Source organism: Medicago sativa, chromosome 7, assembly GCF_051527215.1.
Source record: "Medicago sativa cultivar Bolivia chromosome 7, Bolivia_mono, whole genome shotgun sequence".
Taxonomy (NCBI): domain Eukaryota; kingdom Viridiplantae; phylum Streptophyta; class Magnoliopsida; order Fabales; family Fabaceae; genus Medicago; species Medicago sativa.
Genome location: NC_140755.1, coordinates 63,871,726 through 63,922,372, shown reverse-complemented (window position 1 = coordinate 63,922,372; position 50,647 = coordinate 63,871,726). Strand labels below are relative to the sequence as shown.

Below are 50,647 nucleotides of genomic sequence, written 5' to 3'. Positions count from 1 at the left end.
TTGAAGCAGGATCCGCTGAAGGGACATCATTTCAAGGTTTGACTGTTGAAGGAGCAGAACCCCGAAGGGCTGGTACTGCTATGGCTTCACTAAAAGATGCCCAGAAGGCTGTTCAAGCAGGGCAAGCTGCTGGCTGGGGCAAGGTAATTCAGATCTTGGAAAACAAGCGTAAAGAGGGCCTTGGATTCTCCCCAACCTCGGGTGTTTCAACAGGAACTTTCTACAGTGCTGGGTTCATCAATGCTATTACTGAAGATGCTGCTGAAAGAAGCTATGTGCCTACATTTGTTATACCAGGAGGCACCGTGAGAAATTGGGAAGCCATTGATGTTCCTTTAGTCATGCATGCTTCCATGTAATGTGTCTTGTTGCTCATGTTTTTCTTTGTTTTCAAAATAACAATCCTTTCGCTCTGCCCAAGGCGAAAGTGATATCATTGTAAGGGCATGTTTATTTCGGCATTGCCGTTATCAATAAAAGTTGTCGTCTTTCCCACGGCTCTTTGTTTTTACTTTTTAGTGCCTTTTTCTTGGAAATAATGGTAATGCCAGAAAAAACCAAAACATCTGTATTTTCTTATTAATTTCAAAAATCTGCATGAAAAACTTTTTTCTAAAAAATCATCCCAATCATATTATGCAGATTGAACCATAATAAACCCGTTGAACACAGTGACCCTATGGTTCCTCCAAATTTTGAATTCCCTGTATATGAAGCTGAAGATGAGGGAGATGATGAAGAGATACCGTATGAGATCACTCGACTGCTTGAGCAAGAAAGAAGAGCCATTCAGCCTCACCAGGAAGAGATCGAGCTCATCAACCTGGGTACTGAAGAGAACAAGCGAGAGATCAAGATCGGTGCTGCACTTGAGCCAGAGGTGAAAAAGAAGATTACTCAGCTTCTCCATGATTATCCAGATGTCTTTGCATGGTCCTATGAAGATATGCCGGGTCTAGATCCCAAGATTGTGGAACATCGGATACCGACGAGACCTGAATGTCCTCCTGTCAAGCAGAAATTGAGAAGATCTCGTCCAGATATGGCTCTTAAGATCAAGGCTGAGGTACAGAAGCAAATTGATGCGGGTTTCCTCATGACGGCTGAATACCCTGAGTGGATTGCCAACATCGTACCAGTACCAAAGAAAGATGGGAAAGTTCGAATGTGTGTTGATTACAGAGATTTGAACAAAGTCAGTCCAAAAGATAACTTCCCATTACCTCATATTGATGTGCTTATTGACAGTACTGCTCAATCCAAAGTGTTCTCTTTCATGGATGGTTTCTCGGGTTATAATCAGATACGAATGTCTCTTGAAGATAGAGAAAAGACGTCCTTCATTACTCCATGGGGAACGTTCTGTTACAAAGTGATGCCGTTTGGCTTGATAAATGCTGGTGCTACCTATCAAAGGGGTATGACCACTCTGTTTCATGATATGATTCACAAAGAGATTGAAGTATATGTCGATGATATGATTGTGAAGTCAAGTGATGAGGAGCAGCATGTTGTGTATTTGAAGAAGATGTTTGAAAGATTAAGAAAGTACAAGCTGCGGTTGAATCCTAACAAGTGCACATTCGGTGTAAGATCTGGAAAGTTACTAGGCTTCATTGTCAGCCAGAGAGGCATTGAAGTTGACCCTGACAAAGTCCGAGCCATCAGAGAGATGCCGGCCCCTCAAACTGAGAAGCAAGTCAGAGGTTTCCTCGGACGTCTGAATTATATTTCAAGGTTCATATCTCATATGACTACTACTTGTGGTCCAATTTTCAAATTGCTCAGAAAGAATCAGCCCGTTGTATGGAATGATGAATGTCAGGAAGCTTTTGATAGCATTAAAGAATACCTGTTGGAGTCACCTATCCTTGTCCCGCCAGTGGAAGGAAGGTCTTTGATTATGTATCTGTCAGTGTTAGATGATTCAGTGGGTTGTGTTCTCGGTCAACAAGACGAAACTGGTAAGAAAGAACATGCTATCTACTATCTGAGCAAGAAGTTCACCGACTGTGAGACTCGGTACACAATGCTTGAAAAGACTTGTTGTGCTTTAGCTTGGGCTGCCAAACGCCTGCGTCATTATATGGTGAATCATACAACTTGGTTGATCTCCCGAATGGATCCAATCAAGTACATCTTTGAGAAGCCTGCTGTTACTGGAAAGATTGCACGTTGGCAAATGTTGTTGTCTGAATATGATATTGTGTACAAAGCTTAGAACGCAATCAAAGGAAGTGTCCTTGCTGAGCATCTTGCTTGTCAACCTCTTGATGATTACCAGCCGATTAAGTTTGATTTCCCTGATGAAGAGATCATGTATTTGAAAGCAAAAGACTGTGAAGAGCCACTGATCAATGAAGGGCCGGACCCCAATAGCAAGTGGGGATTGGTGTTTGATGGTGCTGTTAATGCTTATGGTAAAGGAATTGGAGCCATCATTGTAACTCCGCAAGGGCACCACATTCCTTTCACCGCTCGAATAACTTTTGAATGCACAAACAACATAGCTGAATATGAAGCATGCATCTTGGGCATTGAAGAAACCCTTGATCTGAGAATTAAGCACCTTGACATCTATGGAGATTCTGCACTTGTTATTAATCAGATAAAAGGTGAATGGGAGACTCATCATGAGAAGCTGATTCCTTACCGTGACTATGCAAGACGTCTGTTGACATACTTTACAAAGGTTGAGCTGCACCATATCCCTCGGGATGAAAATCAAATGGCTGACGCTCTTGCTACCTTATCCTCCATGTTTCGTGTGAACCATTGGAATGATGTGCCCGTGATCAAAGTACACCGTCTTGATAGACCTGCTCATGTGTTTACTATTGAAAATACACCAGATCAAATTGATAAAGATGTGAATAATAAAAAGCCTTTGTATTACAACATCAAACAGTTTCTGCAGAATCGTGAATATCCAACTGGTGCTTCCAACAGAGATAAAAAGACATTGAGACGATGGGCTAGTAAATTCCTTCTGGACGGAGAAATCTTATACAAGAGGAACTATGACATGGTCTTGTTGAGATGTGTTGATAAACAAGAAGCTGAGAAATTGATGCATGATGTACATGATGGTACTTTTGGGACCCATGCTTCGGGCCACACCATGTCAAGAAAGCTGTTAAGAGCCGGTTATTACTGGATAACTATGGAGCGTGACTGTCACAAACATGCTAAAAGATGCCACAAGTGTCAAATTTATGCTGACAAGATTCATGTGCCGCCACACGCTCTCAATGTTGTATCTTCCCCATGACCTTTCTCTATGTGGGGCATTGACATGATCGGAAGAATCGAACCAAAAGCTTCCAATGGACATCGTTTCATTCTAGTGGCAATTGACTATTTCACCAAGTGGGTTGAAGCTGCTTCCTATGCAAATGTGACCAAGCAAGTGGTTGTCAAGTTTATCAAGAATAACATCATCTGTCGATATGGTGTTCCCAACAAGATCATCACTGACAATGGTTCCAATCTGAACAATAGCATGATGCAAGCTTTATGTGAAGAGTTCAAAATTGAACATCACAACTCTTCTCCTTATAGACCTCAAATGAATGGTGCAGTCGAGGCCGCTAACAAGAACATCAAGAAGATTGTTCAGAAGATGGTCACTACTTACAAAGACTGGCATGAAATGTTACCTTTTGCCTTGCATGGTTACCGTACTACAGTGCGCAGTTCAACCGGGGCAACTCCTTTCTCTTTGGTATATGGTATGGAAGCAGTTCTCCCTCTGGAAGTGGAGATTCCATCTCTTCGAGTAATCATGGAAGCAAAGTTAACTGAGGCTGAATGGTGTCAAAGTCGGTATGATCAACTGAATCTGATTGAAGAGAAACGTATGGATACTATGACTCATGGACAGTTGTATCAAGTGCGAATGAAGAATGCTTTTGACAAGAAAGTCCGACCTCGAGAATTCAAGAAAGGCGAACTTGTATTGAAAAGAAGGATAAGCCAGCAACCTGACCCAAGGGGAAAGTGGACACCTAACTACGAAGGTCCTTATGTTGTCAAGAAGGCCTTCTCTGGTGGTGCTTTGATTCTTACACACATGGATGGTGTTGAACTCCCAAATCCTGTTAATGCCGATATAGTCAAGAAATACTTTGTCTAAAAAGAAAAGAACAGCGTGGTAGGTCGAAAACCCGAAAGGGCGGCCTAGGCAAAAATGCGCTTCCCGGTGGATCGAAAACCCGAAAGGGCGATCCAGGCAAAAGTTAGGGACAAAAAAAATGAATATGAAAGAGCTCGCTGAGATTGTACGCAACTCAGGCAAGAATGAGCGCCTCGATGAGCCGAAAACCCGAAAGGGCGGTTCATGCAAAAATGAGGTTAACAATAAAAGACAAGTAACTATATCTGGCAAATCACCATCACCCCTTGGGGCATCCGCAACTGTCAATGATCGTCTTCATCGGAAGCTTCTGTACTTGTGAATTCAAAATTTCTATGAAATGTAGCGGTCATCGTGTTCAATGTATCACCAACCAATAAAATTACCATTTTCCAAGCTTTGTAAATCCGTGAAGTCATGCTTTTGGCTGATTCTCACTCTTCTACATCAATTTGAGCCTTTCTATTGTTTGAAATTCTATTTTTCTACTTTCAATGCTTTATACAGAATATTTTCTTTTTATTTGATAATGTCAATGTCTGAAATGAACATCTTTGAAAATTGAAAAACCTTTTCCTGTCTATTTTTGAAAGCAAACCTGAGCAACAGGGTACATTTCAATGAAACATGCATGAATGAATGAATGCCAATGTCTATTTCAATACATGTTACAAGCAGGTTACTCCCCAGGATGATCTGTGGTCAATGGCAAGAATGAAAAAACAGAATGAAAATGAAAAATATAAAAAAATGCAAATGAAAAGCTCGCTAAGTTGAAAACCCGAAAGGGCGGCTTAGGCAAAAATGAGCACCCCGCTGATTGACAACCTATGAAGGCAATTCAGGCAAAAATGGGGCAATGAAAAGAATCTTATTCCCCGGTGAATCGAAAACCCGAAGGGGCGGTTCAGGCAAAAATGGGGTTGAAAACGAAAGAATGAAAGAATATAAAAGCATTGACCACAGATGTGAACATCCAATGATTACCCAGCACTGACACGCCTAGCAACGGCGACCTGTATCCAAGAACCTTCCAAGGGTCCTCCTTTACAAGTTTTATTGCCCTCAGCCATGGTTTTGATACGTCTCCCAAACGACGGTCTCTCCAAAGAGGTTTTCCCCCTATGAATATGTTTCAGCACGAGCCACTACGTGCCCAATCTTCCAATGTTTTGTCTATCTCTGTGAAACTTCCTTGTCAAACTGCCAATCAATCATGCATTTCAAGCATTCATACATGCATAATCATGCATTTTATGTGCTCATACATCCAATAATCTTACTATACCATACATACATGTTGCATATCCAACTGTCAACTGTCAAATTCAATTTCAATCACAATTCCAATTCCAAACTGTCAAATTCAATTCAATTTCAACTGTCAAATTCGAAGCAATCTCGATTTCAAATTCAATTCAATGTCAAATTCGAAGCAATGTCAATATCCAATTTCAATATTCAATGTCAATATCCAATGTCAATATCCAATTTCAATATTCAATGTCAATATCCAATGTCAATGTCAATGTCAATTTTCAATTTAATGCCAATCCAATCTCAAAGTCAATTGCAACTCTCCAATCCAATTCAATGTCTATGTCTCAATCCAATTTCAATTTCCAATGTCTCTTTCAATTTCAACTCTCAATCCAATGTCAATGTCTATGTCTCTGCTCAATCTCAATTTTCAAATCTCTCTTTCAATGTCAACTTTCAATCCAAATCAATGTCAATTTACTCTCAATTTGCTCTTGGGCCAACAAAAATGGTCATGTCTACCCTCAAATCAAGTCAATAACAATTTACCCTCCATTGGTATCTTGTTAAACCAGACTTTCAATTTGTATCTTGTTATTGGTCAAGCGCCAGGTTCGATCCAAAAAAGAACCACTTGTACCTGCCTATATGCCTATGCTTTCGGTCAAACCGCAAGTTCGATCTGGAGAACAGTTTGTACCCGGCTTATGCTTTGTTATCGGTCAAACAGCAAGTTCGATTTGGAGAACAGTTTGTACCCAGCTTATGCTTTGTTATCAGTCAAACGGCAAGTTCGATTTAAAAGAACAGTTTGCACCCTCCCACATGATGTGGTGACAATCCAACAAGCAAGTTCGATCCAAAGAACAGCTTGTATCAACCCTTTTGTCTATGTCTCCAGCCAAACGGCCAGTTCGATCCAAAAGAACAGTTTGTGTCTGCCTATCCGTTTATATCTTCAGCCAAGTGTCAAGTCCGATCCAAAGAACCGCTTGTATCTGCCTACATGTCTATGTTTCCGGTCAAGTGCCAAGTTCAATCCCAAGAACAACTTGCACCTATCTCTTGTTTTGTATTCCTCGGTCAAGTGGCTAGTTCGACCCAAAGAACAACTTGTACCCTTTTTCTATCCCCTGGTTTGTCTACCCTGTTAGTGTCTATCTGAATCCCCAGTGACATGAAAGGTTCCATAGACTCCAGTTGTTTGTCTTGCATTCATAATCAAAGTATTGCATAACATTCATGTCTTTGAAAATTTGAAAACGTATTTTTATGTCCAAAAGCAGTGCAAATGTTAATATTTAAGTATCTTCGTCCCGTCAACTCTAAGACTTCGTCTCTTGACTCTCCGGACAAAGAAACTTAAATAGGGGCAGCTGTTATACCCTAATTTTGGACCTAAAAATACTTGATCAATTCTTCTTTTCTTGCATTACCAGCCATTTGAACTGGCTCTGATCAATTACATCTCTCTCTGCATTTTATTTCAATGTTATTTGCAAAATTTACCTGCAAGGGTATTTTAGTCATTTCCCATGTCAAAATTTCTTCCAGTCTTTTAAAGTGTTGTTTGAGTCCTGTCAAGTAGTTTGAATAAGTCTTCATTTCATTCTATGTCAAAACCCATTTTAAAGATTGCATTTGAAGTCATTTTGAGTCAGTTTTGCCCCTAGGGGCATTTTAGTCTTTTCATGTGTTAAAGCTCTGTTTAAATCCTAAAAATTGTCTCTGAGTCTTTTAATTTTGCTTGTATGAGTCTTTGATTCAATTTCTGTTAAAAATCCATTTTTAAATTGCATCTGAGTCATTTTTAGTCGTTTTTAGCCCCAGGGGCATTTTGGTCATTTCACACGAAATTTCGGCAGAGAGAGGTTACTTTAAAGTACCTCATTTAAGCCATTGGTTCGTTTTAGTCCGTTTTGTCAATTTTATTCGTTTCACTTTACGTTATTTTCCAATTACCAATTTTAATTCATTTTATTTTTTATTTTTGTCCTAAATTCCTAAAATTGCATTTTAGTCCCTTGAGTCACTTTATTTTCTTTTAAGTCCTTTTTTGATTCGAATTTTTTTAGGTCAAACTTCTTAATTCTTTTGGTCAATTGCAACTAAGTCCTTTTTGCAGTCCAGTCCTTTTTTTTCAAATTACAAGATTAGTCCTCCAACTTTCAAAATTTGCAGGAAGGTCCCCAGGTCCAAAATAAGCCAAGGCCGAGTCATTTCAGGTCCAAATCCAGGTGTCCTATTCCTATTGGTCCAATCATTACACTTGGCACCTATAAATAAGGGCCAACTCATCATTGCACAGCAGAATCACCATTCATCAGATTACACATCATCAACAACGTAATCACCTTTCTCTCTCTCTCTTTTCCAACTCTCTCCGCCGTAACAAACTATTACGGCCACCTCAGTCACCACCGTAACTGAATTGAACCACCGTAACAAACACCAAATCACAACAATTTTTCACAAAGTTCGAACCAATTCATCACAAATTCATAGAGCTTCATCATAGAAAACCAAAATCCAGGGTTTGACAGCAAAAACAATTGGAATTGAAGTGTTTGTTTCGAAGAGTTCTCAGTGATTCTTACGGGAATCATCATCATTGAACTTCAAATCTCTGCAATTCAAGCATGAATCCGCCACCGAAGTGACGAACCACGCGATCACAGAGAGATTGGGAAGAGAAGAAGAAGGATCAAAGGGAATCTGAACCAGCGAAGAGGAAGAAGAGGAAGAACTGATTTATTTTCAGTTTCGGAGTAAAACTTACCACAGAACATCAAAAGAAGATTCAGAGTCCAAGTTTCTCCGAAGAATCCAGTTCAAATCTCCAATCAAGCTCAAGTAAGTCCATAAAACCTCCTCGTTTCTTCATATAATCATCATCGAAGGTTTAATTGCGAAAGTAAACGGTGAATCAAAGAGGATTTCGAAAAGATTCCAAAAAATTTTGAAACGAAACCCTAGGGCACAAAATCTCAGGGATTCACCGTTTGTTTCACGAAACAAAGTTCAGATTCGTAATCAGCGAAGGAAACGAGTTAGATCAGGGTTTAATTCCAAGAATTTTGAGAAAAAAGTTCGAAACCCTAAAAACGAAGGATAAAAGTCCGATCTACTTCGTTTTCTCCATGTTTTCACAAAAATAACCTTGGATTCGTAAAGAGGGAAGGAAGACGGACGTTTTCATGTAAAATTTTCTTTCAGATCGTCGGAGAAGATGAATGTTCATCTTCCTCCGTCGTTCCTCCGCCGTCCTTCCCAGTTTCCGGCCAGGGTTAGGTTGTAGAGGTTTTAGAGAGAGAGAAGAGAGCGTTTAAGTTAGAGAGAGAGTGAAAGGGAAGGAATGAGGTGAACCGGCCTCAATCTCCCTTTATAAACATGTTTGAACCGGCCGGTTCACCCAAACCTTGCTGGTTCACTTGGTTCAGTCTTTTCCTTTCAATCTGGACCACTCGTTTTTGGATTGATGATGACGTGTACGGCTAGGATGTCTTGTTTCTGTGTGTCTACGTGTTCTTACGGTGTGCTGCGTGTTTACGAGCGTTGGATCTAGGGTTTGTGAATCCTGGATCAATCCAACGCCCCTGGCACGTTTGGATAGTCCAGGATCCATGATCCCTTGGGCCTGGGCTTGTTTTCTGCGCAGAGTGTCCCCTAGTTCATTTTTTTTTTTTTTTGCTATTTCATGCGTGGTTCTTGCTTCTTGCGCCTCTTTCAACTCAATTTCTTTTATAAAAACATCTAAAAATTTCTTGAGTGCTTTAATGTGTTTCTTGATACTTTTAGGAGTGTTTTACATGTTAAAATTGGTGAAAATTTATATGTGATGTGTCTTGTAGATAGTTTGTCCTCTTATTCAATTCTTGCAAGTTTTTACCATGTTTTGGTGTGATTTCTTTGTCCAATTGATGCATATGGTTATTGTGTGATATTGTGATGTGTCGGTAACCAATTTACATCTTCACATTTACTGTTTGTGAGTAGAATTTGTCAATTTCTTGTCTTGAAAGTAATGGGGAGTTTTTCTTGTGGAAATAAAGTATAAAATGTGTTTAAAGTGCGCTATGAGGCTTGGCATGGCATTGTTTCATAATTCTTGTGTTAGGACTGAATTGAAATACTTTGTGGAGTGTCAAAATGGGAGGGTTATAGGTCATGTATTTGCCTAGTTATTGTGATGGACTCTTAGGTATATTTAGATGCTTGTTTTGTCAAGTTTTTTTTGTCATTTTGTTAAGTGCTATCTTGCTTGCTTATGGTTACTATCCTATTATGCCTCATCTTCACTAACACTTTCATTTCATGTTTCATTCATCCATAAGCATTCCCATTTCATTCCACATCCCATCTCTTTCTTCACTTTAATTTCTTGCACTTTAAGTTTCAATTTCATGCAAAAATTAGAATGTAAACACTTAGGAGTTTTGTAATATTTTCCTTTATGCACTTTTAATTTCTTGGAAAAGAGGCCATAGAATGTATCTAGGGTATGATGTAAAGGACAATGGACTCTAATGATGTACACCGACACAAGCACCGACACATGCACACACATCACTATATAACTAGAATATACATGTTTAGATGTATGTTTAGGATTGTATGTTTAGATGTATGTTTAGGCCTTATACTTAGAAAAATCATTTTCCCAAAAAAACTTGAACAAACTTCACTCAAACGTTTTTTCATAATAAACCTTGGGATCAAAATCCCATTGTAATTTTCCCTTTATTTTTCTTAATCAAATTTCAATGAAAATAATCAAACTTAGACCACATTTTGCAAATGACTAATTCAACCTCACAATTTCTCAATCTCATGCCCTTGAGGCCTCTTTCTATTCTTCAAATTTCCCATTTTCAAACTTAAAATCAACCAACAAAAACAAAAACATTTTTGGAAGAGAACTACGGTGGATTTGATCCCTTAAACGGGTACGTAGGCAAGGAACAAAATTCCTTCAATTCAACTAAAATAAAAATTCAAAAACATTCTCCTCCCTCCAATTCTTCACTTAGAAACTTTAGGTTTAATAAACACTTTCAAATAGCATTTAAAAATAGAGCGCGCGCGTAGAAATTAAAGACGGTTCCTATAGGATACTATAGTCGTTATGGGTGCCTAACACCTTCCCGTAGCGAAAATAACTCCCGGACCTCGATTCTCAAGGGTTTTGCTTACTTTTTCCCTTCCCAAGAAAAAATAAGATATCACCGGTTTAAAAGGTTCAAACGTAATCAATGTTTGACACCCGAAAACCAAGATAAAACAATTGTCCGTAGATGAAGCTAACTGGGGACCAAGACCAAATCGCATGTTGAAATGTTGGCCTGAGTTACCTGGTTATAAGGATTTTGTTACGGAGCAATGGCAATCTTTCCAAGTCACTGGGTTGGGCGGCTATGTTCTCAAGGAAAAATTAAAATTAATTAAAGGAAGCTTGAAACTATGGCACCAGACTCATACTCAGAATCTTCAATCAAAAATTCTTTATGTAAAAGAGTGCCTATCTGTTTTGGACGTCAAAGCGGAGGAGCAAGATTTAGCAGATGATGAATTGGAGGAGGTTCATTTTTTGTCGTCTGATGTTCTTTCTTTATCGAAATTTCATGCAAGCATTCAATGGCAGAAATCAAGGCTTAACTGGCTCCGAGAAGGTGATGCAAACTCTAAATTCTTTCATGGTATTATGACTGCAAGGCGGAGGGCGAATGCTCTTTTATTTATAGATGTCGACGGTGCTCGAGTTTAAGGGGTTGCAAATGTCCACAGTGCTGTTTTTAATCATTTTCGACATCATTATAAGTCGATTAACGATACGCGTCCAAGTGTGGAGGATATGGTATTTAAGACCTTGTCTGTCGAGGATGGTGGGTCTTTGACGGGGTTATTTTCAGAAGACGAGATCAAGCACGCAGTTTGGAGTTGTGATAGCTATAAAAGCCCGGGCCCTGATGGCATTTCTCTTGGCTTTATTAAGGATTTTTGGGGGCTGCTCAAGGGTGATTTGATCCGTTTCTTTAATGATTTTCACAAGCATGGTAAACTGTCGAAAGGTATTAATAGTACTTTCATATCCTTGATTCCGAAGGTGGAGAGTCCTCAATGTCTGTCGGATATTCGACCCATTTCTTTGGTGAATTGTTTATACAAGATTTTGTCAAAGGTTCTTGCTAACAGGCTTCGAAATGTTATTGGTAGCGTTAGCTCCCCATCGCAGACAGCTTTTGTGCCCGGCCGCCAAATTCTTGATGGCCTTTTGATAGCTAATGAGTTGGTGGATGATGTCCGCAAACGTAAGAAGGAACTTTTATTATTTAAGGTGGACTTTGAAAAAGCTTTCGACTCAGTGGATTGGACTTATTTACATACCGTGTTGCGAAGAATGAATTTCCCTAGATTGTGGTGCAAGTGGATGTGGGAATGTATATCGACACCTTCTGTTTCTGTTTTGGTGAACGGTAGTCCTATCGAGGAGTTCAATTTAGAAAGGGGTCTTCGCCAGGGTGACCCATTGTCTCCGTTCCTCTTTCTTATTGCCGCCGAAGGGTTACATGTGATGATGAATTCAGTTGTGGAGCAGGGTTTGTTCACTCCTTTCATGGTAGGGGCGCATGGTGCTATGTGCATCTCTCATTTACAATTTGCGGATAACACCCTTTTGGTGTGTGATAAGAGTTGGGGCAATATTCGCATTTTAAAATCAGTTTTGATGTTGTTTGAATTAGTTTTGTTTTATCTTGGTTTTCGGGTGTCAAACATTGATTACGTTTGAACCTTTCTAACCGGTGATATCTTATTTTTTTCTTGGGAAGGGAAAAAGTAAGCAAAACCCTTGAGAATCGAGGTCCGGGAGTTGTTTTCGCTACGGGAAGGTGTTAGGCACCCATAACGACTATAGTAACCTATAGGAACCGTCTTTAATTTCTACGCGCGCGCTTTATTTTTAAATGCTATTTGAAAAGATGTTATTAAACCTAAGAGTATTCTAAGTGAAGAATTGGAGGGAGAAGAATGTTTTTGGATTTTTATTTTAGTTGAATTGAAGGAATTTTGATTCCTTGCCTACGTACCCGTTTAAGGGATCAAATCCACCGTAGTTCTCTTTCAAAAAATGTTTTTGTTTTTGTTGGTTGATTTTAAGTTTGAAAATGGAATTTGAAGAATAGAAAGGGGCCTCAAGGGCATGAGATTATGAAATCGTGAGGTGGAATTAGTCATTTGCAAAATATGGTCTAAGTATGATTATTTTCATTGGATTTTTGATTAAGAAAATAAAAGGCAAATTCAATGGGGTTTTGGACCCCAAGGTTTATTAAGAAAATGATTTTGAGTGATGTTGTTCACGTTTGATTGGAAAATTGATTTTTTCTAACTATAAATCCTAGGCATTCATCTAAACATACAATCCTAAACATACATCTAAACATGCATATTCTAGCTATTTATCTAAAGTGGAGTGTGTGCATGTGTCGGTGCTTGTGTCGGTGTACATCATTAGAGTCCATTGTCCTTTACATCATTGGCCTAGATACATTCTATGGCCTCTTTGCCAAGAAATTAAAATTGCATAAGAAAAAATATTACAAAATTTCCTAAGTTTTACATTCTAAATCTTTGTACAAATTAAATTGCAAGAAAGTAAGGACTAAGAATATAAGAGGGAGATGAAATGCTCATGGATGAATGAAACATGAAATGAAAGAGTTAATAGCACAAATGATATAGAAACTAGTATTGAAAAGCATAGTAAAGCTATTTGTAATTTGCAAGAAAAGTAAACTAGCAATCTTAGCAAAAAAAGTGATAAAAGGACTTGAAATTCAATATAATCCTAAAGCAAACTCAAGCCCTAGATTCTCACAATATTAAGACATTTCAAGTGATTCATTCCAAGAGAACAAATATGAGAACCAAGGGAAATTATCATGCCAAAAATTATAAGACTTTCAAGCTCTTTATGCACTTTTATTTCACAAAAGAGTTTCACATTATTTACCAAACACAAGGTCCTCAAGAACTAAACCAAAACAGCAAGCAAACACCACATTAAGAGGCAAATTCACCCCCTAGAAATCACATGTTCAAAGCCACAATTATGTAACAAAATTTCAAGTTTAAAACCACATCGAAACTTCACAAAAATGTTAATAAAAGTGAGCAAAAACAAGAATATATCCTACATGTTCTTTGAAATGAATTTTCTACATGCAATTGCCTTCCAAAAGATAATCTTCAAACACCAAAATTATTTACGAGAAGAATCCACAAAATCTTCAAAGATTTTTACAAGTTTTTTAGCAACATTTTAACAAAAAAAAGGAATTAACAAAATATATTTTCCCACACATTTTTAACCAAAGATTTAACGCGCAAGAAACATCAAGAAATATCAAAAAGCAACAGAAACCAATAGCAATTTTCTTGAAATTTTATCACAAAAAGAAAACATGCGGGGGGTGTAAACAGCAAGAAATAACAAGAGTACGCTGGAAAGGGGGTGTGCATATAGCAGAACTGTAATGGTTTTTTAAACACAAGAAAAAATAGATGGGCCTGGGTATGGAGTGGTTCGGGTAGACCCATGGATTAAACCCATGGGTTATTGGGTATGGTATGCTGTACAAAACCAAATCACCAGGAGAAGCAAAACGCAACTTCTCCTTCTTCCCATCGATTTTCTTTCTTTTCTAACAGCAAGGTGCGCTGTTCCTCTTCTTTGTTCTAAAGAATCCACTACCAATTAACAGAAAACAGTCCTAATCTTCATCTATTTGCGCAAAACCATACGAACAAAGACTCCGATTCATCTTCTTCGCAAAGGAAAAGAAACAGAATCCGGCGAAGCTTCGTAACTCCGGCACGGTGATGGCCGCAGGCACCGCCGCGACGGAGCTTTCGAAAACTCCCTCCGAACCTGAATCCTCCTTCATTTTTCACGAATTGTTCACGCCAAAGATGAATCGAAGTCTTGGAATTTTCAGAACGGAATCATGAATGCGCGAATACATATATTCTGAGTCAAAATTCTAGGGAAGGAGAAGAAACGAATTACCTTCTGAAGCCTCAGATTCTTCTCTTTCGAATGTGTTCTGGTATGGCTGAAGCTTCGCACCTCTTCTCTTCTCTTGCCGTTGCTATCCCTGCTTCCTTCGCCTCTTCTTGTCCGAACCTTGAAGCTTTGGCTCTGTTGGATGCGGCGGTGAAATGATTGTCGATGATGATGATAATTCGGTTCAATTGGTGATAGTTGAATGCAGATTTTGATGTTGTTGATGCTAGATGATGAAGGTTGTTGGAGATTGTGGTGGTTTTGGTGGTGGAAGATGGAGGTTTTGGTAGATGATGGAGGTTTAAGTTGGTTAGGAGAGGTGGTTAGGGTGGTGGAAGAGTTAGTTAGGGAGGAGGAGTGGTGGAAGAAGGTTGTTGTGGTGGTGGTGCTAAATTTGTTACGGCTGAGCAAAGAAAAGAGGGAAAAAAAATTATTTTGTGATTTTTTATGAATTTTGTGGAAAAAATGATTGGTGAATGAATGAATTGACCCTTTGACCAATTTATAGGCTAAGTCATAGACCTTGGACCAATAGGATAGAGACATGTGGCACTAGACTTGTAACAAACTCTTAAGAACCAATAACATTTGGACACATGGCACTTGGACTCTAACGAACTTAAAGGGATTAAAACGTAAACAACAAAAGTGCGCGGACTAAAATGAAAATTAAAACTAAAATTGAATTGAAAAAGTAAATTGAAAATTAACGTAAAGCGAGACGATTAAAAACAACAAAGCAGATTAAAACGAATCGGAAATATTATGTGAAATGACCAAAATGCCCCTGGAGGCTTAAAACGACTAAAAAAGACTCAGATGAAATTTTAAAATGGATTTTTTTACAAGAAAATGAAGCAAAGACTCATACAATCAAAATTAAGAGACTCGGAGACAATTTTTAGGATTTAAACAGGGTTTTAACATGTGAAAAGACTAAAATGCCCCTAGGGGCAAAATTGACTCGAAATGACTTTAAATGCAATTTTTGAAATGGATTCTGACATAGAATTGAAATGAAGACTTATTCACACTATTTGAAAGGACTCAAACAAATTTTTAAAAGACTGGAAGAATTTTAACATATGAAATGACTAAAATGCCCCTAGGGGCTAAAATGACTAAAAATGACTCAACCGAATATTTTCTGAAATGAATTTTGACATGAGATTGAAACAAGGACTTATACAAACCAATTTAAAAGACTCAAACAATTTTCAAGGATAAAAATGAGTTAAATGCAGGAAATGACTAAAATACCCTTTTACATGAATTTTGCAAATAATATTGAAATAAAATGCAGAGAAAGATGCAATTGATCAGAGACATATCAGATGACTTATAATGCAAGAAAAGAAGAATTGAGTTAGTATTTTTAGGTCCAAAATTAGGGTATAACAAGTTTCTGGTTTAAAAGTAAACTTCCATAAAAGTATGCTATATGGGGTTAACGTTGCTGGCTCTTGGTTGCATGAGGCGGCCTCAATGCTTCATTGTAAACATGGTAGGCTCCCTTTTCTTTATTTGGGCCTTCCTATTGGTGGCGATCCGAGAAAATTGGCTTTTTGGTACCCTCTAGTCGATCGTATTAAAAGAAGGTTGTCTGATTGGAAGAGTCGTAATCTGTCTATGGGTGGTCGGATGATATTGCTTAAGTCTGTCTTGTCCTCCATCCCGGTCTATTTTCATTCCTTCTTCAAAGCCCCCTCAGGTATAATTTCTACCTTTGAATCTTTATTTAATGCATTTTTTTGGGGGGGATGTGAGGATATTAGGAAAATTACGTGGATTAAATGGGAGACTGTTTGTTTGTGTAAGGAGGAAGGCGGATTGGAGGTAAGGAGATTGAAGGTGTTTAATTTAGCTCTTTTGGGTAAGTGGTGGTGGAGGATTTTACAGGAGCGTGGCACCCTTTGGTATCGGGTCCTTTGTGCCCGCTATGGAGAGGAGGGAGGGCGGCTTTGCTGCTCTCGTAGAGGTGGTGGATCAGTGTGGTGGCAGAATATTTTAGACGTTAGGGATGGAGTGGGTCGGATTGATTCAGGTTGGATGTTGGACAATATTACTCGTGGTGTAGGGGATGGTTTGTCCACTTTGTTTTGGGTCGACCCTTGGCTGGAGAGGAAACCGTTATGTATTACTTTTCTGCGTCTGTATGAGTTAGCGGAGAACAAATTAGACACGGTGGCTGAGTTGTTTGCGAGAGGGTGGGGGGTTAATGGGGAGGCGTGGAAGTGGCGTAGGAGACTTTTCGCATGGGTGGAGGAGTTGTTGGGGGAGTGTATTGGTCGCCTATCTAATTTTTCTTTTCAGTGTCACCGTGCAGATAGTTGGATTTGGACATTACATGATTCTAATTGCTACACTGTTAGTTCTGGTTATTATTACTTAACAGACATGGAGGTTGATGAGCATCATCAGCATAATAATAATTACAGGTTTTTATGCCTGAAAGCGGTGCCTCTTAAAGTGTTAATTTTTGCTTGGCGCCTAATCCTCAACTGGATTCCTACTAGAGACAAACTTTTTCACCGGAAGGTTTTGCTTGCATCTGAACAGGGGTGTATTGCTAATTGTGGTTTTAACGAAGACAGAGACCATTTATTTCTTACGTGCGGTTTCTTCGGCGGAGTGTGGCATATCATTGCGGCTTGTCTTGGTTACTCAACAGCTTTCCATTGTCACTTTTTTGAACATTTACATCATTTTAGTGGTATGCGGGGCTTCTCAAAGAAATCAATTGAGTCCATGCAGATTATTTGGCTGTCAGTACCTTGGACAATTTGGAAAGAACGGAATAATAGAATTTTCAAAGGAAAGGAGGATAATTTGCTAGCGCTGGGTGAAAGGGCAAAGCTTCAGTCTTTTTGGTGGTTGAAATCGAAATACACTAATTTTGATTTTGACTATCAAGAATGGCGGCGGAGTCCTCTAACTTGCTTAAACTCTATTTTCTAGCTTGTTGTTCTTTGTTTCTCTTTGTTTCTGCGCCATATTGGCTTGTACATGATTGTTTGTGTACCTTTGTGCCTAGGCGTTTTGGCACTCCTTGTGCGTTAGCGTCTAGAGTTGTTTAATATATATCCCATTTTGGCTTTTTCAAAAAAACTTTGACCATTTTTTAGGGTTTATCCATTAAGTTTTATTTTAATTAATCTATTATACTATTTTTTTGACAATGTTAGTCTATGTTTTTCTTGGATCATTGTCCTCTATTCTATATCTCTTACATAGTATATTTTATGACAATGCAAAAGAGCTGTAATATAAATGACTAATTCAAAAGGAAAAAAAAACAATTTAAATGATCGATTTTAAAGAAAATAGTCAAACTTTAATAAAGTGTGTATACGTAATTTTGTCAGTTTTTTTTGTTTTTTTTTTCTTTCTTTCTGATTGAAGAATTTGTTAGTGTAATTATTTTTCTAGAATACTTTAGTGTGAAGTCAGCAACTAGGTTTGTTCAACAAAAGAAAGAAACTCTCTAAAACGAGAGAAAGTTGACGACTTCGAGGCTTTTTCTCCTTACCAAACAGCACCTGCCCCCATCACAAGATTTTTTAAAGAGAAATGATATTCTAAGAACCATTTTATGACAACCTATGTGACAACTTTATCTCTCATACTCACATTATCTTTTTACTTTCTCTCTCTATTGCTTTGGTTTCCGTGTCACTATCTACTTTTCCTTTGAAAATTGGTGGTTGTCACAAAAGTTGTTGATTTTTGGTTGTTAGAATATCATTACTCTTTTTTAAATTAGTGTTGGCTCAAATTGTATTCTTCATTCCTTGGCAACCCCACCAATTAAAAATCAAATAAGGCTGCCATGTTTTAGTCTTAAAAATTCGTTTGGTTGAAATTAAGTCATTGGTATCCATGGGCAAATTATTTTAAAAAAAGAAAAGGACTGAAGAAATTGTATAAATATTATATAAAAATATTGTATAAATATTCTTCAATTTCTATTTGTGCAGTATATGTTGTTTTCTTGAAGAAGAGTAGTTGGAACTTTTCTTAATATTTTTTTGTCAACTGAATAAGACATCCATATAAATGTTAAATTAGCCCCCAAAAAAATGTTGGATTAGCATATAAATGTTGTAAGTTGGAACCTTTCTTTATCCATGGTCCTAGATTAGCATGACAAGAATCGTCTCGGGTATGTTTGTTTTGAAAACATCAATGAGCTATAAGAATATATTTGAGATAAAAATAGTAAGTTATGATAATTCATAAGTTTCTTCAAAAATAAAACATAAAATATTCATAAGTGTTATGAAACTCTTCAATAAGAGTCCTCGTGAGCTTAACTCAGTTGGTAGGAACAATACATAATATATACAAGGTTCGGGGTTCAAACCGCGGTCACCACAAAAAAAAATCCTCAATAAGAACACTAGAGATGAGTGAAAAAAAGAGAGAAGAGATGATTTTTTTTTTTTTGGTAATATAAAAGAGGACTTACACTTAGAAGAGATGATATTTTATTATTCTCTTGTGATAATTTTTCTATTAAAAGATTCCCTCAAAAAAAAATCTATTAAAAGATGTATCTTATTTATAGATAAATACAATGATTTAAGTCAATTACATGGGTCGGTCAAAATGTCTATACATAATCTTTTTTGAAAGAAAAAAAAATTATGTATAGACATTTTAAATATATAATCTTGATTTTTATATATTTATTTCTTTAATATTTTTGCTTATTTTTATGTAATTTTAAATATTACACAACATACACAAGATATTTTTTAATTCAACGAATAATGTAATGAAAACAATTTTTAAAGAGATTTCGAAATAAACTACAATAACTTCAAGAATTGCATTAATTTATTTTAAAAATATTTAATTTTAACATTTATTATTTTTTTCCATAAAAAAAAACATTTATTATTTTTTAATTCAATGAATATGTAATGAAAACAATTTTTAAAGAGATTTTGAAATAAACTACAATAACGTCAAGAATTGCATTAATTTATTTTAAAAATATTTAATTTTAACATTTATTTTAGATTTAGATTTGGGTTGTCAATTTCTAACGGTAAATAGGGATTACTGAGGGGTCCACCCTATTTGGGGCCATGGGTGGTGTATTTTGTCTTTCGGAATGAAGACGGGGAGAAAGTCTTCGAACAGTTTACTAAAAAACATTTTTCTTGATTCGAAAAATATTTCAACCCAACAAATACATTCGATAGATCAATCTAAAATTCGAGTATGATCCTTAAAAGAGTTTTTAGATGATAGATTTAAAATAACAAGTACAAAAAACATATGAGTTTTTGAAAACTATATAAAGGGAAAAAAGATAAAGAAAACAAAGTGTGTGAAGATTCATACATCGTTCTTTCAATGATGCTAATAAGAGTATTATCGTGTGAGAGCGGATGTGTTTCTAGTAGGTATTGTTTTGTCGAACGGAAATAAGCTCATGTACATTGAGTCTGATTTTACGATTTATAGAGAAATAGAAAACTAACTCCTAAGTTGCATGAAAGCCATGTGCTTTATAACTTTCAAGGAGCTTGCTCCGTAAGTTCTCTTTTGAGTTTGAATCTTTGGCATTGAGGACCTGGTAATGGCATGTCTTGAAAGACTTCTTAAACACTCTTTACATGACAATTTTCAAAAGTTGTATATTTTAAATCTTGCTTTGAGTAGCTCTGACAGTTGTTCTGGTCTCATGAATTAACTGATTTTCAAGCTGAGATGATTGGTTTCGAGGACATGAGTAGTATTTTTTCTTGAAATATAATTTGAATTTCGCATGTGACAAATTTATGTATATATTCAAGTATTTTATATGTAATATTTAATTGTTTTTTCCCACAATACGATATACTTTTTTTTAAGCAAAAGAACGGGTGCAGAGGGGTCTCCTACGTCAAAACCCCAATCAAATATTAAAAGAAAGAAAAACAAAGAGTGAGGGGGGACAAAACCAATACCCTCAAGAAATTCAAAGTGGATACATGGAAAGAAAAACAAAGATAAAACCCAAAAAAAAAAAAAAAAAACAAGAGAGAAGAGAACCACTAAAGGGCTAGCGAGGCGAATGGCTAGAAGCACCCACCTTGAAACCCTTGCTCGAGACCGACTGCTGCTTCTTGCTCTTCTTTTTTCTTGGGACTACCAGTTGAAATGGTTGGCCTGTGTCTCTTGTCAAATCAACAATTTCTTCTTTCTGACCCATATTAGCTCAGAAGTCACTCAAAAAATCTACAACTTGTTCGGCCACAGAAGGAACAAGTCCTAAAACTTGCATATCATGAATAATATTTGCACTAAAGTTTGACAAGTTAGAGTCTGTCACAACTACATAATTATTCGTTCCCAATTCCTGCTCAAAGTCATCGAGTGTATGATCATTACAATACAATATACTTTTTTTCCTAAACTTGCCGTCTACTTTTTTTTCTTTTGTTTTACAATTGAATTTTAAATTATTTTACATAAATTTGATTGAAAATAATAGAAATTGATAAATTTTTATATTGATCATAAATCTTGTGATGATCCGCGAAGATGAGGGCAAAACCTTTGAGACATATAGGTAATAGAGACATAAACAAATGACATTTTGGATAGTTGGCGAGAATGTTGATCCTCTCCATCTATCTATATGCTATATATAAAAGGAAATGTCCATTGAATTTACCAATTTGCCCCTAGGAAGGGCATTTTGGTAATTCAATTATTGGAGGGTGGTTTTTTTTTAGGGTTGGCCTGTGAATTTCCATTTTTGCCCCTAACCAATTTTTTTTAATTATTTTCTAATTTTTATATTTTTAATAACTTTTAATTATTTTTCAATTTTTATATTTTTAACTATTCTTCAATTTTTCCTCCAAATTCAATTGCTTCTACATTGCCGTTGTGGGAGATTAAGGTATCGTTTGACCCGACTTTTTTCAAACTTCTCAACATTTTTAAGGAGAAGTTAAGCCGAATACAATATCAATTAAGTACTTACTAAAAAAAATACTTTTTTTAACACATAGAATTGAATGGAATGAGCTTTGACCATAAGCTGTTGAATGTTACTTTAAAAAACTACTTCTCGACAATTTATTTCACAAACACCTCTTTTCAACTCACGCTGGGAACCTTTTCTTTATTTTTTAATATTATATTTCAATATGTTTTTTTCTTCCATTTAACTTTATTTTTTTTAACCGTTCCATTAATTTTTTAAGGAGATTCCATTTAGTTTTATTAACTTTTTTTTCAAAGGAATTTTATTATCTTTTTATCACTTATATATTTAATTTCAATATCGTTTAATCATCACAATCTCACAAATATTTTTATTCACGCTGTCATTTAATGATCCCAAATATTTTTACCATCTATCCTTTCAATGTAATCTTCCAGACTGAATATTACTAAGCATATGTGAAGAGACTGAATATTGCTCAGCTGATATTACTTTTTTGACGTCAAAGAGATTTTTTATTTTTTAACGGTCAAATTATTAATAACCAAGTTCCTACACAAGACGCTAAAGATTTTAATGTGTTTCTTTCGTTCATTTTGTGTCATGTAAATATTGGTGTTAATCCCTTTTTGGTAACTCTATGACAGTAGCGCTCACTTTTATAATTTTAACTAATATGTAATTTATGATGTTTTCCTGCTCTTGATAAAGCTTTCATAAATATTTATAATTTTTGTGCAATATTCATTAATTTGTTCATTTTTCCTTCGGAACAATTTTTTTACAAAATACGTTACTGAACCCCATGCCTTAGACCATGCATCACAAATATTTGGATTATGCGACCTTCATTCTCAAATTTACGAAGAATGGTAATATTTCGTAATTTGAACATCTCTCCTTTAAAACAAGTTTTTTAAAAGTGCGTATAATTCACATGAAAGGACTCGATACTAAATTGCAGTTAATATCTGCCTTTGTTGTAGATCATGTGAAATGATTTATATACGTTGAAACTGAAAGGCAAAATGATATAAATCAAGTAGAGAGGCATTCAACTATCTGTCTGATTCAGAAGTTTGTTCACCTGAAAAGACTGGATACTAAATTGCAGTTAATATCTACCTTTGTTGTAGATCATGTGAAAGGATTTATATACGTGGTACTAAATTGCAGTTAATATCTGCCTTTTCTAGGGGTGACAAAAATACACATGCTCACGGGTACCCGTGGGTAAAATCCGTCACGGGTATGGAGCGGGTAGCTAAACGGGTATCCATGGGTATAATAAACGGGTATCTGACTACCCATTATTATATGGACACAGACACGGATTGGATTGTATCCATACCCACGGGTACCCATACCCGATAATAAATTAAGTAAATTACTAATATATCTTTATATATCATATCTTATTCCTTAAAGTTTGTACCTTATTGAAGAAAATTTTACCGCCCACCTAAAAATCCTCAATAATAACCTATTTTTAATTCATCTTATTAAGTTCACCGTTTCCACTTCATTCACAACATAAAACATATAGATTATATAAGAATCATGAATTTTCTATGAATTATGTATGATTTATAAAATTTTGAGTGGATTATGTATAGATGTTTAAAAGTTGAAGTTTTTTGGGAATTAAAAAACGTTATTATTTGTACCAAAAAATAAATAAATTCAAAACTCCATGGGTACCCATGGATACCCATGGATAGCTCAATACCCACGGGTACCAGTATAGTGGGTACCCACGAGGATACGGGGCGGGCACGAGTATCATATTTATCCAATGGGGCGGGGATAGGTATCATATTATCCGTACCCATGGGTATCCATTGACATCCCTAGATTTTGCTGTAGATCATGTGAAAAGATTTATATACATTGAAGCTAAAACACAAAATGATATAAATTAGGTAGAGAGGCTTTCAGCTATCTGTCTGATGCAGAAGTTTGTTCACCTGAAAGAACTAGATACTAAATTGTAGTTAATATCTGCATTTGTTGTAGATCATGTGAAAGGATTTATATATGTTGAAGTTGAAAGTCAAAATGATATAAATCATGTAGCTTTGGTAATAGGGTTTTCATTGGTTAGGCTTTGATAAAATAGTTAAAAGTTTTTAAAAATATAAAAATTCAAAAATAGTTAAAAAAAATCGGTGAGGTAGCCCTCAACCAAGCAACACTAAAAAAATTATATGCATTCGAGTAACAAAAAAAACAGACAAACGGACATAAAATATTACTCTAAACGTTAATGTGTGTGTTTTTTGGCTGAATGAGATAGTATGAGCTAATAATCACGGTTTCTATATATTAAGTGTAGTTGTTGTCAGCCTGTCACCACTCACCGAGCATCTTTCTCGACAGTGATGTCTTAATAATTCTTAACCTTTTTTAAAATGATTTGCATATTCATTATGCATTTTGGTATACACATTGTATCAGACTTTTTCCTTTGAAAAAAAATCATATACATATATTATCACAATAGAATTTTTATACTAGCAGTATTTTTGATCTAGCAGGTACTTAATTTTGTAATTGTAACTCTTCATTCCAAGTTTAAACACCATCGTACACTTTCTTGCATATCACTTTTTGCAAGTAAACTATAGCTCAAAATTAAAGCATGTTTTGGAATGGCCAAGCTGCTAATGAAAGACATAAGTAGAACAAGCACAAATGTTAGAGGGACAATGGGATGTTTGGCACCAGAATGGCTCAAAAATGCACCTATCACTGCAAAAGTGGATATCTACAGCTTTGGTGTCATGTTGCTTGAAATCTTATTTTGTAGAAGGCACATTGAGTTGCATCAAGTTGAAGATGGAACAGAAGGTGGTGATGACATGATACTTATAGATTGGGTTCTATATTGGGCAAAAGGGGGGAAACTGAGAGACATTCTTAGCCATGATGTTGAAGTTGTTAATGATTTCATTAGGTTTGAGAGAATGACTATGGTTGGACTGTGGTGCTTGTGCTCTAATCCAATTATTAGGCCATCTATTGCAAAGGTGTTGCAGATGTCGGAAGGAGATTTTGAAGTTAGTGTTCCACCATTGTTTGATGGAAACATTTTGTAACCAATTCTTGCTCTTTATTTTGTGTTTAATACAAGACGACAATTTAATCTTATTGATATAGTTATAAGTCACCAAATATATTTTCGGGTTTTTCATGGCTAAGCCTTTTTCTCTTTCTCCTATCAGTTAATTGTAAGCTAAAACTTCTCTAATAACACAGTAAACATACTTTGTGGTCCTTAAATATGTGAGAGGTTGTCACAATAGTCTCTGATCGTATGAAAACATACATATATGCATCTTTCGTCAATCGGTTTGGTTATCAATGTATCTTTCATCGATTAATTTAATCCTTAAATTTAGCTTTCATTAGTGAAATTAATCCATAAAAGGGTTAAATATACCAACTTTTTGTTTTAGTCTCTCTAATTTTCTTCAACTTTTTGAAATTGACTGAAAAAATTGCAACTCACACCAACATGAATTCAATGAGGAACCTCTTTATCACTGGTGTTGCCCTTTTCTAAATTCTAAGATCATTTTGTTCTTTTAATTTCAAACATATTTATTATTCTTTTCATTCATTTTCAACACTTTTAAGAGCTACATGACTTGCACTTAGGGTCCTTGATCCCTTTCCTTATACCACAAAACGATTCATTGTTTTTTTTAAGAGATGATCATTGCTCTTGGATGCTTATAATGTTTGGTTGTCCATTTTCCCTTTTTCAACTCAAACTCAAGGTGGTCGATCAAGTGCAAACTTATCAAACACCATGGGTTTGTCTCAGATTAGTAAACTGTATTTTGATCAGCAGGGACATGATGTACTATGAGATTCCTAATTGGCTACTTTCTCTTCATCGAAGATTTAGAGCTCCATATGTTTGGTCCTAAATATGAAGCACTGCATTATGTAATAGGGATATGATACTTAGGTTGTCGCAATAAGTGATAGGAGTTTGGAAATTCACTTTTAAACTCAGTAATCAAGGACGGTATCCACAAAATTTCTGCAACACAATGTTGTTGTATTTTGACAATTTATTGTTTTAGTATCGACTCAGGTTCAAATACTAATAAATTTTAGCAATAAACAAATTTTGGTAAATATTTCTAATGTCTGTGGAATATTCAGTAATTTGCTCATTTTTCCTTCGTAACAAATTTTTTAAAAGATATTTAAGACTAAGCGGTACCGCTAACACAATTACAATATGTAAATTATTTTTCATAAATGACCCTGAAACAAATATTACCACATCTATAATCGAAAATGGATGGAAAAGATTTTGCTTATGTAATCGCAACACTCCTGGAACCAGATTGGAATTCAAGTGTGACTCAATCATGACAAAAAACATCATTATTATATTCAGATTAACTGGACAGCAATAAAAAAAATATTAATGACAACAAAAAAATAATAGTTAGATTAACTAAATGGTTTTCTCTAATAGATAACTATTGGCAGGGAAAATGTCGAGAAACCTTTAGATGGTGAATGTGCTTACCTTTGGGATTGAAGATGATGAGGCCGTTTTGGAAATTTAACTTTGTAATCCATTAAACACCACTACTTTAGAATCTATGTTGTATAACTTCTACTTCAGTTTCATTTATGGCAGACCTATCTATTATTTGATATGTTATGGATCATGATTTTTTATATTTATAAGCATGTAATATCTATGTTCACAATCAGTTCACTTTTAACCGTTAACAAATGTGATTGCCAACAAAATTATCCGAAAAAAAGCAATCCACCCCGTGCGAAGCACGAGTTGACAACTAGTTTTTTTAGGAAATTGAGATCTCAAGTTTATTGCATATGTGGTTGTCACGTGGTATATTAAAAAACCAATGGCTGAGATTTGCTTAAGGAAAAAAACTCGGGAATAATGAATAGAGAGAGAGAGAGAGAGAGAGAGAGAGAGAGAGAGAGAGAGAGAGAGAGAGAGCTTTTCTCCATCTCTGACAAATGTCTCTGTCCGAGTACCCTCCGTCGTGCCGCCGCTCTCAAAGTAAATCCATCCACCACCGTCGTCGCTCACCTCTCACTTACAATTCCTATTCCTTTTCTATTTAAGATTATTTCAAATTATTTCAATTTAATTGACTTCGTGTTCTAAGGGTGTCGTTTCTCACAATGTTTTAGATGTTCATTGTGCCGACCTCAAGTCAACTCACTAGAGTGTTGATACCGTTTAGCTAAAAAAAGTCTCAATAGAGTAGAAAATAACAGTACGAATTAGAGAAGGAAACATGATAAGAAGCATCCAAGTCAATAGTGGCCAATTTGCATTTATCATATTGTTCTTCCTTCTTTGATTTATTGTAAGGAAAAATACAATATTTCCATGCACCAAAACTTCACACGTGACTTGCAATTTGTGTACATTTCAACTTGGAAGGGTTGAAGAGGTAAGATACAGTGCCCTCCCTTATGCAAGGTACGCACAAATGAATAGTCATGGATGTTACAATAGCAAAATATGGTTGAAAAATGAGATCTATTCAATCAGTTTTAAGATGGAGCATCTAGATTTTGCATTGATAGAGATATTCTTGTCGAATGGGGTGATGAGTGGAAATTGGGTCCCTTACTCCCCTCTACATCTTCCTAAAGTCGGTAGGATGAAAATAGAGAAAATTCCATTAATAATAATATTATATTAGCAAAATAAACCCATTAAGGTTGATTTGGCCGTGTTGGTGTTAGTTTGGGGTCTTAGAGTATACTCCTCCTTAAAATTATAAGTTTGATTCTTTATAATGTTAATATAGACAAACTAGTTAGTTTCTTACGTTGTGGGGTGGAAAATACTTGTTAGAACTTAAGTACATGAAAATAAACAAATCAGACAGAATTAGTCAATTAAGTTTCAAGGTCCCTTGGCTTAATTACTTGATTGAACATTTTTATCTATTCAATGCAAGACTCATAATATTGCTAGGCCATTTAAGAACTAACATTCACAACAATTTTCATTCTATCAGTGCTAATTCGATGATAAATCTTTTCTTTTTGTCGACTTCGCTCACCCATCAATATTCAATAAAACACTTTAATTCAACTTATAAACAGCCCTTTTCATGACTAAACTTCCAACAAAACCATCAATTATACAACTTAAAAGATTATAGTTCATTAAATAAAAGACACTCATAACTTAATTATCACATTAAACATTTTTATCAGGATACAAGACTCCACCGGTTACGCCCCGCCCCTAACAATTTTTAGTGAACTTTTATTTTTAGCAATATTTTCCAAATTTCAGCGCGGATTGATTGCATATGATTGAGCAGGGACGAGGACCATTATATCTCACGTAATTGATTTGAGATTTCTTCACAACTTGTCCAAATATTTAATATTATTTTATTCAAAAATAAATAAATAAATAAATCAATTGAAACATATATTAATAAATAACGAACCTTTACTGTCAAAAAAATAAATAATAACGAACCTTTGATGTCATTAAAAAACTTTTTTTCTTTACCGTGTTACTTGCATGAAAGCGAACATAACACGTCAGTTTTATGCCTAACTAATGAAAACATGACACCTCATTAAAAAATTAAAAAGAAAATCATAAAAAATATGACACAACTCTTCACCGCAAAAACAGCACCACCAGAAATAGATGCAACACTGGCATCGAATTTTTAGGCCGCTCCTGAACTCCACCGTACCAAATTTTATTCTGGCAACATTGCTGATGACCCAAACCTCTTCCACCGCATTGAACCATGGCAGAGGTCTGCGAGATCAATTTTCAGCAAGAGATTGAGAAATGGAAGCGGACGGATGTTGTGTACTGCATAACGATTTCATTTTAGTATTGTTCCAAGTTTAGATATTTTAAATATTAGAGAAATTGTTTTTAACCTCTTTCATTTTCATCCAACATATCATTAACGATGAAATAAAAATCAATTGAAACTCCTTCATCGGAATCCGTGCCTCTGTTTCATATAATCTCCATTTTTATTCTTATGACTGAAACAAACATACAGGTGTTATGGTTTTAATGGAGGGGTTGTAATAATGGAGAAAAAAGAATTGAAACTGAAGAGGAAGGTGGTGATGTTGGTTGGGGACGATGAAGTTACTAAGAGGAAGAGGATTGAAACTAACCCAGTTTCTGTGTTTGTCTCTGTTTTTTTTTTTGTTTGTAAAAAACGTGTGTTGTCATTCTATCATTGGTTGCACCCAAACATGACGTGTTGTGTATGACTCCATGCAAGAATTTCTCCATTAAAAGCATTTGTTAGCCACATAATATAGGTTTTAATAGTATAAACTAAAAGTATTGGGCAAAACTATGTTAGAGATTAAAAATTAAAAGGGTTTTCATTTTTAATCCCTTTTTAAACTTCATTCAAACTTTGATCAACTAAATTTTCTATTATCGGTTTTAGTCCTTTTTTTTTTTTTATAAAAGCTCACGTCCCATGTTTCAAATGACTGTCATGGATAAAGTTTTCAACCTCCATTGTTTAAAGCAATGTCTGACTTCTAAATTACATTTGCTACACATCGATCTCTTGTGAATTCTTCAATTTATCATTCTCACCACGAAAGTTCTTTCATCCACGTACACTCACATGTTTACCGTCATTGTCACTGCTCAACAGAACCCATTACCTAAACACCTTGTTAGAAACGCCTTGTTGGATCACAACTCTGATACCATTGTCGAGGTCATGGACGAGTCTGGGGGATTGTCCATATTGAGTTGAACATCACAATTTAATCCAAAATATTAAGACATTGAATTTATAAATCATCTCACTTATAAAATGTTCAACTTGTAAATAATATTTGATTTTGAACTTATTCTTCGTACGCAATAAGTAAAACCTAACATCCAGTTTGTTTTTGTAAATAGAGGATTTAAGGAGTAATGATATTTGGACATCCATTTCATGACAACTTTAGTGACAACCTTATTTTTCTCTCTTTTTATTGATTAAAAACAATGGAGAGAGAAAAAGGAAGAGAGAGGATAAGATCAACATGTGTGTATGAGAGAGAAAATTGTATCAAAGTTGTCATAAAATGTTTGTACAAATATCATTTCTCTTAAAAAATTATGTTGTTTTTTCCTTTGTCTGGTCTTGCTGTTTCTTTTTTGTACCTTTATAAAAAGAGTAGACTAATGAAAACAACCATTTACACCCATACCCACCCCCAAAAAAGCTTTCACTTTCACTCTGTCTTCTATAACTGCTGGCCCATGTGTGTGTGTGATCAATTAATACTCATACCACCTTATGTCATTATAACCCTCCATCATTCTCTCTCAGATCTACTTCAGCAACCTTCATTAAACTCAACTCAAACACATTAACACAAACACAAACACAATAACCTAGTATTATACATACATGTTCACAAACCCATCTCTTTCTAGTATTCATCATGCCAACCCATCTTCAATTTTTGCTACCATTTTTGTTGCTGTTTCTTATACCAGTTTTGTCTCAAGTTGACCAACTACTATACACAGGTTTTAAGGATGTTGGTCCAAAAAACCTAACCTTAAATGGCATAGCAGAGATAGAAAAAAACGGTATAATAAGATTAACAAATGAAACAAGTAGATTATTGGGTCATGCTTTTTACCCTCAACCATTTCAGATAAAGAACAAAACAACTGGTAAAGTTTTCTCTTTCTCTTCATCTTTTGCTCTTGCTTGTGTACCTGAATATCCTAAACTTGGTGGCCATGGCATGGCTTTTACTATAGTACCTTCAAAAGATCTCAAAGCTTTACCTAGTCAATATCTTGGTCTTCTGAATTCAAGTGATGTTGGTAATTTCTCTAACCATCTTTTTGCTGTTGAGTTTGACACTGTTCAAGATTTTGAGTTTGGTGATATTAATGATAACCATGTTGGTATAGATATTAATAGTATGCGTTCAAATGCATCTATTACTGCTAGTTATTATAGTGATGATGATATGTTGCATAATATTAGTATTAAAGGTGGAAAACCAATTTTAGTTTGGGTTGATTATGATTCTGAATTGAATCTTATTAGTGTTACACTTTCACCAACTTCAAATAAGCCTAAAAAACCTATTTTGACTTTTCATATGGATCTATCACCTCTTTTTCTTGATACTATGTATGTTGGTTTCTCTGCTTCAACTGGTTTACTTGCTAGCTCTCATTATGTTTTGGGTTGGAGTTTCAAAATTAATGGGCCGGCGCCGTTTCTTGATTTGTCGAAATTACCACAGCTTCCACATCCTAAGAAGAAACATACTTCTTTGATACTCGGTGTTTCGCTCGGATCTGCTTTGATTGTGTTGTGTAGTGTAGCATTTGGTTTTTACATTTATAGAAAAATCAAGAATGCTGATGTTATTGAAGCTTGGGAGCTTGAAGTTGGACCACATAGATATACTTATCAAGAGCTCAAGACAGCTACAAAAGGTTTCAAGGAGAAACAGTTGCTTGGGCAGGGTGGTTTTGGTAAAGTTTACAATGGGATATTGCCGAAATCGAAGATTCAAGTGGCTGTTAAGAGAGTTTCGCATGAGTCAAAACAAGGGTTGAGGGAATTTGTGTCGGAAATCGCTAGCATAGGCCGGCTTCGCCACCGGAATTTGGTCATGTTACTTGGATGGTGTCGTCGCAGAGGTGACCTTTTGCTTGTGTATGATTACATGGCGAATGGAAGCTTGGACAAGTACTTGTTTGAAGATTCAGAATGTGTGCTAAGTTGGGAACAGAGGTTTAAGATAATAAAGGGTGTTGCTTCAGGTCTTTTGTACCTACATGAAGGTTATGAGCAAGTGGTAATCCATAGAGATGTTAAAGCTAGCAATGTGCTATTGGATTTTGAACTCAATGGAAGATTAGGTGATTTTGGCTTGGCAAGATTGTATGAACACGGTGCTAATCCCGGCACGACAAGAGTGGTGGGAACATTAGGCTATTTGGCACCAGAGTTACCTAGGACAGGACGAGCAACAACAAGCTCCGATGTTTTTGCATTCGGGGCACTTCTTCTCGAGGTTGTATGCGGAAGAAGGCCTATTGAACCTAAGGCATCACAAGATGAGTTGGTGTTGGTGGATTGGGTTTGGGAAAGGTTCAAAGAAGGAAGAGCATTGGAAGTAGTTGACCCTAAATTGAATGGTGGTTTTGTTCAAACTGAGGTAATGATGGTATTGAAATTAGGTTTGATATGTTCAAATGATGTTCCTACTATAAGGCCTAGTATGAGACAAGTGGTGAGGATTTTGGATGGAGAAGTTGAGTTACCAAATGAAATGAGAAAGCCAGGAGGTATTGATTCACAAGAGGGGTTTGATGAATTTTTGAATTCTCTTGGAACTTCTAATTCATTTGATCAGATGAGTTCAAGCACTTATAATGGAAAGAGAGATATTGATAATACTAGTTTTATCACTTTTGGTAATTCACCTCAATCATCACTTCTCAATGCTAGAGGAGAAACAAGGTGACCCTAATATTTTACATGAAATTTGGTTTGGTTTAACATCTCATTATTATGTCAAAAAAAATGTGTTGATTATACAAAGTTTTAGAAATGATGTCTGAAATTGGAAAAGTAGCAAGTTCCAGTTTTTTACATGTTGTCTTGTAAAAAGTTTTGGACACTGATTGAAATTGGAAAACTAGTGTGTTTAGTTTGGAAAGTATATGAATTGATTTTACTTTATGTAGAGTTATTTTAGTGAAGACAGATTTTGCTTCTGCTTTAGTTGTAGCTTATATCTTGTTTTGCTTCTGCGTTACACCCTCCGGTCACTATTATAAGCAAAAATTCACATTTTGCATTCATTCAATTAATGATGTATATAGTCTTTATTATAGACTACATGCATCATTTAATGAATGAATCTAGAATGTTGATTTTTGCTTATAATAGTGACCGGAGGGTGTAGTGTTTAACATGTATAAGGTTAAATACCTCTTGTGGTTCTGTTATGTTTTTAACAAGTTAGTATATAAGACTGTTTCGCAACAAGTTGGTTATGTAAGTTATAAAATATTTTCTTCATTACTCTTTTTTCATCAAATCCGGTTAAAAAGTGTTTATGTGCACATTTATTGCTAAGTTGGTGGGTTGAAATTCACTTATCTCAATAATAGGATTTGTAGGTGTATTATTCAGTGTGTAAGTAATCATGGTCAATCTCAAACATTGTTTGGACCACCTCCTCAACGTTAAACTGTAATGTAAGCATTTTCTAACAAAGTTTGATTGAAAATGATAATATTGTAAATAATTTATAATTTAAAGGATCAATTTATAATTTATAATTATAGACTAAGTGCCCGTTTGGTTCAGCTTTGAATATAATTGATTCTGAGAGAATTGATTCTGATAGAATTGATTCTGACAGAATTGATTCTGAGAGAATTGATTTATGTTTGGATACAATTATGTAGAATTGATTAAACAAAATGATTTATGTTTGGATGCAATTATGTAGAATTGCTTTTGAATGTATAATTACTAAAATAGACATAGCTAAAGGAGAATTGATAAAGAATGAGAATTGATAAAGGGCAATAAAGTAAAATAACGTGTTGTAATAATAAAATATACAAACCTATACACGTTGTTCAAGGAGAATTGATTCTAGAAAAGCTAGAAGCTAGGATTTGTAGCTTCATGGAGAATTGCTTTTGGAGGACAAAAACAATTCTGAAAAGCTGAACCAAACACGTTGTTTTTGGCTAGAATTGCTTTTGGCACTGTAGAGAATTGATTTTGGGCTAGAATTGCTTCTCAGAAGTGGAACCAAACAGGCCCTAAGTTGGAGGAAGAGTAAGCATCAATTCCATTGAAAATCATATTTATGGTCAAACCCAGACCATAGTTGGCGCCCTGTTTTGTTGAGGCATTGTCTCTTTGTTAAATCAGATCAAATAGCTGGTCAATTTTTTTATCTTATTTTTAGTTGAGCATTTTTGCTTGTTTCTGAATATATGTGCCCATGTGTTATAAGGAATGACTAAAAATACAATTAATTTTCTTAATTAAAAAAAATATAACACTACATATGATCTATTCCCAAGAAAAACCAATATAAATGACGTGTGCATGATACCTGAAATCCATTTTCTGATGCATACCTATTCCTTCTCTTTAAAATAAATAAATAAAAAAATCGGGGTTGGGTGTAACGGAAAATACATAAAAAAGAAATTTTAATTTATGTTCTTATAATATTAAAATAATAAAACTTTTTGAAAATATTTATCTATGACAATTTGTAGTGTTTTGTAACTCCTTTACATCTCGTGTTTTATTGTTATCTTTTCTAATCCTACTGGATTAGAGATCCGCGAAGGTGACCGGTGATGAGATGAAGTTGACGTACTTGAACATAGATCCATCGTCTCATCGAGTAGTAGTGTATATGCAAATATTTTGACAACGATCAAGTAAGAGTGCACCAAATGTATCTGAGGTTTATATGATAGTTAAGTTTGCATGTAGATGAATGCTATGAGTTAGTATCTCTAATGATGAATTAGAGTTTGAGTCCCTTTAAGCCTTAATATGGACAATTGTTTTCAAGGGATATATGTGAGCAGATTAGATGAAGCTAACTTTGTATCCGAAATGGATGGTCTAGATTACTCTGAGGTGCTCTCATCCAATGTATTTAAGGTAAGTTCACGTGATGTTTCCTATGTGAAATAGTGATTTGGGAGGATCAGGTTCTTTGAGGAAATGGACCTTAGCCTAGTTCGAAACGAATTCTAGGAATCAAATAGAATTAAAAAAGATATTGATAAGACTTAATTTACACAATTAAGTAGTTTTTAAACATTTTTTAGTATAGATAGACAAAATGACAAATAATAATTGAAACTCACATACACAAGTGGTCAAATAGTGAAGTAGAGAGGTCTGAGTTCGAACCTCGATCACAAAGTCCGACTTAACAATTTCGATATTTTTACCAGCTAGGACTTATGGACTTCAAACTATAATTTTTAATCATTTGAAGTTAAAAAATTCCTACTAAAATTATTTTTGCATACTCTCCCACGACAATCACAAAGTCCGGCTTAACAATTTCGATATTTTTACCAGCTAGGACTTATGGACTTCAAACTATAATTTTTAATCATTTGAAGTTAAAAAATTCCTACTAAAATTATTTTTGCATACTCTCCCACGACAACAAATTTGGATATAGTTCTAATTTCAAAGATGCCAAGCCTGAGGTAGGAGATAAAGAACACTTTGATTGGCTAAGAATTGGTCGTTGCACACTCCCTTGAGGAAAGAAAAATTGAGAAACACTTTTCTATTTTGGTAAACATTCTTTTGAAACTAGAGAATATGGATTCTTTGTCAATGAGCATCAACTTGTCACAAAAGCAATTCTGCCCCATAGAAAATCATTTTCCAAGCATGATTGCCTTGAATCACAAAAGTCATAGCTGTCATTGGCTGACGGCTATTATTTAATATATTTATTGAATGAGAAATGATATTTTGACAACCACTTTTTGACAATTTTTGGACAACTTTCTCTCTCATACTCACATGATGTTGTTATCCTCTCTCTACCTTTTTCTCTCTCCATTGTTTTTGACCAATAAGAAGTGAGAAAAACAAGGTTGTCAACAAAGTTGTCATCAAATGGATGTCAAAATATCATTACTCTTATTGAATACCGTTCTTGACTCTGTAGAAATTAATAAACTAAGATTAATTAAAATAAGTTATCTAAGGTACAAAACAATTGATGATGCTTTGTAAGTTTGTATTGTGTCAAGGAAAAAGAGATTTCATATATTTCGGTTAAATATTTGTGTTGAAAATTATAGACGTCAGTTTCAAGACACGAAGTCAAGAGATTATAACTAAACAAAAATGGTAAATGCTAACCAGTGTCCTCAGGACAATGGTTAAGGAAGCAAATATAGTAATATCGTATTGGAACTTGTGCATTCAACTCCTCAAAAATCTAAAAAGTGATATTTTTAACTTAAAACTTCCTTTTTTTTGGTTTCCTTAACCATTGCCCTAAGGGTACCGGTTAGCATAACCCAACAAAAATATGTTACATATTAGCTTAAATCAACAAACAAGTGATTTAAAGTTAGGCAAGTTCTTCTTGTTCGATGACCGGTTAGGTGAGTACAAATACAACCAAATGCGAGTTAGTTGAATATATTTCAAGTTTATTAAGGTATATGAAGGTCATGAAGTTATCAGACTTAGTAAAAATTCAACAGAATTGAACATCCATGTTTATAACGCCACTAACCGAAGAAGCTATCAGCTTGAAGCCATATTCCAGAGGAAAGTTGTGCACAAGTGCACAATATCAACGAAATATGCGCGAAGTGGAAGACTCAAGCCAAACAAGACGCCCCACGTATCCCTCATGGCTATATGGATTTCCATAAAGACTTGGTGTTGGACATCTTGTTCAACGAGGATACATATATCGGCCTCATCCCTCTTGTATTTGTAAACAACTATTAAAATGACAGCTAAAAATCAACAATTTATAGCAGTAGAATACTAGATGGTTGATTGAAGAGACTATGTGTGTGTTTGATTCCAATTTTTTGAGAACAAAAAATAATTTTAGAGGTATATAACTAATTTTATCATGTTTTTCTTTTACTATATAAAAAAAATGATAAATCAATACAAGTTTGGGCCTAAATATCTGGCGACATCTTCCAACCAGATCCAATTGAAAATTGATGTTGACACATTAAAGAAGGATAAAACACACCAGTAAATTATTCAAATGCCCCCATCGGCAGTTAACTGCCACGGAAATTAACTGGCGGTAGTTAACTGCCGAAATCCAATTTAATCCATCGGCACTTAAGTGCCGAGGAAATCATTTACAGTTTCGTTTGCCAACAACCACACCCAACCGCTTGCCACCGTCCACACCACTCATCCCCATCTCTCTTTCAATCTGTATTCTTTCGTTCTTGAAACAACAACATTTGATTCATCATTAAACCATCACCACTCTCTTCTCAATTCTTATCGTCCACACTCGCGGCAAAATCAAGCCCATTGGTCAGTTTCTCTGTTGAGGCCACAACTGTTCTTTCTCGCAGTTATTTATGTTCCAAACCATGGTTATTTTCAGCCTCCTCTTCAATTTTTCTCACCGCCGAAAACCCAACCGGCGAAACCGTACCGGTGTCGGTTACGTTTGGCACCGAATTTTGATTTTTTTGATTTTAATTAAAGTTGAATTTGATTAATTGTGTGACACCAGCATCGGCACCAATCTCAGTGGCAGTGTGGTGTGGATTTGTCAATCAACGAAGGTGATGAGAAGAATTCAGGTTGGAATGATTTTGAACAAACCCACCACTACTACAATCTGCATCTTGAAAAGGAGAGAACCTTGTTTTCTTCAATAGAACACGTAAAGTGTTGAAGAATTTAAAAAATAAATGAAACCAGTCTCAAGTCTCAACATTGATTCCATGAAATGATTTCCACGACAATTAAGTGCAGATGGATTAAATTGGATTTCGACAGTTAACTACGTAAATTTTCGCGGCAGTTAACTGCCGATGGGGGCATTTGAGTAATTTAATGGTGTGTTTTAGCCTTCTTTAATGTGTCAACATCAATTTTTCCAACTGTATTCCTACATGGGCCTCTTTTTTTTGGGTGGTGGCCGGGGTTCGAACCCCGGATCTTGCATATATTATGCACTGTCCATACCAACTGAGGTAAGCTCAAGATGACCTACATTGGCCTCTTTGCTAGCAAGTGAGAAGCCTAATTTTGTTTTGTTTTTCCGATTGTGTTGGGTGGGAGGGGGCCGACGAGATTAACGGTGGGTAAACTGAGAGAATAGACAGATGAATTTGTAGCGTCACATTGAACACTGACCCAGTTACAAACCGAATCAGAAGCGTTCCATTGAACCCGGTTCGAGTGTGGTGTTTGTGAAATGAAAGCAAGGAGTGCTTGCTTACCTTGAACCGGTTCCGAGTAGATCTTGAAATGAAAGCAAGGAGTGTGGAACTGAAACATCTGGGAGAGAGAATGGTTGGGGAAGAAAGTGAGAAAAAATCCAGTGTTAAAGGAGCATGATAAGACTGTGTTCTTTATTTAATCAAAGGTTGAAAAAACAACTTTCCCATGGTGGGAAAAAGTAGCCTTTCCCAGGCTAAACGCCACCTTTAGTTGAAGCTCCTTGACCCATCTTAATGCAAGCAAAAGTCCCATGGCTTCGCCTTCATCTGCATCAAGAAGTGAGGAGAGCCATTGAGTCTGAGCTAGCACATAACTACCTTGATCATCATAGATGCACATATCTATACCCACTATGTTTCTATCCCATGAAAATGGCGTATCCACTTTACACTTACAACATTTTTCACTCAATTTGGGCCAATTTGTCGAACATTGATGAGCAACCTAGTTTTAATATTCCAAAATAGAATTGATTTTATCATATTTGGATGATTTGAAGGAAAATCAATTTTGTTTGTAGAAATAATTCTACTTGAAGTTAGGATTTGTAACTTTTGACTTCTACAATTGATTTTAGCTTTGAATTTATTGTTAAATCTACTTTTACATAAATATATTCAAACGTAAAAAACTTTACATTCAATCATTGCGGGGCGAACCCACCATAAGGCATGGTGTGGCAGTTGTCACACTAGATTATTGCCCAATATATATATATATATTTCTAATATAGTAGATCGAAAAAATAATATATACCAAATAATTCTATAATGTTTCACAAATCAATGTATTGCTCAGCGGTAGATTGTCCTTTAGCTATAGTCACGGCCATGGTTTAACTACCGGTGCCTCTCGTTTTAACTTTTTTTTTTTAAGAAGAAAATCATAGTTTAAGAAGAACATCATAAAAAGTGTGGTGGATAGGATTCAAACTGACAGAGGTGAAACAGACTAGCCTTCTCCATTTTGTTGTAGTGCTTTTTTTGTTTCATTTTCGCATTACTAATATATATATATATATATATCGTATTATAAATCAAATAGTTTCTTTTATAATTTTGTCATACCAAACCATCATGTCTAGGTCCGCCCCTGATTGCAGAATCACAAATACATTTTGTTTATTTAAAATCAATTTTTGTAGCTACAGAAACAAATGGTTACTACATCTTTGCAAATTTAATTTGAAAATCAAATGAATAAATTTACTAAGGGTGAACCTTATTTAACCAGCCTAACTCAATATTGTTTAGGCAAATATAGCCAAGCAAAACCACACAAAAGAGGGATCCAACTTTATTCGTCTCACAATATCCAATATATACTATGGTGATTCAAAATAGTTTCTTCAAAATAATGCACACACAAAAAAAAAAGGAAAAGAAATAATTAACCAAGCTTTATTCCTGATTCTTACTTTTATCTTTCTCTTTTTTATCCTCCTATGTCTCATTTTTTCTGGTGAAATTTCGAATGAATTACATCATCTGGTAAAAGGAAGGTCCCCACGCTAGCTACTTTACCTTAAGTTGCAAACTTTGATATGAGAAAAGGAACCTTCCTTGAAACCAATTTCCCGTGTTCCTATTAATTTCTTCCTTAGCTACCAAGTAGGAGTACCAATTAAGTTGACAATACAAATTGGATAGTTACAACTTGAAAACTACGTGTAGCAAAATATTAATATTGAGTTCAAATTCAATACTTTTGGTGGTTTAGAGTTATGTCACATTAGAAAAAAAAAACTCTTAGCCCTTAAATAATACATATTATTGATCAATAAATTAATAATATTATCAATCAAATAATTGAGTTTAAGTGGTTAATTAATAAGTTCTACCAAAGACAAATTATTCAGAAGAATTCTTTGGCGAAATAATTCTTGGGAACTTGTTTAAGAGCTAAGAGTATTGATTTTTTTTTCAAATTTGTCCATGAGAAGAGATGGTTAATTTAATTATTTTTATCAAGAATTTTGGGAAATTTAATTAAAATATAATTTAATGCATTTAAAAATTTTAAAGGATCCACAAATACAAAGTGACAAATATTTTTTAAGAAAGTCCTATATATAAAAAAGGGGTAATAAATTTTTATAAATTTAGACTACAATACCATTGATGATTATTGTATTTTAATCACTAACTCCTAATCTTAATTATTTTTTTGAAGGGTCCTAATCTTAATTATTAATCTCAGCTAATTTCTGGTTTCAATTAATTTATAATTTTCAATTCTAAATTTTCATATAAAAATATAGTACAAAAAGTTACATTATTATATCACAATTTTCTAAAATAACTAAAGTTTCTAGACAAAAATAAAAAGTTCAAAGCACAAAAATTCAAGCACATAGGGAATATTACTTTTGTCCATAGCAAGTTTCCTTAGATTTTGAATTTAAATTGTGACATAAGATTTTGAAAAGAAAGAACAATAAATAATCAAAATGAAAGTGATGTATTCGACTTTTCTTAATCACAAACACATGAATTGTCCTTTCCTCATTTAACACCTAGATAGAGGGGTTTCCTTTTACTATGAAAGTGCTAGGATCTTTCCACGTAAGCCACATGAAAAATTCAAAATATGTACTTCAAGCATATCATAGAAACAAAACAATAACTATAGGGTCACAAATCATAGAACAAGAAGCATATTGCAAAATATACCAAACAATGTCTTCTAAGCTTCTAGCAATGTTTTTTATGTTTGTCACATTAGTAGCTAGTGAAGATAGCAATATTAGTTTCATCTATAATGGTTTCAAATCATCACATTTGTATCTTGATGGTGTTGCTGAATTAACCTCAAATGGTTTACTTAGATTAACCAATGATACAAGACAACAAAAGGGTCATGCTTTCTATCCAAACCCTATAGTTTTCAACAATGGAAGTAGTAGTAGTAGTGTATCTTCTTTCTCTACTACTTTTGTTTTTGCTATAAAATCTGAGTTTCCTAATCTTAGTGGTCATGGAATTGTTTTTGTTCTTTCTCCAACAAAAGGGTTGCCAAATTCACTACCAAGTCAATACCTTGGTCTATTCAATGAATCAAACAATGGAAACAACAATAACCATGTTTTTGGTTTGGAGCTTGATACAATCATGAATACGGAGTTTGATGATATCAATGACAACCATGTTGGAATTGATATCAATGGATTGAGATCAGAAAAATCGGCTTCGGCGGGATATTACGATATTGATGGCAATGAGTTCAAGAATTTGAGTCTTTTTAGTGGCTTGCCAATGCAAATTTGGTTGGAATATGATGGTGAAAAGAAAAAGATTGATGTTACTTTAGCTCCAATTAATGTTGTTAAACCAAAACAACCTTTGTTATCATTTACCAAAGACCTTTCTTCAATTCTTAACAGTACTATGTATGTTGGATTCTCATCTTCAACAGGTTCAATTCTAACTTCTCATTATGTTCTTGGTTGGAGTTTTAAGGTTAATGGTCAAGCTCAAAATCTTGTAATCTCTGAACTTCCTAAGTTACCTACTTTGGATGAAAAACATGATTCTAAGGTAATTTTGAAAATTGGGTTGCCATTGATTTCACTATGTTTGATTCTAATGGTAGCTATAGCAATATTTCATTTCATCAAAAGGAAGAAAATGTTTTCTGAGCTTCATGAAGATTGGGAGAAAGACTATGGAACTCAAAGATTCAAGTACAAAGATTTATACTTTGCAACAAAAGGTTTCAAGGAGAAAGAGCTATTAGGAACAGGTGGATTTGGTAGAGTTTACAAAGGGGTGATGCCAATTTCGAAACTCGAGGTAGCCGTGAAAAGAGTTTCTCATGAATCAAGACAAGGGATGAAGGAATTCGTCGCGGAAATTGTTAGTATCGGTCGTCTTCGTCATAGAAATCTCGTTCCACTTCTCGGCTATTGCAGGCGAAAAGGCGAGTTACTTTTGGTCTACGATTACATGCAGAATGGAAGTTTAGACAAATATTTACACAACAAAGAACAAAGATTTACCTTAAATTGGAGTCAAAGGTTTAGAATCATTAAAGGTGTTGCTTCAGGTTTGTTTTATTTGCATGAAGAATGGGAACAAGTAGTGGTTCATAGAGATATTAAAGCTAGTAATGTTTTACTAGATGGTGAAATGAATGGCAGATTAGGTGATTTTGGTCTATCAAGATTATATGATCATGGAACTGATCCTCAAACTACACATGTTGTTGGAACACTTGGTTATTTAGCACCAGAACATACAAGAACAGGTAAAGCTACAACAAGTTCTGATGTGTATTCTTTTGGTGCATTTTTACTTGAGGTAGTTTGTGGTAAAAGACCTATTGAACAAGTAAGGGAATGTGAGAGTATAATATTGGTTGATTATGTTTATGATTGTTGGAAAAGAGGTGAGATTATTGAGGCTAAAGATGTAAATTTAGGTGTGGATTATGTGGTTGAAGAAGTTGAATTGGTTTTGAAACTTGGTTTGTTATGTTCACATTGTGAGGCTTTGGCTAGGCCTAGTATGAGACAAGTTTTGAGGTATTTGGAGAGGGATTTGGCACTTCCAGATTTGAGTTTTCTTAGTTTGTCTTCAATGGGATTAACTTCTGGACAATGTGAAAATTTTCAGGATTATGGTATGTCTTATCCTTCTTCTTCTATGGATAGACCATTCTCACATACTTCTTCAATTGCTGAATCACTTCTCTCTGGTGGTCGTTGAGTTCATAAGAATAAGATATTTTAATAGAAATTTTCTCATAGGAATATTTGATTGTAGTTGATCTTGTATTATATTTTGAACTGAGATAGATTTTGTATCTTATTTGATTGTCTGATTAATGGCGAAATATTTATTGTTTAAGTTTTCAGTCGCTTGAACTTTTTTTTTCTTTCTTTTGAATAATTTAGTGACTAGAATTAACTTCAAATAAGAGAGAATTTGTGTTCGAACTCCAACTCTATAATGACCTTATCAACTGAACTATGATTACAAAAAAAACTAGTGTATTAAATTATAATATTTGTTTTGTCGAAAGTCTTAGCTAAACTGTAAGAAATGACAAAATTGTTAGACTGAACGCCGTGATCAAGGTTTAACTCCAACTCCTCTATTTATGTCTGAGGGGTTATTTTAATCAATTTCAAAATTCTAAAATTAATTATATCAATAAATCCTAAACTTTGAGGCCTCCAAAGTGTTTAAGGATTCAAACTCTGTAGTTATCAATTTTTAAGCGTCCAAAATTTTGAGGACCAAAGTCGAAAACAAAGCTTCCAAAGTGTTCTTTTTGTCTGGATACGGAGTGTGTATTTAAGTGAATAAATATTGATCTTGAGGTAGGGACGGATACCGGTACAAGCTTATGTAGGCTTGTGCCTGCACTAAGTTTTTAATTTTTTTTATAGTAGTATAATTTAGTAAGAATTAATATTTTGATCATATAACTCACATATATCACAAATTTTTTTTCTTTTGGCCCACACATACAATCACACGTGACACAACAAGTAACAACACAATCACTTTCATGTTTCAAAATATAAAAAAACAATAGGAAAATGTTACCTAATGCCCTCGGAACACTAGTTAAAGAAACATGTATAGTAAAAATTTCTTGGAATTTGTGTAATTAAGTACCAAAACAATAACTTCTTATAACAAGATAAAATTATCACAAATCATTCAATGTTTTTGAGAATATGAACAATTATTAAGGACAATTATGATTTATATTTCTCTTTCTGGTCAAGTAGTTTAATGACTAAAAATTCATGTCACAATGACCCTAACTACAAATTTATATATAAGGTGCCCCACTATTCAAAATTCCTAGATCCGTCACTGTTTGAGGTGGCCTTTGTTTTAAGTTTACAAAATACAATTTTGGGAATAATTTGTCTGGGAATATAAGGATGAGAATTGTATTTCTGAGAAAATGTGTTTGATTAATATTTATTTAAGGTATTTTTAGGAATGATTGATAAAACGATATTTATGGATAATAATTAATGATTTTATTCCCGCTTTCATGAGAACTTTATTCCTTCTAAAATGGTCGATCAAATTTTTTTTCCACCACATTAGTATGTTGTTATGGGTTGGTTTGGAATCAAATTTTCTTAACCACGTTAGTTTGATGTTAAGGGTTTATTCAGTTTAATGGAGGGGAGATGAGGGAATAAATTTTAGAGGTGTGTTATTTGAACACGCATTTCATAGACAACTCATTTGACAACCATAAATTTACAAAAAAAAAGTAGGTTTTGACACAAAAATCAAAGCAATAGAGAGATAAAGTAAAAATATATGTGAATATGTGAGAAAGTTGTCACAAAAGTTGTTACAAAATGATCGTACGAATATCATTTCTCTAAATTTTAATACAGGAGAGGGGAAAGGAGGGGAAAAGATGTAAAAAAAAAAATGGAATAGATGTAAAAATAATATATACTAGAATGTAAAAATAATATATACAAGTGTCATACCTCAATTTTTGACCTAAGGATCCTACATTGATACACCGACACGTGCCATTCGACCCTGGTCAGTTTCTCACCTTTTCGATGAAAAATTCGGCAGAGAGGTATTTTAAAATACCTCATATTTGATTCCGAGTCGGACCATTTTCTCTCTATTTTTTTATTTTATTTTAGTCTTTATTTCCATCTTTTATTTTTCATTTTTTTTTGTTATTCATTACCTATATTTTTATTTTACTCTTTTATTTTAATTTTAGTATTTAGCTGTTTAGTTATTTTTATTTTTATTTTACATTATTAAGTGATAAGTTCAAAAAAGTCAAAAATCCAAAAAATATACATGTTTATCTTTTATTTCTTCATTTATTTTTATTTATTTATATTATTAGATGATAAGTTCAAATGACCAAGCCTCATATGTAGCCAAACCAGTCCAAATACATTTTCCTTCTCCCCAAGCCAAGGCATGCGGTTTCTTTTTCACCAAATCCTAATCCTATAAGAAGCAACCTGTACAGATGCACAAACACACACAATTTTACCCAACCACAATTTTCACACGCACAAATATTCACCCTGTTTTCTGTTTCAATTTTATTTCTAAAAAAGCCCTAGCCACCGTAAATATTTTCGTTGGAATTCAATTTTAAACGTCGTATTGTTTCTTTTATTTTTATAGCTGCTGTTCTATATTTCAATTCATTCGATTTCAATTTGCAGCCGCTATATGATTATATAAATTTGAGAAACCTTATTCCCATGCAATTTTGAAGTTTCAATTGTCCTTTATTTCTTATTTTTATTCACGCTACTTCTTTCAATTTGCTATTCTCATATTTTATTGTTGCAGCCTGTTACTTCCCTGGTTCCGTGAATAACAAAGGGATGCACCAATTCAATTCCAATTCCTTTCCTTGTTGTTGCGCTGCTGTTCCACTTTAATCCAAATTGATATTGCCTTTCATTGTTGCTATGCACTTATTCCCTTAATTGAAAGTCATTCATCAATTAACAGGTACCAGTACGGTTCTCCGGTAAATTGTTCGAGTTTAGTTTAGGTTTTTTTTTTTTTTTTTAGTTTAGGTTTAATATCAAGCATATTTAATTTTCCGCCGTTTATATTATTGCACAATTTAGAATGTAAAAATAGGCTTTAATGTAATTTATTTTTTCACTGCAGATCCTAGAATGTATAGTATGTTTTTATGTAATAGCTTTAGGTGCATGTGTGTGGGTGTGTGTTTACCTTTTATGCTTGGTAGTTTAGGTCAAAAGTCCTCGTGGTGGTCCAACGCCACCATAAGGTCCCTACGCTTTTATTTTTTCCCGCTCCGTTAGTTTAATTTTTATTCCAATTATTTGAAAACAACAAAAAAATGCATATAACAAAAATACAAAAATATTTTTCACAATAAACCTTGATCTTAAATCAAGTGATCGTCTTTTTTTATTTTCTTTTCTTAATCAAATATCAAATCAATCTTAATTTCATTTTGAGTCCATTTTCTTTAATATTAAAAAACACAAACAAATACTCCTTTGTCACTTTGGCTTTCTTTCATTTTAAAACCTTTTCAAAAAACAATAAAAAACACTCAACCAATCAAACTTCAATTTTTACCACGAACTACGTGATTTTGATCCCTCACGGGTACGTAGGCAAATGACTTGTCCTCTCAAATCAATAAAATGTAGATAAACTAGGTCTCATTTCTTTTATCATTTAAAATTCCTTTTTTCCAAAAAGCAAGCAAGTTATAGCACATAATTTAAATAAAACTTAGAGGTTCCCGTAGAGTACTACGGATATAAAGGGTGCTAACACCTTCCCTTCATGTAACTAACCCCCAAACCTAAAATCTTTTTAAAATGGGGTAGTTTGAACTGTTTTCCCCTTTTCCTTAAAAAATTAAATGTTCGGTCGTGAAATAAAAAAGTGAGTCAAACGCTAATCAAATAGCCTTGATCTCCGAAAAATGACGCGACAACAAGAATTTAAGTATTAGAAAATCAGAAGTATGTTTTTTTTTATGGTGACCAGAGTTTGAACCTTAGACCTTGTATATTTTATGCATTTTCCATATCAACTGAGTTAAGCTCACGAGCACGGAAAATCAGAAGTATATAATATACTCCCTCTCTCTCTCACAATAATAGTCTCTTTAACATTTTTTCTTTTTTTTCTCAAAATAATTGTCACTTTAGAATACCAATGCAGCATTTATTATTTTTTTCCATTATTATACCTTTATTTATTGAATTTCATCAAATTTAACTACCCCACTAACTACAATTAATAAGGATATTTTAGTAAATGATATTAATTTTACCACTTTAGAGACAACAATAATTTAGAGACGGAGGGAGTAGTATACTACACCCTCCGGTCACTAATATAAGCAAAAATCTACTTTTTAGATACATTCAATTAATGATGTATGTGACATATAATAAAGACCATATACATTATTAATTGAATGTATCTAAAAAGTGGATTTTTTTTATATTAGTGACGAATGGGGTATCTTTTATCATATCCAGGCATCTGCCATGGTTATTGTTACACGTATCCTTTGTGCCAACCCCAGCTTCCAAACCACACAAAAACAACTAAACAAGTGGAAGAACATACTAGAAAAAAGAAAAGAAAAGAAAAACTAGATAACCCGCACAGTGAAGGAGTAGCTGCAGTTATCAACCATTGCCATGGCTACCTCATCAACCAAATTACCATCATCATTCATCTTAGGAACCCCTTCACTTCACTCTACAAACCATCAACTTTTGTTCCTTCAAAACCATAACTTGAACAGACCAGCAGCACCTCACAGGAAGAGAGTTTCCTTAACTGTTCAAGCAGTAAAACCTCCTTCTGGTGTAAGCACTTTATATTTTTTAGTTTTTATGATATAGCATAGTTATTAATATTTTCATTTTTTTGTTAATTTTTTTAATAAGTTATTTATGAAGTTTTTGGATTATTTGGGTTTGTGTTATTTTCAGGTTGAATTCCCAAAAGTACAGCCTCAATTTAAACCACCATTTCTTGGGTTTACAAAGACTGCTGAAATATGGAACTCTAGAGCTTGCATGATTGGACTCATTGGAACCTTCATTGTAGAGCTTGTGAGTATCTTCTATCTTCATTTTTAATCAATTTGCATTTTATATGTAATAGGGGTTTTTATGTTATTGAATTAGTGAAACTGTGTTGCACAAAATTAAGAATAAATGGAAAATAAAAACATTGAGATTAGATGGAAAAGGATTTGGATTCTCTTCGGTGGAGAAATTAAAGTTGAACGAATTAGACCGTCCGATCTTGATCAAATAGAATACAATGTAAATGTATAGAGGCCCGAGATTAAAATCAAAGTTTACTAATGTTGGCTGAATTAATGATCATGATTTGCTTAACTGCTTTAATCCGTGAATTGGTGACTCTTGATGCTATTAGACTGGACTGCAATAATGTTAAGAAGTTGAAAGATAGGGAATAGATCATCTCCAGTTAACTTTTTCTCCTGTTTTCTCCTGTGCCAATCCTAACCATCCATTTTTAGATCAACGGCAGCTAATAAAAACAATTAATAAAATGGATTTTGGCTGTTTCCCTTCTTTCTTCCTCACGAGACCCCCTTCCTCACAAACCCATCTCTGCACAATCATATACCTTATTCACAATTAGTTTTCTGCAAAATCCAATTCGTACCCTAAGTCACTTTGCAATCTACAAGAATTTCAATTATGTTATTTGCCTTGCTTTGCTTTGTTGTTATAAGATTCTAATTTTTTTCTGTTAGTGTCGTACCCTGTGATCTTAACATCATATCAGTAGTATTTTGTCCAACTTTTCATATTAGTTTCATAGGCAGCAACTGTTATTATTTGCAAGCAATTTGCTTCCAAGTAATTTACATAAACTGCCAAGACATATAGGCATGGGATGCCGCTAGTTTAATCACATGTTCACAGCTCCCCTCAACCTTCGCAAATCGCCGTTGTCTCGCCGCGAGTCGCACGATCTCGAATGGGTTGCCGCCGCCGGTGTGAAGATCTGAATCATGGAGTTGCTGGCGATCGTGAAAAAATAGGATTGAGATGAGTTTGTGAAGAAAACAAGAAGAGATAACGATAACGGTGACGGCGATGGCAATCAAGGAGCACGTCGGTGGTAATCAATGGAGCACGGCGATGACGTTCATTGGGTCTGTGTTGTTATGGAAGATGAAGCGGTTTCTATTTTTCTCCAGGAAGCCAGAATGTGAAAAGGAAGGGAATTGAAAATGAGACATTAAAATGAATGAAGGGCTAAGATCAATTAAGGTGTCATTAAAAGAATGGACGGGCAAGATTATTCCACAGGAGAAAACAGGAGGAATTTTCCACTGTAGTGGATCCTCTCCCTGAAAGATAGAAGAGGGCATTTATCTTAAAATTCAAATAATTAATGCAAGACTCTAAAGTCTAAACACACTCCGTGATGTTCAAGATTGAACATTTGATGTGTGTGTTAAGAGTCTAATATTGGATGAGATGACCAAATTAAATGTTTATAAATGGGGACAATCTAAGTGATGAGTTAGATCCAATTCTAACATGGTATTAGAGTGTCGTTCAAGATTGTTGGACCACCTGCTATTGGGTCACCGATCATTTAATACTGCTGGGGGTGTGTGTTGAGAGTCTCACATTAGATGGATGACCTGTAAAGTGTTTATAATTGGGGACAATTCTCACCTGTAAAACCGATTTTGTGGAGTTGTGTTAGGTCCAACCACAAATTATAAAAGTGTGACTTAAGTGACCCAGTACCCAGTAACACATGGTTCAATGAATCTCAGATAGACTCGTCTACCATCTTAAAATTTTGGTTTAGGCTTTGTTTGTTATAAAATAACAAATAGTTGGCTTATAACAGATGAACTTATAGCGGATGACTTATAAACTTGTTTATAGCTGATAGCAGATAAGCTGACCGATGGAATTTGTAGTGTTTGATAAAATTAACGGTTGAAATAACTTATAAATATGAAATGACAAAAAACCACTATAAGCTTATAAAAATTAGCTATAGAAATTAGTATAAGCTCGTGAGAAAGTAACCGTTACCAAAAAGATCTTTTTCATTCAAACGAGCTTATGAGACATAAACCAAACAAACCCTTGGTTCCCACTCCTCCTTTAAGCATAAACATTATTCTTCCTAATTAAGTTATTGTGTGATTCTGGTGTATTTTGCAGATAATCCACAAGGGAATACTTGAGGTGATTGGACTTGAAATTGGAAAAGGCCTTGATATTCCTCTTTGATCATTCAATTTCATTGTGCATGTAACTATTGTCACATGTATTCAATTTTAACTTTTTAAAATGGTTTCAAGTACATGTTTTCTGTCATTTGGCTATATCTACTGTGATTTAAAATTTTAGCTCAAGTAATGTCAATACAATTGTAAATGGAATGTTGCTTGATTTAGTACATGGAAATCAGTTAAATGCTTTTAAAGCTGATACCAAAATGTGTTCTTAGGAAATTACCTTAGGAGTTGTCTCTGGCTATGAAATGTTCCAAAAGTTCATTTTTAATCTTGGATATATAAAACAAGTGCAAAAACAGAAGTTAAGAAGATCGTCTACTTTCTACATTCAGTTTCTACATCCAATTTTTTCATTCCTAAGTTGTAGGTTAATTTTCCATGACTCATAAAAGTAAAATTTGATAATATTTAGAGACCATATTCAGGTGCTTCTTATCAATTTGACATCATCACTTGAGTTCAATCACTTAAATTTTTTTTTTTATAACAATTGTCAATATTAACAAACTTTTTATTTCTCTCCTACCAATCGAACTTTTTTTTTTTTGAAAGATCCTACCAATCGAACTTAGTTGTCTTATTTATACACCAGCAATATATATATATATATATATATATATATATATATATATATATATATATATATATATATATATATATATATATATATATATATATATGAGTTTTGTTACAAGCCACCCTTTGGTGGTGTCTTTTAACAAGTCACACCTTAAGGTGTGATTTTCACTTTTTAGTTATAACTTTGCTAAAAGACACCTTCATAAAAGTAAGTTGGTGTCTTTTCACAAATGCTCATAGAGTAACTTGATAAAAGACACCTTCATAAAAGGTGTCTTCTATCATAACCATATATATATATATATATATATATATATATATATATATATATATATATATATTAACGTGTTAGTATCAATGAAGGTCGGATACGTAGTATGGATGCGGGTACGATACGATATGGGTATACGGATACGTGAAATTTTAAAAGTCAGGATACGATATAGTTAAAAGTACGCTAACAAAATATTTATATTAAAATTTATATGCATGTAAAATATTTGAAAAAAAAATAAGCATTGATTACTATTTAATACTATATAATCATAAAAGTCACAATTTAAGGAAAATAATACATGTGATAAAAAAAAGGTAAAGTTTCTTTCTTTTTCATAAATAGGAAGGAATTTCGAAAATTAGAGACCAAGAGGTCTTTTCATATACAAATTGAGAAACAATGTAAGACGGAACTTCTTCTAAGTTGTCTTATTGTATTTGTAGCAACGAGTCACAATGGAAATAATCACAACAATTTCAACAAAATTCTAGTGATTTTGAAAATTATAACTCATTCATACACTCAAATATCAAATAAAGTGTGCCAAGTCATCATTATTATTGTAGAA

The 50,647-nt window shown here is 34.4% G+C and overlaps 1 protein-coding gene, 1 long non-coding RNA gene and 2 pseudogenes across 4 annotated transcripts; 3 read left to right on the top strand and 1 right to left on the bottom strand.

Annotated features, from left to right (window-relative positions):
- Positions 1–12,422: 12,422 nt before the first annotated feature.
- LOC146907605 (uncharacterized) lies at positions 12,423–15,493 on the bottom strand. The gene is made up of 2 exons (XR_015019795.1): positions 14,463–15,493; positions 12,423–13,476 (listed from the first exon to the last, which is right to left on the bottom strand). It is a non-coding gene; the product is annotated as an uncharacterized LOC146907605 (long non-coding RNA).
- Positions 15,494–28,886: 13,393 nt separating this feature from the next.
- Positions 28,887–32,198, top strand: LOC146907604 (L-type lectin-domain containing receptor kinase S.4 pseudogene; annotated as a pseudogene). The gene has a single exon (XR_015017845.1). The product of XR_015017845.1 is annotated as an L-type lectin-domain containing receptor kinase S.4 pseudogene (transcript).
- A 7,787-nt stretch (positions 32,199–39,985) lies between these two features.
- LOC146907603 (L-type lectin-domain containing receptor kinase IV.1 pseudogene) lies at positions 39,986–42,283 on the top strand (annotated as a pseudogene). The gene has a single exon (XR_015018512.1). The product of XR_015018512.1 is annotated as an L-type lectin-domain containing receptor kinase IV.1 pseudogene (transcript).
- A 4,157-nt stretch (positions 42,284–46,440) lies between these two features.
- OHP (one helix protein) lies at positions 46,441–49,424 on the top strand. Its single transcript, XM_085724045.1, has 3 exons — positions 46,441–46,779; positions 46,906–47,028; positions 49,147–49,424. Exons 1-3 carry the CDS (start codon positions 46,609–46,611, stop codon positions 49,213–49,215), a joined length of 363 nt encoding a protein of 120 aa, XP_085580171.1. The 5' UTR covers positions 46,441–46,608; the 3' UTR covers positions 49,216–49,424.
- Positions 49,425–50,647: the final 1,223 nt, after the last annotated feature.

Coding starts and splice junctions, on each gene's coding strand:
- OHP (XM_085724045.1), top strand. CDS start 46,609: ATGGCTACCTCATCAACCAAATTACCATCATCATTCATCTTAGGAACC. Junction 46,780..46,905: donor CAGTAAAACCTCCTTCTGGT/GTAAGCACTTTA, acceptor TGTTATTTTCAG/GTTGAATTCCCAAAAGTACA. Junction 47,029..49,146: donor GAACCTTCATTGTAGAGCTT/GTGAGTATCTTC, acceptor TGTATTTTGCAG/ATAATCCACAAGGGAATACT.